Raw genomic sequence first — 67,025 nt, 5'->3', positions numbered from 1 at the left:
GATTTTTACTTGCCAGGTCTTCAGGGTCGGAAAAAATGGTTAAAAATGGCCGACAATTTGGAGCCTGGTCAACTTGTAGTGGTGGGTTCTCTCCAAGACATTGGTAAACGTGGGAAGTATCAACTTGGGAGGGTGCATGAGGTGGTCCCACAAATTAGGAAAGGGAAGCCTGTGGTTCGTAGAGCTAAAGTTGCCGTCTGCAACTATGATGAGAGTACAGGGAAAGTGAAAGTAGACTACGCGTTGAGGGATATTTCGTGCCTCGCCCCCGTAAAGAACACCTAAGTGTTAAAGTTTGAGCCTGGTTTTGTCTGCGGTGGCCGACACTTGTCTGAGCCCAGAACAGTCGGTTATTATCGCAACCATTGTATATAGCGTCATTTTAGCGTGTACCTATGGTACCAATTTCATGTATCGTCGTGTATTATTCTTATTGTTGTTCATTCTTTGCATGCCCTTTGTATTTACATATTAACTTAAACGTGAGTGATTCAAACAATTTGTGTATCGTGTGTTTTTATTCATTGGCTCACAATTGTCGTCAATTCTTTTTTAGTTATGCCATGTCAGACTGTCATAACTAGGGGCCGCTATGTTCCCGACAATTATTCACCAAATCAAACGTCATATAAAAACCGATATGGTCTATTGAATCTTAGCGTATTACGTCATGGAATTTTTCCTAAAAAATGAGCCAAAATTGCACCATCGTTCGTAAGACTTGTGTCAAACCTGTTTAAACATGAAATATTGCATCAGCCTCTTTGAACACCTGTTTGAATGACTTCATAATTGTCTTTCATTATTGCGTCACAGAAACTGCTGATGTGCTTTTGAAATATTGCAAATCATTCTGGTCATTCGTAAAATTGTTTGTTGGAAGTTGGCCGCATATTGAACTGTTGTGCTTATTGCTTGCTAGCTGGACAAAAATTCCGTCTTTATCTAAGTAGTTTGTATTGTAGTGACAGTTTTTAGAGGCGTACGGTGTTGCGTTCCATTTTCGATAGCCGCGGGCTAATTTTACAGGAATACACTTTTTGAAAAGACGTTTCAAAAGAGTGTTTGTTTTTCGGTCATTACGTACAGACGAAAGGTTCCGGGAACTTTATGTTACAATTTTCCCACGAAGAGATTATGGTTTACCGCTGTGACCAATGCTACATTTAAATGGATAGGCTACCCGTCATACTTTTTGATAAAATATTAAAAGCTTTTTTGGATACGAAACCGAAAGATAAACATGAAGAAGACGATTTTAGCAACGTTTTTGATGTACCGTATTATTCTTGGGAAAAGATTCAGTAAGATTTTCAAAAAATCTACCTAAAATTGTCAAAAAGAAATTTGATTGTGACATTTACCCTGTAGGCCTATAGTGTATAGGCTATAGAACGTTCCAAGTAGGCAGATATTTCCAGCTAAAGTCGCCTACGCCCTTTGCTCTATGTTGTAATGTCGCTTATAAATTCAGTTGTTTGCGTGATGCAAGCCTGACATACATCGGTATGTCAACAAGACATTTATCGACTAGAGCTAGGGAACACCTGAATTTGAATTCTGTACAGAAAAGCGCAATTAAAGATCACATTTTTTCATGTACAGAATGCCAAAATAACGTTTCTATCAAGCAATTTGATATCATGTCCAGAGGCAGGTCTGAGTATCAAACTAAGATCTTGGAAGCCTTGTACATAAAACTTCACAATCCACTTTTGAACAGACAATTGTATGCTTGCGGCTTGTCTTTCTTTTTGTATTTTAAAATTATTTTTTTCGCGCCTTGCCTTTCTACCATATCATGTAATCTGTTTAGGGTAACACCTTTTGATGCAGTTACCTTTGATTCTCGTAGAGCCTATCGTTGAGTTTGAGCTAGTCAGAAGTACTGTGCAGTTTTTTTTTTCTTTCTGTTTATAGATTTAATAAACCATTGTATTTTATTCAGATGTAGTTAAGTTGTAGGCTATGTATAATATTCCTGAAGAGGACATCTTGTGATGTCGAAAACGTTCGATACTTAATTTTTTGCGTAGTTTTGTGTTTCTATATGTAATAAACTTGAAGATGTTAAACTTGATCACGTTACTCGGCTTCGTATGCGTATGGTTCAACAAGACAAACTCTTTACCGAAGCTTTATATTCCCAGTAAACATTTTTCCTTGGTCCAACGTTGGCTGACGGTTGTTTGGGTTGGCTGAGGGTAGTGTAGTTTTGCCAACTTTTGAATTATTTTAATTGAAGAAGTTCTTTGAAGAGTTTTTTAAGTTTGCTTCATGGTATTCCTTTACAATTGTAATGAGACAATGAAAATGCAAAAAAAAAAAGAATTAGGAAGTCGTTCTTGCCAATGTTGGTGTGCAGTTGTACAAAACATTGGGCAGAGACCCATTATATACCTTATGAATCCCTGCATTGGGCCAACGTCATTATTTGCGGGCGAACTACCGTAACCCCTCAATTTTTTTACGTTGGCCAAAAGATTTTAAAATAAGTTGGCCCCACTGCGACGAATGGTGCAAAATACGTTGGGTCAACAGAGGAGCACTATTTTACCAACTGTCACACTACGGTACAATGTTTGCTGGGAAAGCTATAAAATTATGGGCTGTTGTTTTTATTTTCGTTTGTACGGTAACATTTTATTTTATTTTCATTTCCATCTGAAATTTTTCTGAAGGTGTTGCAACCGTACCAAATTTCTTTCAACTTAATAACTTACTTCGGTCACAAGCACGTTTTAACGTTCGCGTTTTGTCGCTTCTACCTTTCTCTCGACCTTTGCTATGTTGACGTGTATTGTTTTTGCTGTGATAAAAAGAAATAAAAAATGTGGTCAGAAAGAAAAACAACTGAACTGAACTGTTTTGCCCGTGGTAGGATTTCTTTATGGGGTTTTCTTTTGCTGCCTTGCTCTTCTTTGCTATGAGCTAAACACATCGCAATTGTTTTATTTGTTTTTGTCATGGTTTCGTGCGTTTCGTATCGTCAAGTTATAGCCTAACTATTTTGTGAGTCGTGCAAGGGCTGGTGCGTTGCGCTTGAAATGGTTTTGTTCGTGGAAGGATTTCTTTGTGGCGTTTTCTTTGGCTGCCTTGCACTTTTTTGCTATGAGCTAAAACGACCCGTTAGCTCAGTGGTTACGCGCCCTGCTCAAGATCACGCGGCGCTGGTTTGGCACTCGGGGTGTGCGCTAGAGCAACGGATTTCAGGGCTGCTCTCCATTTAACGGTACTTAGTGAATGGAATAATTCTCCGCAATAACACTTCAACAATCGGAAAAACTTCACTCTGTCAAGGTCTGTACAGCGCAAATATTTGTAAAAAAGCAGAAAAATTATACACAGTCTCCTGCTTTTGCCAAGAATTTCAAACTTCCACTCAAACTCCAGCCGAATCCCGACACTACGGTTCCAGCACGTAGGCTAACTTCATTTAATTTAATTTTTTCATGCCGAACATGTGAAGAACATCAAAGCAAACCTAACACCTGCAGCAATAAATTTCAGCTCTCTTCCTGATCTCGTTTTTCTTTGTGCGAAATTCAAGTCCCAGTAATGATTTAGATAGATTTCCATGATCCTACAGCATCCAGGTCCGACCCAGTGAACTTCACTTCTCTGTTCCTTTGTTTACCATCTGTTGCAAGATTTCTGTATTTTTCCGCATGTCCTTTTGTAATATTATCCGCAATTCTCGAGAGACATTGATGCAAGGTTGCCATACGTAAAGACGTAAAGACTTATATCTTCGATAGAGATTTTGGGACATCTGTAAGGAGTAGGAAATCCCTAAGGGATTTTTCAAAATTGCTCCACTTTTTATCTTGAAATTAGATCAGGGATTTCTAAAGAAGATCTTCAGAGATCCCTGAATTAGATAAGCAAAAAATAACATTCAAATAGTGATCACAATTGGTCACCATCTCCCTCTTCAAATCTATACATAGCCTACAATGGTTTGGTTGGTTTTCAGTCTTTATCCTCGGACTCGCAAAGCCTTGATAGGTTAGGCTATTCCTGTAAGTTTCGCATACTTGTAGAGGCTTTTGACTCAGGACGCGGGTGACTTAGATTGACAAAGTAAAGTTTCCTATTGTTGAAGTGTTGTTGAGCAGTCCTTAGAATGCGCTGCTCAAGCGCACACCCCGAGACTCGAACCAGCGCTGCTTGATATTGAAGCTTTGTTGTTCACGAAGTCACACGCAAACTAACGAAGCTATCGGGACAGACTAATTGAGCTATCGGGGCGTAGTCAAAGAAGGCAAAGATGGTCAATTGACAATTGCTCCTCCCTTGTAATATTTTGATTCAAAATTTTACACTCTATTATTGTTGCTTCATTTAAGAAAGTTTAATTATTGATTTAAGCTGAAAATGATTTTAAAATGCCCAATTATATGTTGTTGTTTTTTTTATGGGGAAGACCACCTGTATATAGGCCTAGGTGTTCCGATTTTGATGACTCGTTTCTGGGCTCAGTCACATGTGCACAAATACTCATTTGACCCTTTTCGGAATTTTTTGCTGGCTACGTTTCTGAATAGACGTGACCAACTGACCAAATAGCCTACATTGATTTGTACTCAGTTATAATTTAGATTAAGGTGGTGCGACCGTGCCATATTTTAAACTGATTGTCTTGTTTTGGTATCATGCATATAACGTCCGGGTTTTGTCGCTTCTACCTTTTTGTAGACCTCTGCTATGTTTGTCATAATATGAAAACATGTAGGGTTCTGCTTAACTTATGTCCCCAGCAGGCCCGGATTTAGGGGGTCAGAGGGGGCAGTTGCCCCGGGCCCCCGACTTTTGAAGGGCCCCCCCCCCCTATGTGGAAAAAATGTGATTTTGTGTGATTTTCTTCTTTTTGGCCTTTAACCCTTTTTCCTGTGACGTATTTTGGCCTATTGACTTGCGGACGGGGGGGTCGGTTCGACACTATCACTTTGAGCTCGTGTAACTAAAAAACTATGCAAGAAAGATCAATCAAATTTTCACATGGTGTAGATAATTTATCTGACAACATAACATCGAAACTCTTTTGCAATTTGTTCAACAGTGCAACTTGAAAAATCAAATAATTTGATGGTTGGTCATATTTTTTTATTTGACTTGAGAAATTGCTTCTTAATTAACTTATAATTGAGTGTGACGGGTTAATTCCATTGTGTAGATTTTAATCTCTTACGCGGAGACGTCGTCCACGCTTCAATGAAATCGTAATTGGCGTCCGACTCGCGTTTGCTTGTTGTTTTGCCGGAGGCATTGTAAAAAAAAATTTGCTTTGTTTCAACATTTGCAGAGAATGAGACAAAATCACCGCAAAAAAACTATTTCAAGTTCTTTTTGAGCCACATGTTTATAGTCTACACTTTTTCAAACGTACTGTCATTACTTGATATTGGAACTAAATCAAGCAAATTTTTTTTCACATTCACACTGTCAAATTTGGTTATGCATGATCAAGAAACACTTTGTATTTCACAGCACATCTCAGGAAGCTATTTATTCGTTTTTAACATTATTTCAACGTCTAAAGAGGTTGAATCGATGTAAAAAGTGTCTGATTTGCTGTCTGGGTAGCGGTTGAATACAGAAAAGTAAGGTAGCCTAATGGTGTCACGTGGTATTTGAACAACAACCTATCCAAAGGTAGTGACTTGCTTCGATAGGAGCTTGTTCCATTTTAGGCCATCATGCACTCCAAAAACAAAGAGCGTCTAAAACTCCTGACTGATAAACTATGTCACGATGCATTCCAAAATGATATGTTTCAATACTTACCAACAATGATCACTTTGAATGAAACAATTTTGCAAACAGACAAAATGTAGTGATAATAATAATCGTTTAGTCAAATCGTGTTGGTAGGCCATAGAAGAGGTCGTTTGCCAAATGGAACTCCCGTTCTGCGTAACAAACTCAAAGTCGTGGCATAACGATACGAAAAATAGAAAAAAAATCTTTTTTAGGCCGAGTGCTAATGTCGTAAAAAAACAAAAAATCACTAAAGTGTTGACTTTTTCCTTGGGAAAAATTAAAGGTTATTGATATTTTAAAAATGCACGTTTGTGTCAAAATGATTGAAGTGTTTTTTTTCATGTTGTTAACTAGATTTGCAAAATAACGTTTTCTACATTTTTATCTAATTTGTTGGACATGCATTTTGTGTCAAGTTATTTATTACGCATTAGAAGATTTCTTTCTGTTCAAATTTTGAAATAGCATTTTAGATGCAGTTTGCGGTTGATGGCGTTACTGCAAAAGCCATCTTTTGTAATTGACACACATCCAAAAACAAAAGACGCATAAACTACTGCTGGCTGATAGACCACGTCACAATACATCATAATGATGTTTTTCCGAACCGAAGACCCATAAAACCAATTTTGTCGTATATTAGTTTAGACGTCTGCAGACGTTGAACCAATGACAAAAAGTGATTTGCTGGTTTGAAACAAAGTGATTGCTGTTTCCAATGTGCAAACATTTTGATAAAAAGTAATTAAGTTTTGGCCACAGCTTTCTGGTCCATTTAGGCTACTATGGTCAATCAACTCACGTTGCAAATAACTTGTTTTGTGTAAAGTCTTGCTTGTGAAAAAATCGAAGTAAAAACACAAAAATGAAGTAAGCTATATTTACAAAGTATTATATTCTTGAATGAACCATAGTTTAAAAAAAAAATAGTTTGAACAGGTTTCATCTGATAGAAACTATAATTAATATCATCGCGAAGGATCAAATAGCTGCGAAAATCACTTCAAGCCATTCTTTGGGGTGATTTTCATTATGCAAACCAAGGTGAACCTCAAGTCCTCAATAGGCTATACATATTTTTATGCCAAACGACAAAAATCGTTCTTTCTTTTTTTCAAGGACAAGGAAAACGATCCGTATAAAAAATAATTCAATTCAACATATTTTCCTTTTGTCAGATATGCATTTTGTGTAACAATGCTTTAGCAAAATTGCTGAGTATGGTATAGCGTTTGAGATGCAGTCAGAGAATGCAACTTTATGGTTGAAGGCGTTATTACAAAAGCCAATCTTTTGTCACGGAAATGTATTCGAAAACAAAAGGTCACAAAAGCGGCTGACTGATAGATTGCGTTACAATACGTTACAAAAACGAGGTATTGATTTCAGATTTTTTCAACCCAACAAACAACTTTGCTTCAAATGACACAAACGTCCAAATTTATGCAGAAAAAGATATAGGCACCTACACCGTTTTGTGAAAATAAGCTTTTGAAGACCAACATTTGAATGAAAAGTTTGAATTTATTGAGTTCGTCCTAATAGTGTTTCTGCTGAGATATATCAAAACTTTTAAATCCTCGTAGAGAAGAAATAACTTTGTAATCTCTCAAGCAACTGCAAAATTACCATTTAGGTAAAGATTCAGTGCTGATACAATATGCACAATGTTTGTCAAAGCACAATAATTTAGCTGCGCGTGTTTTTCCACAAAAGCCAAGCAGTTTAGATAGTCCGTGTCAAGTTTCTTTCAGTATCCATCAATCTCTCGTTTTCATAAAACATTTTCACAACATCCATAAATATTCACGTGAATATAAGTGTACACTGTACAGGTACATGCAAAAGTTTATTAGCGGGTCAAGAACGCACTCCTTGCTTTCAGACAAGAAATCAAGAAGTATACCACATTAGTCTGTTTGTTTTATGAGATAAACAGAGTTTTGTCAAAAATTTTCCTACTGCTTCTTGTTATAAGTTAGAAACAAAATGTATTGGCCATAGAAAACAACGTAAAATTACATTTTTTTCAGCATAGCTTATCGGATGCTCTCTTATAATTTCAAAGAAACTCAGATGTAATTAAAAGATTAATCAAAGCAACTCAAAACTCGAGTTTGCAAACAAAAGGCGGAATCATTACGGTTAAATGCTTTACAACAAAGCCAACTCATGAGATATCTGCGTCGCAGACCACGCACTGCGGCGCTCAGTAATCCTATTAATTCGTATAATTTGAAAACAAAAGGGCTAGCTAGTAGCTAGCTAAAATATCAGAGTATGTTATGAAAATCATGTAGCCTAATATCTTTAAAACTATAGACAATAGCAACGTCATTTAAAGTGGAATAAATACTTGAATAATTTTTAGGAAAAGTCAAGAAATTTCAAAGCTGTGGATCGTGCAGTTCTTTAATGATATTGCTTTGAAAAGTACCAAGTCCCCACCGACCCCCCCCCCCACAGGAAATAGGGTTAAAGTTTCTGCAAAATGCTGTGCAGTACTGGACTGATGCTACTGTAGACGTAGAGATGGTTTTTCGAGCTGTAGCCTAGACGCGAAAAAAAGTTTTGCACGGGGGCCCCCCGATCTAAAAGTGCCCCGGGCCCCCCATCAGCTAAATCGGCCCTGGTCCCCAGCGTATGGTTTTGGCTATCTAATTGTCGTAATTTTTGTTTATAAAAATCAAAAGGACAATTAAAAGAAGATGGAGAGACTCTAAGCCTCTAATTAAAAAAGGATAATTTAGGCTTTCTGTCTAGTCTAGGGGTATGATTTGGCTAACTACAAAAAGCAAACAAATTAAATGGAATTAAACATTTTTTATTAAATCTAAGTTACAAATTCGGAAAATTGAAAAATATGTCTAACTAATTTAATTTATTGCAACCGGTGTCAGAAGAGCGACATTCTCCCGTTGCGAATTTAACTTTTTAGTTCTGCCCCAGTCGCTATATAAAATCTTTGTTTTATAAGTTACGTGTTATCAGCATTTTCCAATTCCCCGCTTCTCTCATAATATGGTGCCTTTTTATCAGTTATAACCTATCGTGAGAATTATTAAGCGAACCCAGTTACAGAATTATATCGTTTCAGAAATACAAATGCGGTGAACTAACTCCGTGCACTATGCTCCGTGAGAGCGGCATTTGTTAACAGGAAGCGTGGCCTAAATTCCTTAAGAACATTAGGTTTTGAATTTGCAGCGTTGAAATGCATTTTGCAATCCTGATTAGTTTCGGTTAAATGTTAAAATATAAATTTGTTAGTTAAAAACATGCGCTCCTCATACATCGCTATGACAATACATTATTTTGTTTTTGCGTTATGATGGTCAGAAATAAAAACAAACTGAACTGAACTAGCTCTAGCCTACTGCTGGACACTATTTTATTACTTACGGTATGTCGTAAATATTGTTTTTTCTGTTGTTTAAATAGGTGGTACAATTAAACGTGGCCGATTAAGCGGAATAAACTGTAGCTTATCAAGCTTACTTACAGTAGGCACTTTGTTATGCTGACATTGACTAATCAGTGCCAAAATTTGCGTGGGGACATGTGGACTAAGGATTTTTGAATGACGCCTGTTGGAATTTATCGATTTTTTACGTGGCAACACTGAGTTGACCACACTAAATTTTTTCTTCCACACGTTTTGATTTGTGGTGGAGGACTCCGACTTCAACTTGTGAGAAAATTTCCCATTTTTAAGGACACCTGGCTTCAAAATTTATGAATGAAAGAATTTGTGAGAAACTCATTACAAATCAGGAGGATAGAAAAGATTCCTTTCAAGAAAACTGTCAGCTACCATAATTTTCAAGCTTCAGCTTTAAGCATTTTAGGAGTACTGTGATTGACTAGTTGTGTTGATAACTGGGAGTTTTTGACTTACTATGTCATTACAGTTAAGCCTACCATATTTTCATCGCTTACCGGTATATAAAAAGAGGACTAGTTTCGCTAGCATGCAATTTGATGTTAAAAAATTTTTTTTTTAAATTACAGTGTAAGCCTATGCAGCAAAAGGTACACAAAAAAAAGGCAGTGGCTATTTGACCGGCGCCGGTCTTTGAATCTGAAACACTATTTGACCGGTCATGACGTCACTCTATAGGCACTTATTTCTTTTTCTCTTACAAGGCAAAAGACGAGAAGAGTGCGTATATAACTTGTAAATTCGACGATTATCTTCAACTGATTGGATGGCGCGTGGGTTAGGCAGTGGCTATTTGACCGGCGCCGGTCTTTGAATCTGAAACACTATTTGACCGTCATGACGTCATTATACAGTCACTTTTTTTCTTTTTCTCTTTCAAAGCAAAAGACGAGAAGCGCATATAACTTCTAAATCCAACCATCTTACTCAACTCGTAACGTGGCGCATGCGATACGTCTCCGACTCTAGAGGGACTGAGTTCGATACTACCCGGAAGCGTTCTTTTTTTTATTTTTTATTTTTTTAACTAAATTTTGACACGAAGTGCATTTTTGTAGTCAGTTTTTAATTATTTTTTATGTCTTTTCAAATGTGAGTAATAAAGTTAGAGTTTTTTTAATTTGCTGGAATTTGAGAATTTCTCTGGGTAATTTTCCGATTGTGGCCGTGCTAACTACTGATACGGTATATAGCCTACATAATTTTTCAATTCAGGCACGTTTTAAACTTTTCAAGGTTTTGCCACGTTTTCCCGTTCATTAATGTGCTGGGAGGTCTATATCGATTTTTGTAGTTAGTATCTTTTTCGTCCCGGACGCGTTAATGACGAAAAATAAAATGATTGATTGATGTGACCGTGTTTGCCGAACGAAGCAATACATTTTTGCTCTCAACAAAATGCACTTTGGGTCAAAATTTAGTTTAAAAAAAAGAACGCTTCTGGGTAGTATCGAACTCAGTCCCTCTAGAATAGGAAGCGGCGACGTACCACTCGCGCCACGTAACAAGTTGAATGAAATAGTTAGATTCAGAACTTATATGCGCGCTTCTCATCTTTTGCTTTGAAAGAGAAAAAGAAAAAAAGTGACTGGGCAATGACGTAATGACGGTCAAATAGTGTTTCAGATTCAAAGACCGGCGCCGGTCAAATAGCCACTGCCCGTGGGTTACGTCTCTGGTTGATGTTCCAGAGGGAATGAGTTCGATACTTCGCGGAAGCGTTTTTTTTTTTAATTTTTAACTAAATTTTGACCCGAAGTGACTCAATCGTTAGGCTGCTGCATTTTGTAGTCAATTTTTATTTTCGGAAGCAAACAGCCCAATTTTTTATGTCTTTTCAACTATGAGTAATAAAGTCCGAGTTTTTTAATTTTCTTGAATTTGAGAATTTTTCTGGATAATTTTCCGTTCGTCATAAGAGGATGTGACCGTGTATGCCGAACGACGCAAAAATGTAATGCGTCGTTCGGAAAACACGGTCACATCCTCTTATGACGAACGGAAAATTATCCAGAGAAATTCTCAAATTGAAAAAAATTAAAAAACTCTGACTTTATTACTCATAGTTGAAAAGACATAAAAAATTAGGCTGTAGGCTTCTGAAAAAAAAAATTGACTACAAAAATGCAGCAGCCTAACGATTGAGTCACTTCGGGTCAAAATTTAGTTAAAAATAAAAAAAAAACGCTTCCACGAAGTATCGAACTCATTCCCTCTGGAACACCAACCAGAGACGTAACCCACGCGCCATCTAATCAGTTGAAGATAATCGTCGAATTTACAAGTTATATACGCACTCTTCTCGTCTTTTGCTTTGAAAGAGAAAAAGAAAGAAGTGCCTATAGAGTGACGTCATGACCGGTCAAATAGTGTTTCAGATTCAAAGACCGGCGCCGGTCAAATAGCCACTGCCCAAAAAAAAACAGATGCAAAAAACAAGACAAATGCATTTGTCAAACTCAACCCATGAATATTACATTTTGCAGTTTCCTTAATTTTTTTTTGGTAAAAAAGGGTCAGGTACAGTGGGGTCACCAGCATGCAGACATTGTGTTTAGAATTGCTATAACTTTTGACTGGGTGATGCTAGAACGCTAGATCTTTTTTGCAAGATTAGAAATTTCGGATGCAACCTAGTTCGTACCCTGAAAAGATCGAGAGAAAAAATTAAAAAAAGCGGAAGTCGCTGATCGCAGTTTCCGCAAACATTTTAAAATTTTCCCCCTGAAAAGATAGCACAAAGCCGAAGTCGCTGATTGCAGTTTTCGCTAATCGTGACCCTTACCCTAACGCTAACCCTCGCTCATCGTCGATCATTATTGATTGATTGATTGAATCTTTATCCTCGGACTGGGAAAGCTTCTTGCAGAGCTTAATCCTGGCAGTTTCGCATAGCCTACTTGTAGAGGCTTTGAATCACTGACACAGGCCCGGTCACCGAGATTGACAGAGTGAACTTTCCGATTGTTGAAGTCTTGTTGCTGGGGAACTATTCCATCCATTAGATGCCGCTGAATGGAGAGCAGTCCTTAACGTGCGTTGCTCAAGTGCACACCCCGAGAGTCGAACCAGCGCCGCTTGATCTTGAAGCTTCTTCGTTCCAGATGTGACGCGCTAACCAATTGAGCTATCGGGGCGCAAACACTTTTTCGCAGTTTCCCTAACCATAGAATAATCTATGCTCTAACCCTAACCTTCGCTGATCACGGTTTCCGCAAACATTTTTCCGTAGTTTCCGCTAACCCTAACTCTAACCATAGAGTAATCAATGCTCTAACCCTCGCTGATCGCAGTTTCCGCAAACATTTTTCCGCAGTTTCCGCTTACCCTAACTCTAACAATTGAGTAATCTATGCTCTCTAACCCTAACCCTCGCTGATCGCAGTTTCCGCAAACATTTTTCCGCAGTTTCCGCTAACCGCAGTTTCCGCTAACCATAACCCTCGAGTTTGTTTGCGGAACCTCCGATCAGCGAGTTCGGCTTTGTGCTATTAAACTGCAATCAGCGACTTCGGCTTTTTTTAAGTTTTTCCCTTGATCTTTTCAGGGTACGAACCGAGGGTACAAACTGTTTAGAGTACGAACTAGGTTCCCATCGAAATTTCTAGGTGGCGACGACGTCGTCCTCTGCCGATGTCTCCTCATACATCGAGACGCGCAATCATATACGTCGCCAGAAAAAGGGATGCAACCTAGTTGGTACCCTGAACAGTTCGAACCCTCAGTTCGTACCCTGAAAAGATCGAGAGAAAAATTAAAAAAAAGCCAAAGTCGCTGATCGCAGTGTCCGCAAACATTTCAAAATTTTCCCCCTGAAAAGATCGAGAGAAAGATAGCACAAAGCCAAAGTCACTGATCGCAGTTTCCGCTAGCCCTAACCGTAACCCTAACGCTAACCCTCGCTCATTGCAGTTTCCGCAAACATTTTTCCGCAGTTTCCGCTAACCCTAACCATAGACTAATCTATGATCTAACCCTAACCTTCGCTGATCGCAGTTTCCGCAAACATTTTCCGTAGTTTCCGTAGTAACCCTTACCTTAAGTCTCTAACCATAGTCTCTAACTCTAACCTATGCTCTAACCAGGCCTTAAAACTCGTGTTTTTTTTCCGGCAGCCATCGTGGCCTACCGGGAGCTCCTTCTCGGCGGCCAAATTTGCGCGCTTGGAGGCCAAAATACAAATAACGATAGCACAAGTAAATAGAATTAAACTTGCAACAATGCTAAAATGATCACTTAACGTTGTTGAAGTTTGGGCGATGTTTTGCAATAGAATCGTTGTACCACGCAATAACTACTTTATCGGGATTGTAATCCAGTATTGCGGACCATCTAACGACACTAAATTGTTTCAACTGCATACCGCCTTTGATAAAACCTGACCATTTATACCGATATGATGTCACCATTGAGGGTGTGAAGTCACTAGCCCATAGCATGAACATTTCTCAACTCTGAAGACACGTGTTTTCTCTTTTGATGTCAACTAACCTAGTTCTCCTTTTTACCAACGATTCAATGTCCGACAACATTGAATCGACATAAAAACGACAATATTGCCAGCCGATGTAAATTAGCACTTCGGATTAAGACTTTGTTAAAATAAACGTCTGGAATTACAAACAAGACGTACAGCGCTGGTGATCACAGCTGGATATTCCATACAATAGCAAATGTTCCCGCACAATACAACAGTGGTGATTATGACGTGCTGACCTAATTCTGCGTCACTCTTTGATACTACTTATTTTCGACAGTTAATCCACGATTATTCATCATCATCATAATCCATCGTCGGTTTGTTCCCCACTAGTGGGGGTGGCCGATTGTTTCCGCGCAGCAATTGTTTTAATCCTATTTCTCCATTTCACCCTGTCCCTTGCATCTTCCTCCTTCAGTTTTCGCATTATTCTATTGCGAAATTAAATAATTGGCTAAAAGAAACCGGCGGCCAAACTTGGCCGACCGAGGAGGTAGTACCGGCGGTCATTCAAGCACGACTTAGCGGCCATGGCCGCCGGCTGCTTTAAGGCTTGCTAACCCTCGCTGATCGCAGTTTTCGCAAACGTTTTTCCGCAGTTTTTGCTAACCTTTTCCTAACTCTAACCATAGAGTAATCAATGCTCTAACCCCAACCCTCGCTGATTGCAGTTTCCGCAAACATTTTCCGCTAACCGCAGTTTCTGCTTACCCTAACTCGGCCCTAACTCTAACAATCAAGTAATCTATGCTCTCTAACCCTCGCTGATCGCAGTTTCTGCAAACATTTTTCCGCAGTTTCCGCTAACCTTTACCGTAACCATAGAGTAATCTATGCTCTAACCCTAACCCTCGCTGATCACAGTTTCCTCAAATATTTTTCCGCAGTTTCATTTTTCCGCAGTTTTTGCTAACTCTAACCCTCGAGTTTGTTTGCGAAACTCCGATCAGCGAGCTCGGCTTTGTGCTATTAAACTGCAATCAGCGACTTCGGCTTTTTTTAATTTTTTCTCTCGATCTTTTCAGGGTACGAACTGTTCAGGGTACGAACTAGGTTGCACCCCAGAAAAAGCTTTATATGCGGCGGGCTGTTGGATTTCAGGTCGAGCGTCAATGCCCATGTCGTCTCTGGTGAGTGATTATGAATAACGTTGCCGAATAGACTTCAAATACGGCAACCTGTTGAATTTCAGCTCGAGCGTCAAGGGTGGCGACGATGTCGTACCCCCGATGTCATCCCCTCATACATCGGGACCCGCAATTATTTACACTGCCAGAAAACGCTTTATATCCAACAGGCTTGTTGTTGGATTTCAGCTCGAACGTCAATTCCCACGTCGTCCCCGGTAAGTAATTATGAATAGCGTTGCCATATAGACTTCATATGCGGCAGGTTGTTGCATTTCCGCTCGAGCTTTAATGCCCATGTCGACTAGGGTGTAACACTTTACACACTTTTTTTACAAATTGCTACTGGCTAGTTATTGTGGTTTGCAAAATTACCTAACTTGATCAAGGGGGAAAAAATTTTTGAAAAAAAAAATCATTTAAGCAGGCCACGCTCCCCATTTTTGTGGCGAAACCCCAACAACCCCACTATTTGCTATATTTCATCCCACGATGGAGGTAGAGAGCTAATTTTGCCACCAAAAGATGCAGAATACAAAAGTTTATATCCAACTTATGAATGTATCATAGCCCTAAACCCTTTAGTTTTTTCTATAATTGAGAAAAACTGTTTTTGACAGTAAAATTTGCATCTTTCGTAACCAAATGCTTGTATTTCAGGTCATGGCTTAGATGAATGTCATTCAGCCATTACAGATAGCCTTTATTCAAACTCACAACTGTGTAACTAGTACAGTCATTGAACAGAAGACAGTATTGTTGTTCTCAAACTTTTTCACAGAATTGAATCAGTATAATTTTACAAGTTTCCTTCACCAATATACAGCACTGTGCACTGGTATACAAAATTTTATGATGTTTATCTCAAAATTGATTACAAAGATGTAAGAAGTCGAATAATGAATTTTCCCCAGGTCACCAAAATAATGCTTTTTAAGCTGGTTAAGTAATTACCTCAGGTTTTAAAACTGCTGGTGTTAAATATCACATCAAAATATACTCAGCAATATGTCTGTGATAGAAACTCTTTCAGCATTACTTAAATGTATATACTAGACTAGCCGAATCGGACTAGCCGAAACAGGCCATTTCGCCCCTGCACAGTGCACAGACCATTGGAGAACAAAGGTTATTTGCTCTTGTCCAATGTCTTCAAGAGTTCATCCAAAAGAGCTAAGACTTCTTTTAGATCAGCGCTCAGAACGTAACATGGTGATTGGTGGTGTTGATGTGGCTGTCTGAAGCAAATACATTTGAAGCAAATACAAAACAGAACTCTCAGAACTTGCCATAAACACGCTAGTGATGATTTTGATCTTACTGGTAACAGTGATGAATTAGAGACATCTTTTGAAGAGGAAATGCCAAAGTCATCATCCAGTGAATTTGAGTGTATGAGTGGCAGTGAAGAGGAAATTGCTTCAACATCATCACACCTTGTGAGTTCTAATGTTTGTAAATTAACAGACAAAAGACTTGCATCCCAGTGCCGTACAAGGTTCATCAGTTGTCTTAAAAATGAGAAGCTTCATGAAAGCATGTAATGCTTCTGAGCCAGCGAAGAAATGCTTCATTGACCACAGTGAGAAATGGCTGAACCCAAAGACAGCTGTGTTGGGTGCACTGCATGCCAACATTGATGTATCTAGGATTTCAACAGCAAATAAAGCAGACACCAAAGCTCTGTTGTGGTCAAACCGTCCGCTGGCGGCATTTATGGATGCAACTTCTGCATTTTCACTATATCTGACACCAGGGAGTAAGGATGATTAGGAAGTGTTTCGAAACAACAATACTTCTTGTGATCGATTGATAGGCCACGTGAAGGAAACAATTAATAGCAAAAAATTCGTGACACAAGTGATGTTGACATAAAGACAAAGAGTTACATTAACAATGCATACTATTCGCAATGAGAAATTAACAGGACAATGTACTTTGTCCAGCACAGTGGTTCTCAACCTTTTTGTCTTGGTGGGACCCCTTTTGGTGCCTTCGAAGCAGTCGCAGACCCCTAATTTTTCTATTTGAAATTTTGGTATATCGCGTCTCCTTATGGAATCATATGTTATGTAAGTTTCGAAGGAACACACTGAGAAGAATTTGCTGAATTCGCAACGCACTTGACGATTGATGAAATTATGTTATGACTTATGAGCTATAATTTGTTGGCACACAGGATCAAACATCAGTAATCTATATGCTGAGGATGTTTTTCTATAAATTTTATTAAAAGTTAATAGAATACTTGTGACCGTTACAAAGAATTTCTCTCTTTTTTCATTTGTAATCAATATTAATTCGTTATAATCACAGTCATTGCAAAATATGTGAGTTGCATTTCCAAGTTAATCATTGATCAACAATCTGCTGTCTCAAAAGAATTAAGTTGAACATAGCCAACATTGCTTTATTAAAAGGTTTAAGTCATTTATATGATATTTTTTAGTTAAAAAATCAAACCTTTGTGCAATGTTCTTTGCAATTTTAAACGACGCACCAGTGGGTTGCAACTTACAGTTTGAGAATCACTGTAAGCTAATATGATACATAAACAAAGCACAAACAATTTTTAAATTTCGTAATTTATCAATCATGCTGAAAACTCGAAAACTTTCGCGGACCCCCGGTTGAGAACCACTGGTCTAGCATGTATTGTATAGTTTTGTGTTGATTGTTTCCTGCCTCATTATTGAATAAAACATCACTGTTCTTATACAGCTTACAAGTTTGATTTATAAAGGTTATGTTTTTAATGACTGAATGACAATCGTGCAAGCCAAGATCTGAAATACAAGCATTTTGCTTCAAAAATGACAGATTTTACTCTCAAAACAGTTTTTCTCAATTATAGAAAGAAGTAAAGGTTTTAGGGCTGTAGCATGTTCATAAGTCGGATAGAAACTTTGGTATTCTGCATCTTTTGGTGGCAAAAGCAGCTCTCTATCTCCACCAGAATACGAGATATAGCAAATTGTGGGGTAATGGGGATTTCGCAACAAAAACGGGCGTGGCCTGCTTAAACAATATTTTTTTTCCAAATTTTTTTTTCCATTGATCAAGTTAGGTCATTTCGCAAACCACAATAACTAGCCAACAAGTAAGTTGGTCGGAGCGTTACACCCTAATGTCGACTGTCGTTCCCAGTGTGTAATTATGAATAAAGCTGCCGAAAAGACTTGATATTCGCTGGGAATACACTTTTTTGCTGAAGCGTAGGCCACAATAGCAGAATTACGAAAGTAGGCTATTACATTTTCAATGTTTATTGTGGTGTTTGTTAAGTTATTCTTTCAGTTTGGTACAACCTGTGTGACTAGTTGAGTAGTTGATGGACAAACAAAAAACAAGCAATTTGGTAGACTATCATTTTTAAAAGTCTCTGATTTTATTCGATTACATTTTTAAAATTAATTGCTAGGCTATTGTTTTTTTTCAGATGTTCGCTAAAAAAAGGAAAAGTTGCAAAAAGTTTGTTTCGAACAACTCTAATTTTTACCTAAATTTAAAAAGAAAGAAAAGTTAAACATCTGGCAACACTGCTTTCAAGGGATGACATCGACGTGGAAATCAGCAGAAAATCGACGTTAAGGGCGATTTCTACTTTTCCTGAATGTGTGCTTCGGCACCAGACTGGAGAAGCATATTAGGCAGCATTGTATACAAGCGCAAAGGCTCTAGTGCGCAGTGTTAGGTTTTGGATCCCCGAGTCAACCCAACTAGACATCTGAGAAGTTTGTTTCTTGCTGATGATTTCGCACAAACTGAGTCACTGTGTTTTTTAGTGTGAGTTGAGTGAGTTTTCAATCCAAGGTCACTTCCACATATGTAAGGTACTTGGAGGAAATGCCATCTAAACACATCTGTTGATTCGAGCTGTAACACATGAACAACATTTTGCTGCCTTGGTCAACCACCTATGTCCTATAGCCTTGTTCTAGGTCATGCTTTTTGAGGTAAAGACTGAAGGAAGGAAACCTTGATCACAAAGTGGCGCCCCTTAGCTCTTGATTTCTGATGATTATAATTTATAATTATAAACAGTACGCTGCTCTAGAGGGAAATACCTATTTTCCTTTTTAAGCCTATGACCTGCTGAACTGAGCACCCTGGCCATGCAGACTGGGTCTGCTACTATTTGGCTAGTCCGATTCGACTATTTCCCTATTTGGCTACAATCTGATTCGGCTAGTCCGATTTGGCTAGTTCCCTATTCGGCTACAGTTTTGAATTGTATTTTGTATTTTATCCCACGATCATTGGCGCCAACTTTTCAAAAAACTTTTGAGGCCGAGAAAAGTAATGATGTCATAACCATGACGCTATTTTACTCAGTTAAAGTAGTCTTTGATTAAGCTTATATACTGTCTTGTTTATATTGACACCTAGGTCGCAAACCGAATTCAGGCCTTGAAATTTGTACTTTTTTCCGGCGGTCAAGCATGTCCTACCGGACTAGCCCTTTCAGCGGACATTTAATATCTCAACCGGACATATTTTTTGCATGTAGATTTTGCACAAAATCACGCTACAGTATTGTGTAGTCGTGTTTGTAGAAGATTTTCTACAACAGAATAACCCTGCAATGGTTGATGGCTTAATTAACCGACCCTGAAGTATACTGGAGCAGATTGCTTGCAAATAAATCAGTGCGTTAATGACAGTCGTGTAATGACGCAATAAACACAATTGAAAACAACAATCCAAATTTCCTAATTACAAAAGCAACTACGATCACTTATTCCGTGGTTTTTGCGTTATAGAATCGTTGTGCCAAGCGATTATTGCCGGCGCGGGGTCGTAAATCTCCAGCTCAGGACCGTCCAGACAAATGCGCATTAGTGGTGATTCAATAGTGTTAGTGTTAACTAACTAACACAATAGTGTTAGTCTAACACCCTCCCTTCTGTGCAGAAATTCTATTTCTATCAGTATCAGCGTGAATAAGGTCGCCACATTCGCCTAAGCACGTGCGGAACCCAGCTGAGACTTGCTTCTCTGTGACGTTTCTTTTTAACAAACGATCAATGCAACGCAATAATCCTCATTGTTAAAATTAGAATACATATCCTGCCGAAAAGTTCAGACAACTTTATTTCAAGGCAACATTGCAAGGCGTTGAAATGATGTAAAAATGGCTACTTTTGCCATCAGCTCGTTAACCACGCCACTCTAATGTGATCTTGATCTTTAAAGCAATTGCCTGTACTACTGTATTATTGCTTCAGCTCCGTATTTGTTCGCGTCAAACAAACAATTCAAATTTAAAATATATTTTTGCTGCATTGATGGCAGAGTTGCAGCAAAAAGAATTTTTGCGGCGGTCATTTATGACCGACCAATGAGTCGGCTTCGGCAGACATTCGAGGTCATTCCGGAGGTCATGACCGCCGGAATTTCAAGGCCTGGAATTTATTAGAACTGCTGCTTGAAACCATTAGTTTTGCGCATGCAGTACGCCTACTCGTAAAAATTTTGATATTGTTAGCTCATAGTTGGAAAACAAGCCGATTCATTTCCTTTTCTTGCGAGTGAATAACAACGATCAAGACAGTAAAGTTATCAAAATAGAACGCAAAAAATCATGATTTCAAGCAGAGTGGAAACCCGCTATCAGTTTTATTAACCTCGTATCGCACGTTTTGCTAATTACTTACCTTCAAAGCGTTAACAACGGCAAAGTGTTCTGTTTTTTCTGTTCTCTTCTGTTTTTTATCGAAAGTCTTTACAGTCTTTTATCGAATACCGTATATACTCAAGTATAAGTCGATATGTTCGCAAGTGAATTTTATCTCAAAAAGACTGGTTCAACCTATACACGGGACAAGCTTATGTCTCCAGCTTGGCAGTTTTCAAAATGAACGCATTTTTACTGCCGCAAAATCATTGTTGACATAGATTAAAGTTTGAAACGGCGTCGAATAGTAAAAGTTTTGAATACGTTTATTTCCAGTGATTCGAACTTAAATTTCAAGTTTAATGATTTCTTGTCAATTCTTAACTTTATTGTGGAATAAAATACAAAATACAATTCAAAACTGTAGCCGAATCGGACTAGCCGAAATGGGCCATTCCGATGCAGACTGGCAGAGCTCTCTAGTGTATTGAGTCACTACTTCTGATGTAAAAGCTTGTTCAGTGATTGTATGTATTTATTCAAATTTACACTTAAATCTAAAGAAAATTTTGTATTTATATCTTTAAATAGTGCTGTCATATAGGGTTTTCAACTTTTGATTCATGTAAGTCAGTTTGTTAACAAAATGGCCAATTACTATGGATACACTCCTGGTGGAAGCAGCCAAAGTTTTTCGTAAGTACATTTTAGATAGAGCTCGACCGATATTACTTTTTCAGGCCGATACCAATATTTATAAATTTTTTAGGCCGATACCGATATATATCAGCTACGAAAAATTTGTTACCAACAAAATTATTAAGTAACAAACCAGTCCAAGAAAGTTTATGCATTGGTTGCTGTAATGGAAAAATCATTCTTAACACTAATCACAAAAAACACACCAAACAAAAAAGAAACAACCCAGGCCTCGAAATTCATTTTTGCTGACAGCGGACAAACGTGTCCGGTCTGAATTCTTCGCCATTTAAGAGGTATGGCTACGGTTTAAAAAGTTTTTTAAAATTTGAGCGAAGGCTTTCATCAGACCAACAAGGTGCGCTTGGAGAGTCAAAGCGCCGTGTAGCTGCAATACGCCGCATAACTGATTAACTTCCATCGAACAAGGTCGTGTGGCTTCTTACGGCGTCACAATGCTCTGGGCAAGGGTCGGAAAACTTCTACAATGACACTACTATTTTCTTCTGTGCAAAGTTTCACTAGGCTTTTTTTTGGGGGTTATTTTTGCAACTTCTACAATGACGCTACTATTTTTTTCTGTGCAAAGTTTCACTAGGCTTTTTTCTTTGGGTTTATTTTGCATGTCATGTGAGCGAAAGTTAATTTTCCCTGAGCGTTTTCTGTCTTACTGTAATACCAAAACTTGACAAATTTTGCTGCATCTTGCTGTGATAGCCTACTCGTATGATCTAATTCTGTAACGAATCTTGCCTTATCAATATCACTCGGAGATCAAAGCCAGGCATTGTGACGTAAGACTTGAAATAAGTTGCGCGTGGTTAGTGTACTGCAGAAGTACACCGGTACTCCCATCGATTCTTAGCGAAAAATTCACCTTTGTTACACTGATTCAATGTCATTAATCGCTGAAGCAACGTAAAACTCGAAAGTTTTCCTTCTTGAATGGAAGCTAAGGGATACAGTATTAACATTTTCTAGACGCGCGCACTGGAATGGGCGGGAAATTATATTCTCGCAACAATTGTTCGTGCTATGCAAGCACGTTTGAGCAACTTGTGTTTCTTCTAAAGGCATGTATGGCTGGTTTTGATTGTGCTTTTGCTGGCCGATGTTTATCGGCGAAAAATAGCAGATATAATACAATATATCTGCTACACCTGATATCGGCTGACCGATATATCAGTCGAGCTCTAATTTTAGATAAAACTGCTAATTGGTTATGTTTACATCGCTGTAAATATGTATGTTGCAATACTTGTTATGAGGATTTGTATATACTAAATGTACAGCCTATCTTGTAACATTTTGCCTTTGAACAGTATCGCATCTGTGCCCTGCTATACAGTAGGGTGCATCATCTCCCCCTTATTTTTTAAATCAAAGTTGTGCCATTGATAAATGGTGTCCATTTTAGGTCAGATTCAGCCAAAAAAATTATGGGGGTTGTGGGACCTCCCCTACCACCACCTCCGCAACCCCCCAAATCCGCTTCACTAAAATCGCAATAACTCAAAAACCAAACAAGATAGACAAATGGTGTTTGGTATCAACATCATCGCAACTACTTGATTTAATTCAAATCTGCCAAAAAAATTTGCGTTTGATGTGAATTTTAATTTTCGATTTTGTGACAGGGTTTGTATGTTCATGCATATAATACAAAAAGATTTGAAAATCAATCAATTTTTGAAATATCATTTGCTATAAAATATCTGATTTTGTGATAACTGGCCTAATAAAGTTAGTTCATAGCCAATTTGTATTATTTTAATGTTGTTACACAAGTTTTTGCATTATTTCTATCTTGGTGTAAAGCAAGCCTGCTGTTATTTGCTGCCATACCCAGTTTCCAATTGAACAGATACACATACACAACACACACTGATAGAGTGAAATATATCAACACATCAAAAACACGTTTCTGTCTTAGTACAATGTGAGGAATACATGTGCGTGCTTGCTTATCAGGAGATTCTCTTGGAATAAAAAAGTGTACAAAAATGAATGGTAGATACCATATAATGTAATGAATAATGATGTATTGCTCACTTGGTAAGACAATTGATAAATCTACCATATCTTATGTGAGCGGCTTTTTCCTTAAGTTTGGCCTATTGGATCTGCTTTTCTCCACCACTTGAAGTGCATTCTCAAAGTGTTTTGGTATTTTAGCTGATGGTTGGAAGTCTGTGGCCAACTTAACTCCTCTCTCTGAGCAGTCATTAACAACAGTAATTAATGCTGATTTTTTTCTTCCAGTTAAATATTGTTTATCTTTTGGCCACTCTTTAACATCTCTTTTAAAAAAATCTGTTTCCAACTTTAACAGTTTAAAAAGTACCATGAATCTTCTCTCCTATCAAGTCTGCCAGGGAAGATTTTTCATCAACCAGCATTGGAAATGTTGGCTTTCCATTACCTTGTCTCTTTTGAGGGACTGATGGAGCTGATTCCTTAACTTTTAACAGAGCTTGAGCAATTTCCCATTTCTCTTCATCCTTAACGTGGTCATCAAACAGGGAAAGTGGGACCATCTCTTCAGTCAAGTACCACAAATGTAAATGGAGCTTTTTTAATGCACTTGACGCTGCTATTGCATCAATCTGTTTGTATTGATGCAATGTTTTTATCATTGCTAGGTCAGCCTGTGGAGCAGATATTGCAGAACCACAACGAAACTACCAAGGAATGTACACATACAAAAGATACATTGCATATCTTTTCACCTTTTTGGTGTCCTTGGGTTGTAAAATCAAGCATTTTCTGGCATTATTTGGATCCATCACTTTTTCCGCCTCCAGCCCTCCATAGATAGCAATGAAAGCTTTATTGCATAAATCACTTTAGCCATCTATCGAGCTTTATGAATTGCATCTGTTTTTTTAAATTGAATGGCTTGTGTGGGAGGGGTGCTTGAAAACTAAAAAGAAGTAGTTGTAAAAGCTCTTCATAGTCCGCCCTAGGGATATCACTGCTATCATTTTTTGTCAGCAGTTGAGTAGCAAGGTTTGTAGCATCTTTTCTTTGTTTATTTAGGAAATCCATTCCACTGGTTGAAATGTACTCGGCTTCACTGAAATAAGGAGGAAAAGATAAATTATCTTGAGAAACATGGCTAAAGAAACTTCGAAAGTTTTTAAATATTGTGATATCTGGAGACTTGGATGTTTCAATTTGCAGTGCATCAAAAACACTGCCAGCAATAAGTTCGCCAATGTGCTTTCTGCAGGCACACCATCATAACAGTGGTTTGCTTAACCGGTCTTGCAGTTCCACACAACCTCCTGACCACAGACCAGTGTTTGTAGATGTAGTGTCAAACACCATACTTATGGTCCCATCCATAGAGCACTTCCATTCACGTAACAAGTCACAAGCGAAGTCACTGATAATGCTACCAGCGTACTGCCCAACTTTGGGGCTGAAGGATGGCACACCAAGAAGTTTTGTTTGATGACCTTCTGATACTAAAATAGGCATAACTTCAACTTTTTTGTATTTGTTGTTAAATTCTGGAATGAGTTTAGAATCCCAATGTATGTTATACAACAAGGGTGGTGTACAACTTTCCTTGATGGTTTCCACTATGTTAACATTTGGTTTTCGTTTGTATCGATCACAAGAAGCATATGACAGTGTAAATTTTGATAGTAACTGTGTGCCAGTCAATTCTTTCCCTGTGTATGTTGATTCCATTATGATACTCTGTAGAAAAGCTGAAGCAGATGCTGGAGAAATACTGCCCCTTGTCATAGACTAGTTTCAACAACTGAATTTCTTGACAGGATGTCATAAGGCACCTCAAGCAGTGCACCAGTTTTTAACTTTCTCCTGTGAACCTCTGGTGCTGTGCTACAGCTGGGAACATCGTCCTCAGAGCTTGCACCATCAGTTGATGATGATGAGCATGGAATATTCTCTGATGGGACCATTTCAAACTCGAAATTTATTGAGAATGACTGGAATACTTTTGAGCAGTCTTAAATTTAACCAGCCAGATATCTACAAGCGACTGGAAAAGTCAACATGAAGATTGATTTTCATATTTTTCGTATTACACATGATCATACAAACCCTGTCACAAAATCGAAAATTAAAATTCACATAAAATTGCAAATTTTTTGGCAGATTTGAATTAAATCAAGTAGTTGCGATGATGTTGATACCAAACACCATTTGTCTATCTTGTTTGGTTTTTGAGTTATTGCGATTTTAGTGAAGCGGATTTGGGGGGTTGCGGAGGTGGTGGTAGGGGGGGTCCCACAACCCCCATAATTTTTTTGGCTGAATCTGACCTAAAATGGACACCATTTCTCAATGGCACAACTTTGATTTCAAAAATAAGGGGGAGATGATGCACCCTACTATACAGTCGATGTAGTGTAGTTTTGAAGTTTAGTTCAAACACTATAAATGCTTCCTTTTATACTCATATATGCAACTTGTAATCACTGTCGTATTTTCTGCAGAGTTCCAAATCAAAGCTCTTATGGCAACACATCATATGGAGCTTCTCAGACTCCACAACCAAGCACATACATTGCTCCAGCCCACCAAGTACAGCAACCTCAGACTGCCTATGTGACCTATGGTCATGTAAGTGAGATATATGCCACCAAATTCTTCCACTGATAAAGCATGCATGATGTTTTGTTTTGCTTGTTTTGGTGAAAGGTTGGGTATTTGCAGAATATACGCTTTGCTTTGATGGATAGAAGCAGACCTCTAATCTCCTTCATTTTTCTGGCGGCTAAACATGGTCTACTACAGATTCTTCCCGGCGGCCAAACGCTTGCTCCCAGCAGCCAAAATATAAAAATCCGTTAAAAATTAGTGTTTTTAAAAATTGTTAATTAATATTGTGTTTATGTGTTCACTGTTCACTCGGGTAAGAACAATGCAAAGAAGACCCTTAAACATATTTTTTAATTTCTGTCTTTTCAATATTTAAATTTTTTTTAATTTGCGATCAATACTACAACAGCAACTTTCACAAAAACTCACAAGAACAAACACTTCTATTTTCTAGTGAAATGTTTCAGCGCAATACAGAGAAACTATATTTAGAAAAAAGATTGCAAACTTAAATTTTAATGTTCATTGTTTTGTATAAGTCAGAGTCAGCCCTATTTTTAAAGACTCCGACCCTGGACATGTCAAAATCTTTATGACTCCACAGTCGTGGTTTTTATCATTTGACGCTCAGACTTTTTGAAAAACTTTTATCAGCAATATTTTTTGTTGGCATGCGAGAAACTTTGCCTTGTTTGAAAAAGTTTAAAATATAAATGAGGGAGGAGAAATGTTACCTTGTGGAAGCCGGCGACCAAACATGCCCTACCAGTGTGATAATTTCAGAGGCTGTTTAAGTATTTAATGACTTCTGAGCCGTCATGGCCATGATAAGCTAGAGGCCTGGACTCGTTTCACTATCTTACTGTAACAAAAAGGTTGCCATGTAGACAGCACGGTTTATTTGCAAAGTTAAGTTGAACGTTTGCAGAGGTGTAAACAATTTTTTATATTGTGTCTTGTTTGTTTTCAAGGTAGTTCAATTTAGAGTTATGCAAATGTTAAAAAAAGATTATGAGAGTTTTTTTTTTAAAGCTTTTTTGTACTTTATTGGCATGTCATGTTTTCTCAGATATTTCTTTTATAGATTCCAATAATTTCATTTTTCTTCAATCACCTCATGTAACAAAAATTGTGTCAAGCAATGCTATTTCTTGTTATTTGATCAAAATTGTTATCAAAATCCTAGAAATATGTTTGAACAAACGTTCACGGCTCCTTGAAAAGTCTTCACAACATTCAAGGTGGCATTTCTCATCCCGTTAGAGATATATGAAGAACAACATACTGTTCTACACTGTTGTCAGTCATTGCCAGCATTCTAATCACTTCTTATTTGCAGCAGTCTACTGGAACTTCAGGATCTTCGCAGTCATATCAAGGATCTTATAACAATTATTCCAGCTCAACACCTCAGGTATGGAACATTTATGCTCTTGTTGCTTTTCATTGAAATTCTGTATCAATCATTGTTGAATTTCACAGTATTTTAAAAATAGATTGTGATCAACAACGGATCAAAGGTTTTTTTGTCTGTTGAAATTAATATGATATGGTTATTGGTTATCCATTATACCCAATATCCATTTAGAAAACTCATGAAAATTCGTTAAACTATGCCAGATGATGTGCTGTTGGATTTTGCAGCAACCTTGTGTAAAAAGTGTCACAATGCCATCTAAACATTCATTATGTTGAAATCTGATTGCTGGATGATGGCATTCGATCAGATGGCTGTTGATTCGTTGTTGCTTTGTTTGCTATTCGTTTATAGTTTACATGATAGCTATCCCTGTAATCTACAGTCTTCGAAATTAGCAGATTTTTACTTCGGCAAAAACGTTGCCCAGGCCAAACGGCAAAACTTGAAATTGCCTCGGCAATTGCTGTAAACGTTTAATACGAACAAATTGTACCAAAACATGTAAAACGAGAAGCGAAAAATATTCTAGAGTAGTCTATCACGGCCGCACTGTTTGATTTGTTGTGATGTCGTAATACCAAAAGTAGTGATAAAGCGAGCAACGCAATACGGTAATTCTCATTAAATAACTCACGGGGAAAAGTTAATTTTGGGCTGATTCAACGTTCGAGTTCATACAGATCGATTTAATTTTCCGGCTGGGTTATATTGCGTAACAACAATGCCCAATAAGAAATTTACGTTTTACATTACATTAATTTACATTAATTCGACATCTAGCGATGTTGAATTATCATAAAATAACGTTAATTGCTCAACCAGGTACCAGTAACAAATTAATAGCTCCGGGAAGATTGCCTCGATTTACGTATACTATATTCGGAATGGCCCGTTTCGGTGAGTCCGATTCGGTGAGTCCGATTCGGTTAGTCCGATTCGGTGAGTCCGATCCCTTAACGGGGGATTTTTTCAATTTTTTTTTTAAATTATCGGGTACCGTAGCCTAATTATCATTGCCGTTTTAGGGTTAGGGGTTAGGAGTTAAGGTTAGGGGTTAGAAATTAGGAACTCACCGAATCAAACTCACCGAATCGGACTCACCGAATCGGACTCACCGAATAGTAGCAGACCCCTACTATATTATACACTAACATAATTTCGACACAATTGAGATACTGCGAGCAACACAAAGTCTGTTTGATAAAGAACTAGTTGTCAGAATCATCAGATGCTGTATAGGAGGACGAGGTTGTCGCGTCATCACTGGAATCAGACACATCAAGAAGCTCATCGCTTGGCTGTAAATCTACACTGTCTTTGTCGTTCGCAATGAAGCGTCCATGTTTTACTGCTTTCGTGCTTTGATACCAATCCACACGCCTCTTTCTCAGAGCTCCATCAGGGTGTTGACTTTGACTAAGGAACAAATCTGTGGCATAACGACTGGGAGGAATGTCTAACCCTAACCTTACAAGCGCTCGTGTGGCCTTGGCAATTTTATTGCCGACGCTAATGCGCCACCGCCATTCATGCATTTGCGTCGGCAATCACCTCGGCAATTGCCGAGGCTAATTTCGAAGACTGAATCTATGTACAGTATGTGCTTGTAGCATCATCAGTTTTCTCGGGTTTGCATGATAGCAGCATTTTTTAATGTCATAACTAACTATGTAACTAACTAACTGTAATAGTCGTTTTCCCTATGCGCGAACTATTATTACATACAAAGCATAGGCTTTGAAATGGTATAACTTGTGTTGGAAAGAACTTTTCCCTATGCGCGAACTATTATCACATACAAAGCATAGGCTTTGAAATGGTATAACATGTGTTTTTCGAACTTATGTTTACCGTAGATTTATGCTAGTCTTTATATTTTAGCAGCAACCTCGGTACAGCAGCAGTGCTTCTCAAAACCAACATTATTATCAACAACCAACAGCATCATCATCCGCTAGGAATGGAAACTCATCTGCATATTACAACAGCAATCAAAGTAAATGTGTATATAAAGCAGGTGTTTTTCTGGCCCGCGTGTCGTATGTTCCAGTGTTGCACTCCTTTGCTACAACTAGTACACGATTTTCCAGCCTTTGTTCCCTGTATTACGAAGGTTTTACGTAACAAAATAGATCTTTGTTTATAAGGAGTTTTTTTTCCGTCCAGGAAAGTTAACTAATTTTATTCAAATAGAGAAAAAATAATAAAGCAACTTGTGAACTCAGGTCAAGTAAAGTCTGATCACAGACCAGCTCAGACACAAATGTATGCTACATCTGGGTCCAGTGGCTTTAGCCAGCAACGAGTTTCTGAAGTCAAGTACACCAAGCATGAGGTATGCTTTCAATCCTTTTTTCCACCATATGTCTTTCTTTTATGCAAATTTAGTGTGTGTAAATTAAACACAACCTCACTGTAAACTTATTTGGTATGAGAAAAAATTGAAATAATAAATCTTTAGCTTGTTTGATTTCATTTCAGAGAATTATACTCTCTCAGAATTCATCTTATCACTAGCAAAATAATTAAAATCAAAGTTAATCGATGTTTTGGCCAACCAAAAACTCTTCAGCAGACTCTGCCATTGTGTCAGGCATTCAAACCCAACCTTTCCGCGACACCTCATTTGACATGTTACTGATGTGAACGTTTCCGTGAAAAGCACTAAAATTTTATCTCAAGGCATTGTGACCGCACTAACATGTTTGTCTCAATAGGTTTCTATCCCGGTAACAACTCGGGTACAAGCTTCTAATCAGATCAGCTACATTGCATCCAAGCCTGTGGTTAGTACTGCACTGTGCTTTAATTTAAACAGTTCAATCTCAGACTGTGTGGGAGTTGTCGTTTTCACATCATTTTGAAAAGTTTTTTTTTTGTTTTTCTCATTCCGTGTTCAACTGTTCATACTGCTAGCGGGGACAAACGACAGGTCTCAACTACTGAAGATGGAACAAACGGATGGTGATGATTGATGATGATACATCCATACTAAAACTACAGAAGAGTAATATAAAAATAGGAATGTTCTTTTCAGAATCTCTCTGTAATATTAATTTAAAACCAGTTCTAAATTTATAAAGCAACAAAGTCTAGCAAATTCCGGTACAGAAGAACGGTACACGATTTTATGCTGCGGTCCGGGTGATGCGGACACGAATGACGTCATCCCTAGACCTGAATAACGCAAGACCTGAATGGCGCAAGACCCGAAAGATGCGAGACAATTGTTTTTCGTAAAATTAATATTTGTATATAAAATATGAAACTTATAAGTTAAATATTTGTGTTTTGGAGTGCCCCCACATCAAATAACTTACGCTACGCCACTGCACTCCTAAATAATCCGTATAAAACAGATGCCACCGTGGGTTTCGATACTCTTCATACAGACAGTTATATTGTAATTATGAAACGCTGTTAGACAGCGCGTCCGAACCTAATCGGGCTTCGAAAAGAAAAGAGTGTAACTGATCTCCTGTATTGTTTCTGAAGCAGCGAGGAACGAGATCAATTGCTGGAAGTCAGGCTTACGCTTCGATTTCGCCAGACGTTTCTGATAAGTAAGCTTTCTCTGCGGACTTGTCCATTAAGATTAAAAAGCAACAAATGAAAGTGCAATGAACAACTTTTATAATTTTGTTTGTGTAAAAATTAAATTTGCCAACGTGGCGAATGAAATTACTGCCGTATTAAAAAAACAATCGGTTTTAGTGAGAAATGGCCGAGTCTTTTCTTTGTTTTGAGTATTGCGTCATTCGTGTCTTGCGGCCTAGGAATGGCGTCATTCGAACCGCGGCATGAAGTCGTTTATCACTCAGAAAATTTGTAATGACAAAACTAGGCTACTGTTTCCTCACGTTCAAAGTCACAAAACCTTCCCCTTGTTTCTGGAAACTTCTTCGAGTTGGTAGTTCGCTGCTATTTTAGACAAACTGTGGTCACGCGTTGCTAATGACACAAATGGTCACACGTGTGGGCCAGTTTTGTTTTGGAATTTCGTAATTTTTTTGCTAATATTGTATTATTCCAAAAAGAAAGCGAAACTCCTTTAATATGCATTATTCTTTTACTACTAATTCATACAGCTTTTAACCCTGTGTCTGGATTTTTAACTTATTAACGTTTTTATGTAATTTTACACATGTGACCAAATGAACGTATAACTGTCGTCACGAAACATTTGTTGTTTAGGCTCATATTGTAAGCTAAGTTCTTGTTTTTATGTTTGTAGTCTGCGACTGTAATATCAAGCGAGCCTGCAGCAACGAAATCTACTTCGGATTATGCTCGGCAACAGAATATTTCCAACTATGAGAAGGCTCTCATCAGCGCTGCAACATCAATTTATCAAAATCAAAAAAGGGGAGGAGGGGGTCCAAGCGTTGTTTCTCAGTCGAGTTACAATTCAAAGAACTTGCCGTATTGGAAGCAAAAACGGCTTCAAGCCCAACAGAATAGAGACCCGAACAAACCAATCATAGTGAGTTGAGTTTTGTGTTGAACAAATTCACATGTTAAGAAAAGCGTTGAATAATCTTCCTTTTGTTTCTCTATATCTCTTTTCCGCAATTCTGCTTAAAGTGCTTTACTTTCATTACACCCAGCAGAGGCTTTTGTCTGAGATATTTCGTGTTTGGTAGACCTTACTTATTACCCAGATTGTTTCTTAAACCACGCTCTTTATTTTTCCAATAGACGGAATATAGTTTTGTATTATGAGTTTATATATTATAGGTTTGAAGTTTTATGTTTCAAAAAATTTACAATTTTTTTTTCATTGCAGTTTTAACAATGTACTGTATTTGCCTTTCAGGCATCAGAGGTGAAGGCGTACTTGTATGCTTGGCTGGGAAAGGAGCGCACTCGTCCGGAATACAACGTCACTGCTCACGGAGGGTCCCAGTTTCGTCAAACCTATGTTTGCGAGGTTGTTTCACCGGGGTTTAAGTATGTCGCCAAGGGTGCAGCAGGAAACAAGAAGGATGCTCAGACACGTGCAGCCTGGGACTTCGTCGACTTTCTCGTTCGCGAAGGAAAAATGAAAGAGGATGAACTTCCCACCAGAGAGGTATGATGTTTGCAAAACTTCAGTGTTTTTTTTTATGACGAAAACCAATTTTTATTTCTTGATTGTGTTGTTTTGTCCAACACGTTTCAAAGGACCCGCAAGTTGGATCGGATGATTGCGACTTGTAGTGATTGTCTGCATCTTTATTTTTTCTTTCTTTTATAATAAACTTTCAATCGAAACCGAAAATGTGGGAAGAAAGTCTTTTATACCTTACAATTGACCAAATGACCGATGATCCGCTGATATTGAACGAAAACAAGTCTGACGCTTTGATTAAATTTCCAACGTAGAACAAGTTCAAGGCGAGTTACAACAAACTGCCGGCAACATACAAGGAGAAGGACGAGAAGCAGGTGACCGAAGTGATCGCCAAGAAGAAAGTTGAATCAAAGAGCATTCATTTTGTTGGTATGATGTTGTTTCACGCCATCGTGATCTCAAGTGTATCTTATTCGTGAAACTAACAATCAATGCCCGGTTTTGAAGAACGACTTTTAATTCTCTACTTGTTTTCAAATGTTCAAGAGCCCTTCTTTTCCTGCATGAATAGCTACAAACTTTGTTATACAGTAATATTCTGCATAAGCATAATTTTCATTAAATGAAAGGCGTCTGCTGTTTGTTCACATCAGTCCGATGGCTGCTCACTGTGTTAGCTTCTCGAGGGTAAGAAATTGTTAAATTCGATTGAGATCATTTGTAGGTGGTTCGACACTTCACTTGTCTACTGACAACTCATCGAAAGCGGTCGAATCTTCCACGGCTGTCGTTGCTTATCCAACTGTCGCTGTCACACCAAGTCAACAATCGACCGCTGCATCTGCTACCAAAACCATAACAGTTGCAGTGGCCCCGTCGTCGACCACTGTGGTCAGGGTGAAGCAGAACACCACAGTGGCCGCCCCTCAGGCACTTTCGGCAAATGATGTTGATGTTTCAGCTTCAAAGAACAGTGAGTTATGATACAAACGTTTCACTTCAAAGTCATTGAACCTTGCAAAGCTTACGACGCGTAGTTGATTTAGACTTGAAAGAAATTATATATAATGGATAATAATATATATAATGTATAACCTGGGACTACATACCACCGGTATGTAGTCCCAGGTTATACACCAATACTGCAAAGATTTTGTAACACATTTTTGTTTTTTTATAAACACTTAAAAGCAAATGAGGATCTAGTACTACTTTCCAGCCTGCATATCAGGCCCTTTCGACGTCGGCCAATGTAATAAATCAGTGTATGAAAGTGCTAATTTGCTGGCTGGGTTTCCACAACCGACCCAGACAGCACATCAGTCGTTTTTTACTGATTGATTTAACGTCCGTAGACGTTGAATAAGTGTAAAAAACGAGTGAATTGTTGTCTGGGGAAGCGCGGTCTTTTCAAACTAGTCACTAGTCATGTGGTAGTTGAAGCTTAAATTGCGACGTCATCATCTACATTTTGTCCAGGCCCGATCGGCGAGTCTTACGTGGAGCAGGTATGGACCGATGGCAGAGTCATTCGATATCGTTGCAAACTTTGTGAGTGCGAATTTAACGATCCAAGCGGCCGAGAGCTTCATGTGCGCGGACGGAGGCATCGTCTCTCATACAAGGTGATTGATTTATTGTTGCCACACCAAAATCATGCTTCTATGTTCAAAGAATTTTTTACCTGGAGCGTACAAAGTTAATGTTGTTTGCATATTTTTTTTTAAATTCTTTGTTGCTTCTTCAATAATTCAAGATGATCAAAAAAAACACAACACAAGAACTTAATTTTTGGTGCCAAGCTGCAGCACCTGAAGTTGGTTAGTCATAGTTTGCTTATGTTTATAGCTCAATAATGCCAGTGTGGTCATTTTTATACCGTTTCTTAGAAAAAAGTGGATCCCAGCATTGAGGTCGATGTTAAGTTAAATCCAAAGCAAAAGAGCATGATGATGATGAAGATGCGACAAGAGGCCCGTCGCGATGCCATGCGCCAGCAGCAACGAGAGCGACGGTTATGGAATGAGCAAATGTTGAAGCAGGAAGAAGCAGAGATGAGGTGATGGGTAGATTGCCAGCCCAGGCAGATCTTACTTTTTCGCCTCTCTCCAAACCAACCTATTTCATAAGCTATACTAGTAGGGTGTCCCACCTTTAGGCGACTTTTCAGGAAAATTAGGTTCGGGTCAAATTCTGAATGGATTTTCGTCACTGATTTCAAAAATGACATTATTTTTTCATTATGACGTCATCTTGATGTGCCAGCTAGCGGATTTTTGCTATTTTGGCCTTATCACGAATATGGTAAGAGCTAGAGACTTGGAACTTGTGCCAAAATGACCGGAAGGGACGATTTCCTATTTGTTGTCAATACAATATGAAACGCTAACTGCAACAGAAAAGGAGTTATTTTGAAAAAATATGTTTGCTCATTTTTGGACAAAAAAAATGAGAAACACGGCAATTTTGCTACAGTGATGCTTTTATTTCGATTGTTAAGTTGCTCCACCTTGTTTAGCAATTAAGTACAGTGGTAGTAGTAGTGGTACACACTCTTGAATGTCTCTTCCATGTAAATGAGATTTATTTTACACACACAAAAAGCTTTTTGGAAGGCAAAGTGAAAGGCCCTAATGCATACGAAGATGGTGGTTTGATGAAAATAATTAAGAAAATATCAAAACTTAAGCCCCAACATCTGAAAATCCGACAATATTGTAAAGTTTCATCACAGCTATAGCCGCAAATCATTTAAAAGCCAAGATCTTATGGTTTTCTGAGCACAAGAAAGAAGCTAAGATTCATCTTTTCGGAGCGACCATATGTGTCTTCTTGCTATGGCAGTTCATTTAGTGATGAATGTTCTAGGAAATTTGAAACCCCTACTTTTTATCGTCAAGAAAGGGCGTTGAATAATGAGTGGTTACTTGCGAGTTGAATAACAACAGCGAGTGGTTACTTAAGATTGCTGATTTTTGGGTATTGTGTTGGGCCTCAAGATATCCGTAAACTTCAACGTATGGTTTCTTTTATTGTTTGTGTTTATTTGCCAGCATTTTTAGTCATCCATCTTAAACCTTCCGCTGCTGAAGGTCCCTCAATTGGTACTGCTTACAAGAGATTTATTACTCGCACATAAATCTGTGGATGAACCAGTATTCAACGCTGTTCTGAAACATTTCGTTAAGCATGCATCCCAATGGTTGAGCCCTAAAAACGTTGCTTTAAGTTCTCCACGCTGAAGCTCCGCCTTTTGCTGCTGATGCGGCAAGACAGAAAAGTTTTTCAAGAAACGTTGATATCGAGCAGACGCTTTTGAAGCGTGACAACTTAAGTGATTTTTTTCTCCGAAGAAAGTAAGATGGCTCCACGCATTGCATGTTTTTCATCTCCATCAGTGTTTTTACGTATGATCAACAACAACAATCGAGGAACAGAGCGCTTTATTGGCAGACTGAAACGGGTTGTGAACGGCTTGATTCGAGATGACCAAGATGATTTGGCCAAAACAGACTTGCGCATTTGTGCTGCTTTGCACAGTATGGTGCGATAAATAATCCCATTAAACTGTGTTGTGTTGTTGAATGGTGGTTTTGTTTGATAGATCTTTGAACGAAATGATCAAAGGTTTAAAGTTAGCTAGTAGCTATTAGTAATTGCAATATGCATGTAAAAATCAATGCTGAGGTATATAATCAATTGCAAATACAATATGCTAGACTAACTACCACTGTACTTAATTGTTAAACAATGTGGCGCGCACAGCAACTTAACAACCGAAATAAAAGCGTAACAGTAGCAAAATTGCCGTGTTTCTCATATTTTTGTCCAAAATGAGCAAAAACATGTTTTTTCAAAATAACTTCTTTTCTGTTGCAGTTAGCGTTTCATATTGTATTGACAACAAATAGGAAGTCGTCCCTTCCGGTCATTTTGGCACAAGTTCCAAGTCTCTAGCTCTTGCCATATTTGTGATAAGGCCAAAATAGCAAAAATCCGCTAGCTGGCACATCAAGATGACGTCATAATGAAAAAATAATGTCATTTTTGAAATCAGTGACGAAAATCCATTCAGAATTTGACCCGAACCTAATTTTCCTGAAAAGTCGCCTAAAAGTGGGACACCCTAAGGCTTAGGCTTAGGGCCTAAGCTATAGGGCCTAAGGCTTAGGGCCTAAGGCTTATAGGGCCTAAGTCTTAGGGCCTAAGCTATAGTCTATCTTTGGGGGTATCCTTGAAGCAAACGTCGCTGCTGAGTAGCTTAACACTGTTGTACGTGCCTTGCTCAAGAGATTGGTAAGTCTCAAGAACTTCTGTCAGTCTAGACCAGTGGTTCTCTAACTGGGGTACGCCCCCCCCCCCCCCACCGTGGGGACGTGAAGATTATTCGAGGGGAGGCGCAAAGTTGGTATGCGTTGTACTAGTAGCCTATGCTACTGTATTGCACAAGTCGTAAACAGAAATGTTGGTAACACCTTACTTTGTGTTCTCTAGTTTCCATCCCAGCCTTTATTCTCGCTGTTGTTGTTTAGTCCATTGTTTGGTAACAATAGCCTATGTATTTATACGATATTTTAGTGTGAAAGCGGCATTTCTGGATTTGTAGTTGCAAGTGTGAAGACACAAGCTCGGAACAAACTTAACCGTGAACTTGACATGCAATGTGCATTGTGTTCTATTACGCCACAAATTAAACTGCTGGCTTCAAAAAAGCAGCTGGCCTACTGATTTATGTATGATGGAAATAAACTTTGTTTTACAATCCAAAACATGTAAAATTTACGTAGTTTGAGTTTAGTTTACAACTTAAACGAGAAAAGAGGGGCACACAGTTTGACAAGTGACGCCAAGGGGGCGTAGCCACCCTGATCTAGACATACATGACTTTACTCAGCATAAATTAAAGAGTCCTTCCATGTACATTCCATCGTGTTACTAACAGGTATGTGTCGAGCCGGACCAACAATACCCCACATGGGTATTAGGATCAATTCCAGAAACTCCAAAATCCTACCTCTGTGTCGCTAGGTATTAAGTACAGAGACCAATTGAAACAGCAATCACGAACACTCGAACAGCCATGAGATGATAATTGCGACACACGTAATCCATTCTGTCGACTTGAATTTTAAACCTTGGCGTAGCTTGGCCATAAGCTACTCTGCATCAGAAAACCACTGTGCAACCACTAACTTCCTCTTTACCCACACAGAGCTTATGAAGAGGAGATTTGGTTCCAATACCAGCGGGAACTTGTTCTATATGAAGAAGAGATGGAACGTCATCGCCGGATGAAGCTTCCTCCTCCACCTCATCTTGTGGCCCCTCCGCCACCTGTTCTTCAATATTACCAACCACGTATGCATAATCAGGTAACTTGGGCGACACGTCATGAAATCAGCATGTCAGAGTGAATAACTTGTTGTTGAATGGACTGATTAGTGTTGGCACTGTGGAGCAGACTGGATAGAGTGGTTTGAAACTACAGGCCTATGAAGTTTTTCAGTGATGTTTGCGATAACTTCTATTGATGCCACGGAGCCTTTCTCCGCATTGGATCAAAGCTGGTTGGCTCTTCCTGACCTTTTTTTTTTCTTTTTTCATTCAGCAAGCAAAGAGTATTGATGACCAGCATGTGGTCGCAAAGCATGCACTGATCTACCCAATCGAGGAAGAGCTTAACGCAGTGCAGCAAGCTGTGCAACTTGTGGAGGGTGCTTTGAAAGAAGTGTCCACAGCTATTCATGAGCAAGAACTTAAAGTGCATGCTGCGTCGATCAATGCAAAGTGAGTGCTATGTTAAAATTGGTTAGTATAATGTCAATTTCACTACTCTGTCTTAATGGACAAAAGTTACATGCACACTTGCACAGTTTTTTCACAAACATAAGTATTAAGTAATATGTCACAATGTAGATACATACGACCCGTTTTAGCCTGATGCTGCGAGTTCGCTGTGGTAGTAGCGGTTTGCACCAGCTTTCGGAACACAGTTCCCTAGTCATGTGCTGTGACGAATTGTGAAGTAACGACCATGCTGCTAAAAGCGAAACTCAATCCATTGCATAAGTGATATGGTTTGACATTTTAATTTCTCGAATCATCTGAAAGTGTTACACGAAACCCAATTTAGCAACCTATGAACCAAGATCCGTGCAGAGTCATGCACGGCGTATCATAAAGATAGTTGTTTTATTGAATTTCAGTACCCGCCTGCTTATCTTAGCTCATCGCTGCTGCTAATATATTTTTCTTATTAATTTTTAGCTTCGGCTCTAAGAAGCCTCCTCCACAACGTTTGCTCAAAGCTGTTCTTCGTGTGGGCTCATTGGCAAAGGGTCTTCTCTTGCGGGGAAACCTCTCGGTGCAACTGGTGCTCATGTGTGAAGAGAAGCCGACTGCCGGGATGCTGACCAGAGTTGCTGATAACTTGCCCTCACACCTGGAGGTAGGTTTCCTTCATTTTTTTTTTATTAAAGCTGGAAGAATAAAGATGTTATAAGGTTTTAGCCTGGATCTGATTTGAAGGAAGTTAAAATGGGATGTGCAACTCGCCCATGAACATGGAACCAACTTTTTCTATTTCACAGAAGAAAACTGAAATGAAGTTTACAATGAAGAATTGCATTGAGGAGTGCTCTATCAATCTTACCACCACTAGCTCTCCCATTGTCAAGATCCAGGTCATCTTAACTGCGACTCAGATGCGGCCCAATGCAGATGCGGGTATGTTAACGGAAATCCTGTTAACGTTGCAATTTTATTTTAATGGTAGAAAATTAATTCCCGATCAAATAATCTCTTTCGTTGTTTATCAACAACGGTACTGCGTTGTCAAGACGAGTGTGTGTGCGACCTCTGGCACTGTTTTCCCATTATTATCAGCTCATTCGACTACTTCGTAAGTTACAGTAGTATTTCATGCAGCTTTATAATGCTTTAGTTTATGTTAATGACTGCCGCTTTCCGGCTCTTCTCCCGCTTCGATTGCGGTTATCCTAACAAGCTTCTCCATCATTTTTGTATGCTCCTGTATGGAGTCTTCCCATCTTTACTTTAAACAGTCTCCTTCACTCTTCCCAATCTTCAGTTGTCACAAAATAAAATCATTATCCCAAGAATGCTGGAAATTTGAAAATCTGATCTAAACTTTCACTGTTAAAGTTAACGTTCAGACCGCCTCTTAGAAGGGCAAATTCGTTTCACACATCACAGGTTGCACACATCTTTTGTAGACTATGCGAACGGTGGGAGTGTTGTTGAGTAGCTTCTTAAAGAATTTTTATTTGTTTTCAAACTTTTGTAATCTATCACTACTATACGGTGTATGACTTGTCAAAGGCACTATTTGGTGCCTTCCTTCGTTGCTCGACGGTTTGTTGCGTTGCAATCAATCGTCATAAAACACTACTTCGTTGGAGCGGCCACTGTTGATCAAAGGCTGACAAATTCTTCCTCAGTAACGTGTAGTGAGGTATGACGCCACCTTGATTATTTGCTATACTCCGTGGCAGTGTAAAGGCAATAGAACTCTGTGTGGTGCTGTGACGGTGAATGTGTCATTATGATGCATTGTTACAGCACATGCATTAATCTTATTATTTTAGCAGAATATTTGTCATATGCTTCCTTGTGCATGCTAATGAAGCCATTCACCCCCATAGAGAAGGCTTTGAAACTTATAATTTGCCGATTTGAGAATCAAGTTTGTTACTTTTACGCCGCTTCAACATCTCTAGATGTTGACTCGGTGTGACAAACTTCGCTGGCTGGAGCAATCGAAATTTTAATGGTTGAGGTTTCGGTGTCGATGGGTGAAATATCTTGGAATTCCCGTTGGTGGTTATGAAAATTCTTGCTTTAGTCTTTGAAGAATGATCAATGCGATAATTTTCACTCCACCCTTGTACCGCCATTCAGCATTTTATGATTGTAATTATACTTCGTGGCATATCTACGTGGTACTGGTGTCAATGGGCCGCTGTCAATTGCTGATGGGGCCCCTATTACAAAAGGGAGTATCTGAGATTATTAAATTTAGTTTTCGATCAAAGCTTTGAATAGTATATTAAGTTATTGTTCGCTGTTAAATTCATCATGTGGAGTTCATGTTCTCTGATGATGTTAACTGATGAAGTCGCTTGTTTGTTCCAGTCATCAACTCAAAGCCTTCTTGTTTCCGTCGCAGCAGAGGGTGCAATCTGGTTGCACTGTAACCCATTTTAACTTTTTTTTTGAACTTTTAACTTTGTTGTCCAATGTCCACCAACCATTGAGTGTTTGGCTTGGCGACGCTGTCTTTAACCACACAACTATTACCAGCATAGTATAATGAAAATAGATGAAACTGCTCTGATAACCCTGGTTAATCTTTTTATCAAGATCCTACAAAGTTAGTTAATGGCGTCTTGAAGGCAAAAAAGATTAAAAAATTTCCACCTGATAGAAGTTTTTTATGATTAATGTGACATGTGAGTGTAGAGACGGTTATTTTTTTATCATTTGGATTCTAAACTTATGTCTCATTTTTTTTCTTTTGCTGCCCGTTTGTCACTCTCTGCTGCCGCTTGTGACCACCTGTTGCTGAAGCAGCGAGCGCCCCCAAGGGTGCTTCGAAGCCGGACCCCCCTGATATATTGGACCGGCAGAAATGCTGTTTAGCTCTCGCTGCTCTTCGTCACTCCAAGTGGTACCAGGTTTGGCTTCACTTTTCCCAATTGATACTTCACGCATGGGCGACCATGCGTGACGTTGACCTTCGTTCTTGTGCAAAACTACAGTTCTTAGATTGTTTTGGCCTCAACTTCATTAAACTCGATGCACATTCGCGCATCGCCATATTTGCAGATGAGCCAAGTCGGATTGACTTCTGTGCAGACTGTGAAGGATATAAAGACGTAAACAGCTTCAGTCGCATTTGGTTTATTTTGTTTTAGATTAAAGGTTAATTCGTGGATTCATCACAACAGATGTTGTTGTTAGATATATCCTGAAACAAATTCGGAAAACTTACGTTTTTCAGAAATCGATTAAACGTTTCGCCCTTTAAGGAAGAAAAATCGCTTTGTGGACATTTTATTGACAAAGCAGTTCTCCAAAATGCTTCACACTTTAATATTTAAGCTTGAACTGCAGTTTTAAAAATTTTGAGAGTTAGTTTCAAAACTATCTAAGAACTGTCCAAATGATAATAAATCTGCTTGACTGTGAAATATTCAAAGTAACTCATAGAAATAACAAAGATTGCGAAATGTTGAAGCTTTAGTTAGATTGGACTTCATTTGTAACACTCTGAAATATGTTGTATTCGTTTTCGAAAAAATAACATATTGAAAGAAAACTGAATATTCAAACTTGGCCGAGTAGTTCTTCTGTATTGTGTTTGAACCGTTACTTTTCACTGTTATTTCACAATGAAAGCGTCACCATTTCAATTGCCAGTATGGCGATGTTGAAACCGTTTGCATCGCTCAGGCTAAAGCCACCGGATTGCAATCATGCGTCATTGTAACTCGGGTCATGAAGGATTTGTGCGTTCGAGTTCCCACCTGGGCTCCATTGTCAGACTGGGTAAGTACTTGGTGTTAAGTTTTATCTTGTTGTAACTGCGCTGAATCTAACTTGTTGATTCCTCTATATTTTATTAAGGTTTTCCGTTCAATTCAACACGACTTTCAATTTTTGCGAACAAAGTTCGATCTTTGACAGCTCCCTTCGATTCAACTAAATCTTAACTTTGCCGTTATCGCGCATTGTCTCAACTGGATGCTTAAAATGGTTTTGTTTTATTTTACAAGATGGATGCAAATGTTGCTTGCTGCTGCGACCCCGCTTTCAAAGGAGCAGCCAGACATTTTTATAGCAACACTTTGTTAATAACTCTAATTGGACTTTCACCTCTGGCAAGCTAACGGACAAGCATTTCAACGCAGGCTGTTGAGTTGATCGTTGAGAAGAGCATAGCCAGTGCTAAGCTGCCATTGTCTCCAAGCGCAGCTCTTCGCCGGGTCTTCGAGTTGATCGCTTCTGGTGTCCTGCTTCCTGGAGGAGTAGGACTTACGGATCCATGTGAGCGTGCATCGACTGACGCTGCTGAAACCCTAACTGTCCAACAGAGAGAAGATATAACGGCATCTGCCCAGGTAACCGATGGTGGGTTTCATAAATGTATGTCATAAATGTATGTTGATGTCTTGATGATCTCAATTTTTTAAAGAAACAACCTCAAGCACGAAAATCTAAGAAATGAATTTTGCAGTAATTTATTTCCAATATTCAATATGCAAGCCACAGCCTACACAAATGGTGACAGCTTAATTTGACACGGCAATTTAGAGAGCAAGTCTTTTAGGCGCCGGTCAAATAGGCGCGCACACTGTGGCGTCAGGAGTGCGGAGCACTGTGACGCCCGTTCATTTAGGTGCTATTCCTAGTAAAGTCAGCAGATTGTATCAGCTTGGCAGGTAGGACAATTCTTGCGAGGACGTGTGAGACAACACTCTTGCAACATGAATACATTTCTATAGGGCATATGAACCCTGGCTATAAGTTGCAAGCTTTTCTCAATCTCATTCTCATTTTATTTTTTGTCATTAACGCGTCCGGGACGAAAAAGATACTACTAACTTCAATGGCTATATTACTACAATGGCATAATGGTTTGACTTTGCTCGTTATTAAACCTAGTCGGGGTTTTGACGGAAAACTAAGTTACTCTTTACTCAAGCCTACCACCCGCTTGAATATAGGCTACGGTATATTTTTTGATGGTGAATACATAAACCATTTACGTTTTGCTGATGACATCATCCTTATATCTGAGCAACCTAAACAACTACAAACAATGCTAAGTGAACTCAATACAGAAAGCAAAAAGATTGGCCTTCATATGAACTTTAACAAAACGAAAGTTATGTTTAACAAACTGGCAGACATTGACAGCAATATTCTTTTGGACGGAGCGACTATCGAAAAAGTTGATCACTATATATATCTTGGCCAAAAAATTACAACCAACTCCAATAAAGAAGATGAAATCAAAAGAAGAATATCACTTGGATGGCAAGCCTTCGGAAGAGCAAGTTTGATATTTAAGTCAAAACTGCCTCTTTCTCAAGAAACAAGTCTACGATCAATGCATCCTTCCAACCGCTACATGTGGTGCAGAAACTTGGAACCTTCCAAAAAATTAACACTTAAACTAAGAACTATGCAGAGAGCACATGAACGAATCATGATGGGTTTAACATGGCGAGATAAAAAGACTGTCGAATGGATCAGAAATCAAACGAAATTACGAGATATATTCAGGGTTGTCGGTATTTTACCCGACCCAAAAAAACCCGTTTTTTTTTTTTTAAAACACTTAAAAAAAAACCAGAGCATCATATTTGTCCAGTTTTTATTAGAAAAATATAAAAATGAACAAAAACACTACAAGGTACTTATAACAAACTTTAAATTAGGACTTAAGGATGTGATTGTGAAGTAAATTTCCAAGAATAAATTGAAAACGCAGTGGATATTGTACAGCATATACACAAAAATCAAGTAATGCCACTTTGTGTATACTACACTAAAACTCATTTATGCAAGAAGGCCTTATAGTTAAACTGGTGAAAGTACTACTTTACTGTAGTCTGTATATATGATGTGAAATGCAATTTAGGAGGCTATTTACCAATTACAGATTCTGGATTCTAACGCATTGCTGTTTCAGAGCATTTGCCTAAATGGCCATTGGCCACGCAATCGCTCAATTGCTCATCCATTACTACAGTATATATAATATATATATAAATGATAAAAAAATATTTAAACATGATGGCATAAATGCTTCTTGCCTTCAGATCTAACGCAAATAATGTGATTTCTACCACGGACCACGGTAGCATCAACTTGGTATAGAAATCAGTGGATGATGCAACATCCAACTTGATCTTGAAATTAATGGATGATGCAACATTCAAGCAACAACAGCCTTAGTGCATTATTTTATTGAGTTGTGCAAGCATGTACTGTGAGGGAAAGGCACTTCATTCGTCAAAAGTAGTTTTGAGGTGAAATAAGCACGAATCTACCTTTCTTTGCATCTTTTTAAAAAAAAAAAAATCCCGGGTTTTTAAAAAAAAACGGGCGGGTTGGGCTTTTTTAAAAAAACCCGGGTTTTTCTCAACCCTGGATATATTAAGCACAATCAAGAAACTAAAATGGTCCTGGGCAGGTCATATAGCAAGATATCAGGACAATAGATGGACTGAAAAATTAACAACATGGACACCACGAGAAACCAAAAGAAAGAAAGGAAAACCAAAAGTGAAATGGAGGGACGACATTGACAAACAATGCAATACAACCAATTGGTACCAACTAGCACATAATCATGTAAATTGGCATGAAAAGGGGAAGGCTTACGGTCTGCAGTGGACTCTCACAGGCTGAAAATGATGATATTTTTTTACTGATATTTAGTGTAGTTATTATTTGACTTAACTAAAAGTGAACTCAGCCATGTTCGGAAACTTGAATAATTTATTGATAAAGCTTTCGTTGACGCAAACCAGGACTAACAACAAATAAATGCGAACAGGCGCATTAAAAAAACAATATATTTTTCTGTTCAATATAACATTTTGCGTGAAAAGCATTGCCGGATAAAGCAGCTTCACTCACTGAAGCCATGACCAACAACAAATAAACGCACGCGCATTAACAAAACAACATATTTTTCTGTTCAATATAACGTTTTGTGTGAAAAGCATTGCCCTACCTGCCAAGCTGATACAATCTGCAGATTTTACTAGGAAAAGCACCTAAATGAACGGGCGCCACAGTGCTCCGCACCTAAATATCCTGACGCCACAGTGTGCGCGCCTATTTGACCGGCGCTTAACTGTCTGCGCCTAATAGACGTGGACCTGCAATTTATTCTTGCCAAGCGCGCACAAGCGTGATAGAATCTTGTGGGCCAAGGCCTTGACTGGTGTTTATGACTTGTCCTGCTGTGGCTTCGTTTGTTACCTAACATATCATTCTGACCTGTTGGTATACCACTGACCGGATAATAGCGATATGTTTACTTCATGACTACACCGAACAACCGCCCGGCGCCCACGCTATAAACAAATGTAATGATTGGGATGCTGTTTAACTTAATCACTTGCCTAACAGACACGTGCAAAGTAATGAGTAAATACCAATTTTTTGTCTTCAGCACGCGCTCCGATTGGTGGTGTTCCGGAACATCCACAAGGTTCTTGGCATTGATCCGGTATCTACAGAGTCATCTAGCGGGAGGAAACGAACCAGCAGCGATGACGGGAATTCTCAGAGCAAGGTGCCGAAGACGAGCGGCGTGGCGAGTTTAATTCAGAAAGTCAAGAGAGAACTAGGAAAATAAATCCACAGACAATGTTTTCTGCTTTGCATCAACCAGACGTTTCTTGATGTTAATTTGACGTGAATTGTCAGACGTTGTCTTTGTGAAGTAAGCTGAAGACACTTGAAATCAGTCATACGTTGTATATAGGCAAGAAACCACTACTGATTTTTGCTGACGTAAGCAATCGTTTGCTATCGTCGAGTTGACACAAATCTCCCGTTTTGTTTGCAAAAAACGCTTCTGTTGGTTTCGTTGGTTGCTCTTGCTGGCCTGGAGTTTAGTGTGCTCGCCCCTGATTTTGTAGACACCAGCTCTATACCCTTTCTGGTCATACTAAGGTCATACTTTTTCTGGTCATCATGAAAATCGTATAAAAAGCATTGGATTTCGTTCTTGAACTTCTTGTATACGACGCGGCATTGAGAAAAATAATATGCTCCACTGTGCTGATAGAGTTTGCCTTGCAAACCGCTGCCGCTGGGAACGACGAACAGTGCGGTAGGTACAGCGCAATGTTGCCACACAATATTATTGGCCTATTTTTGCCTGCCAATACATAGAAAGGCACCTGCCCAAGTCTCTCCCCTTGAAATTTTCTTTCAGAAATTAGAAATTGTAACTTAGTCTATGGAAGACGATTTGTCTATCTTGTGCATACTCTATATTTAAACCATGAATCTTATTTTGACTTTAAACTGTCTCCCATTGACAACATGCTCGCGAATGTTGATTCAGTTTGTTGTGATAATGTCGTTGGCAGAAAATGACGTTCGTTGGGTGTTGTTCCTATTGTTGCAGCAACAAGCTCCTCCCTGTTGTTTTCTTTTGCTTTACCAACGGGTGTGATGTAACAGAATGAGATAAAATGTTTTGTGGCGACGGTAAACAAATTTGTGGTGTACGTATGAGTTCTGTTGTATCCAATATCATCGCATCCATTTCTACTCAATAAGAATCGTTTGTTCAGGCCTGTCCCTTGTGTGACGAAACGAAATGTTAAAAAAATTAAATGCAAAGAATTGGCACTGTCGCAACACCTTTCGTGGGCTACTTTCCGTTTTGATTCACAACATATGACTTCGTTTTTACTTCGGAATACAGAAGTTGAACCTTGGTAACTCAGAATGCAGTTCTAACATATGTACGTGTAGGCCAGAGGTTCCTAACCGGGGAGGAATTTTCACTGTTGATTTATTTAATGTTTCAAGCGTTTTTTTTTGTATCCCAGTGATGAGATCTCTGGTACGACGCCTGAAAGGGCAAGGGCACTTTATGGTATGCATGTAGGACTGCAGGTACAAACGGAGACTGGCTTATCTGCCATTTGGTCCACTTCTTTCAATTTTTAAACTACCTGAGCGGAAGCCTAGATACGACAAAAATGTGTTGTTTATTTTCAAGTTGACATTGTGGCTCTATCCATTGAATAGGTAAAGGTCCCATACTCAGATACTGAGCTTTGGGGAATGAGAAGATAAGGTTCTCATTATACTAAGCCTTCGGCACTAAGGAGAGTAGGGTGGCCAGTTCCTTTCTCTCGGCCGCCTTTACTTCAGCAACTACGCCCACCCAATTTATTACACCCTGGGTAGCGGTGAGCGGTGTTTTTCAACAACCAACTGAAGCCGGGAGTCGAACCAGGTTTGCATAATTGGAAAGCCCAACGCCTTATCTGTTGCGCCATCCCACCGCTAGTAGCCTACAAGATGCTGATTGCTTATGTTTGACGTTACAGCGGCGTTCTTCCCGTGTCATACAGACGCTCTCTACTCACGACTGCGTCTGCACCGTCAACTTAATCGTTGGCACCTTTGCTGACAGTTCTGTTCTCGGTTGCAGTCTTTTTTTGGGGGGAAAAGGAAGCGTCGTGGTCTAATGACAGATTTTTATTTTTAAAAATCCTTTTTCATGATGTATAATGTAATAATAAAAAAAAGTAAGATAGGAAAAAATCAGCAGGCTAACCTATATTTTGTCTGCCTGCTGTAACACAAAATAGCCTGCAGAAGCCGACACTGCAATTAATTTCAAGTGCAACGTAACAGACAGTTAGAAGCGTCGAAACAAGTTTGTTACCGCGTAAACACCAACTTACCCCCCCGAAACCCACTAGTGGGCCCCTATGTTTAGGCTAGTGATGACGTTCAATGTTGAGAAAAAGTTCACATTTATCATTTTAGTTAAGATTTGTTGACTCTTACTTACATTAAACACTTATAAGCTTATTTATCATTTAAGGGAACGTTCAAATATTACGTAACGCTTTTTTTCCAAATTTTTGACCCCCCCCCCTCCCCCATGTAACGCCAACGTAACGCTTTTTTCAACCCCCCCCCCTTCCCCCATGTAACGCTTTTTCACTACGAATTCAGCACAAAAAACTACCATTCCGTACTCGAAAGCGTTACGTAACGTTTTGCTTGAACCCCCTCCCCCCCGATGTGACGCTAACGTAACGCTTTGCATAAACCTCCCCCCCTCCCCCTCGAAGGCGTTACGTAATATTTGAACGTTCCCTAATTGTTATCTAATGAGGCTATTTGAGTGACCAGTGTTTACTTAGTATTATTGCATTATTTTGTTAGTTTTTTGTGGGACACAAATGCCCTTTACTCTTTTAATCGACTTCTAAAACTATGCATTCCTATTGCCCAACATCGCTGGTTAGCTGAAAAAAATATGGTTGAGCGAACATAGAGACTTAGCTTTATTAAGTTACCGAAAAATTCCCAAGAAAACATGATCTTATCCTTTTGCTATGCCACCGGACAGCACCATCTTACAGGAATATTTATACTAAGGGATTTATACCCACATTTTTGTTGAAAATGCTCTTAGAATGCACCAAATCCAAAGTAACTTTTCAAAATTTTCTGGGGGAGGCCCCCCCAGACCCCCCGCCGCTGGGTGTCGTCTATGGCGAGGACGCCGTCTGGCTTCGCCCGCCGGCCGTTAAAACCCTCCCGTTTCAAAATTACTGGCTACGCTACTGGTTCAAAACATACAATAATTCCACTTTAAGTCAATTAAAAAAATTTCATTTTCACATGCTTTTTCTTGAAGGGGCGGCAAAATCGGAATCCGCCCCGGGCGGCACATTCCCTAGCTACGCCACTGTGCAAGCGCATCTCAACTTCAACTTACTTGACGCCTTTGTTTTAATTAACAGATTTTGATGGATTTGGTATTTTGCACAATTTTTATTTGGCAACCTTGGTACAAATCAGGTGGTGTTTTCTTAACTTTTCTTGTGCATTGCATAATTTGCATCCATTGATCTGAACTGAATGGGCGCAGGCTCAAGGAAGAGTTGAGAAAGTTAAATTTTTAAATAAATTGAAGGGACTTCGTGTCAAACAAGTAGTTTTTTCAGTGAAGTGACGACCATGAAATCAAAAAAAACAGATGAAAACAAGAAAAGGGAACAATTAATGAATGACCTGCTTCATATTTGCCATTGTGATCGAACCTGAAGAACTTCAAAACAATTGCTACTGTAATTAAAAACATATATCTTATACAACATTGATCTTCAAGTACTAGTGGTTGTGTTGTGTGTCCAACTGCAGATCAAGCATTGCTGGTTCAGGACTGCTTTCTATTCAGCGGCACCTAGTTGATGGAATAATTTCTCGGCAACAACTGAACATTTTAACAACCATCAGAAACTTCATTTTGTCAAACTTAGTGACCGGCACTGCGTCAGTGGCTTTTTATCTATTAGAATCTAATAATTTAGGTTTAAGTTAGACTAAGATTATCATCACGCTGTGCTGTTTTGTCTCTAGGTTTTTGGTGTGACTAACAAAATGGCTGCATCTGAACAAGTGCAGCTGATGGTAAATAATGTACGACACAAAAAAAGAGACGGCTCCTTGTTTTTGATGGGAGAACGAATTGCATGGTGTCCTGAAGGTCGTGACCATTTTGATGTGACAATAAACTATGCTGATATTAAATGTAAGTTATATATATGAGATGTACATAAAGCTTTCAATGCTTTCAATAATTTTTATCTTTTCTGTTCTATTTGATTTCTGTTTTCTCTTCAAAAATTTCTTATTTTTAGTAAATTAGTTCAGTGGTTCCTAACTGAAGTGCGGCGACACTCTGAGGTGCTATTTACCAGGGCTGGAAAAAATGTTTACCTTCCCGGGAATCTGTTTTTTAGCGAAAAAATTTCCCGCGGCTTACAATCACGACAATGACGTCATATTACACCGTTTACAGTTTTCCGGCGAAAAGCCTCACGCAAAAAATATAGACGGCCATCTGTAGCTTCATAGTTCCAATAAAGAATTTTGGTATCGTATTCGTAAGCAGGCATGGCGCACTGTTTGTGCCTGATGTGTCCGCTTTGATCGAAATACATTGGCCAACAATAGCTTAATAAATTAGACGTCGCATGCTTACAAATTAGATCCACTGACTCACCGACCACCGTGTGAATGTCATGAAACAATACGACATCACGAGCCGCTTGTTACGTACTTGACAAGTTGACAATATGCTTCATGCTCGAACGGGTTGATAGTATGTGCAATGTGCATGAATAGCATAACTAATTATTAAGCGATATAGGCATATAGCACAAAAAACGGCCAGACGGCTGAATGCACAACAAGTTTCGCTGAGTGAGAACACAAGACAGGCCTCAAAATTTGTATTTTTTTCCGGCGGTCAAGCAGTTCCTACTGGACTGGCCCTTTCAGCGGACATTTAATATCTCAACCGGACATATTTTTTGCATGTAGATTTTGCACAAAATCACACTACAGTATTGTGTAGTCGTGTTTGTAGAAGAAGATTTTCTACAGCAGACAAATGTGTCTAACACCCTCCCTTCTGTGCAGAAATTCTATTTCTATCAGTATCAGCGTAAATAAGGTCGCCACATTTGCCTTAGCACGTGCGGAACCCAGCTGAGACTTGCTTTTCTGTGACGTTTCTTTTTAACAAACGATCAATGTAACGCAATAATCCTCATTGTTAAAATTAGAATACATATCCTGCTGAAAAGTTCAGACAACTTTATTTCAAGGCAACATTGCAAGGCGTTGAAATGATGTAAAAATGGCTACTTTTGCCATCAGCTCGTTAACCACGCCACTCTAATGTGATCTTTAAAGCAATTGCCTGTAGCCTACTATTATTGTTTCAGCTCCGTATTTGTTCGGGTTAAACAAACAATTGTAACAATTTAAATTTAAAATATATATTTGCTGCATTAGCTCTATTTTTGTCAAGAATTTTGCGGCGGTCATTTATGACCGACCAATGAGTCGGCTTCGGCAGACATTCGAGGTCATTCCGGAGGTCATGTCCGCCATGACCGCCGGATATTTCGAGGCCTGCAAGACGTTGGGAAAATTACTTCTGTAACCTACAAAACAACCAGTCGGTTACACGAAGAATAACGAAACACATTAATTAATTTGACAACGAAATCAAAAATTACGACGCTAAAACAGCTGTTTGTGTAAATCAAAGAAACCGCAAGCAAGTTTTGCCCATGCGAAATTACTACAAATACATTACCAGGACATAAAAAATGGTGACGATTTCTTGTTGTTTGGTCTATCTACCACAGCAGACACTTTGTACATTTTCGAGCGAACGTCATTAGTACTAAAATGCCATAGTTTTCCTTTGAAATGTAGGTTAACAGCTTGTTTCACGATGCTATTACACTTGCTTATGTGAGGCCCATTCCAGTGAATGAGCAGCTCGTTTGCTAATGTCTTTATTTTTTATTTGTGGATGTTTTTGTACCTCCGCAAACATTTCGAATTTTTTCAATTACACTTCCCGTGGTTTTTACGACGCTTTCGGGCGGACTACTGCAATATATTTGTGCAATTTTGCTAAGAACTTGTTCAGCTCTGAGGTACAAGTTGGAAATCGTAAATACGCACTACGCAGTGATACGAATCAGTGTCGGAACTGCAATGTGACAGCAAATTACGATGACGGTTGACGGTGAATGAAAGACGTTAGTAACGTGATTCTTACGGTAAAAATTTCCCGCGAACCGACAAATTTCCCGGGAATGTCATTCCCGGATTCCACATTTTTTCCAGGCCTGCTATTTACAATACTCTGAGGTGTTGTGCGCTATTTCTCATTTCAGTTTTTACCTGTCTTCAAATGGTTAGCCAGGATCATTGTTGTTGATTAAATTTTCATACACGATTGTTTTTGTTGCATCATTAAAGGCAATTTTTATCATACCATACAGTCCTATATAGGGTTTTTTTTTTTTACAAAGAATTGGCACTTACCAGCACCTGTGGCTCAGTGGTTATCGCCTTCGGCTCTGGTGCTGGTAGCCCTGGGTTCGATTCCAGGTCGGGTCTAACCAAAAACTTTAAAAAGGGTACCGATTGTGTTTTTTCATGCATAACGCAGTGAGGATAAATCGGGTAATAATCTGGTGACATATCACCCTCTTCCAACCTCCCTTGAGCCAGCATGGAAGCAGTACGGCTCATAAAATCACATGGAACCCTGCCAAGTAACCCATGTTGATGCGCAATCTGGTGCAAGCGGAGATAGCGAATGATTATTAGGGTATTTTTTGGTCACAAATGCTTGGTGTGGCACTTTTCTATTGTAGCTTTGTGAGGTCCCAGTCAATGTCTGTATACATTGTGCTGATTGTCGTAGTTAATTGGGTTGTTATCGTTTTGTATGACACTATAAGTCCAAGCAGTTTTCATTCAGCCTATCCATGAGAAGTGAGGATGTTGTAAGTTGTTGCATTGGTGGGCTGTGATGTGATCTTCCTTGAAGCTTGGGCAGTGGGCACTCCAATATGAGATGGTGTGTGGACTGATTTGGGGCATTGCATTTTATGCAGTTTGGTTGAGTTGTCATCCCCTATCGAGTAAGGTTGCCGTACGACACCGCTCAAGAGTATGTGGCTGTATCTTAGGCAAGACACTTAACGGCACACTGTCGATTGCAGAGTTGCAGACCGTCTATTGCAAAGTGGCACACCTTCGACTATTGCCCTTGATTTCTCTCACATATGAACAGTACGATGCTCTGGAGAGAAATGCTTACGGCCCCTTTTAGGGCTATGGCCATTGGCCAACTGAACTGATGTGCATATTATATCACTAATGCTGTTTGATATTTGTGTGCAGGTCAAAAAGTAAGTCCAGATGGCAAAGCAAAAATTCAACTTCAAATTATTCTTTTGAAAGGAGATTCTTTTGTTTTTCACTTTTCACATTCTGTAAGTGTGGCTCCTTGTTTCAGTTGTAAGATTAAAAATACTGATATGTTTTTAAGCTTTGATAATTTCATAAATAAATGCACAGTTTAAAAATGCATTTATTCAATGATGGCAACGGAGGCCGGAGGGACTGCATGATTTATATACTTGTTTCCCAACCCAATTACCTTGTAAATGCCTCGATTCATCGTTGTATGTATTCTACTCATAAATTTTGTACACATTACTTTTAATGCATAAACTGTCGAGCTATAATTGATTAATCATTTACAATTTCAAAAATCACTGCAAAACCCTTAGAGTTTAGTCCTCAATAAAAAAAAGATCAATTTTTTGTCTTAAAAATTCACTTTCTGAAAGTATATGAATGTATCCGTATGTTCTAATTACACAATGAATGTGTTTGGGATATTTTAAAACAGATTTGTATCGTCTATAGCAGGGGCGTCCATTCCGTCCAACCCGTGGCCCGCGAGAAGGTTCTGAGTGGCCTGATATTTTTGGAAATGACATATATTAGCCTATATAATCAACTCAATCGCCAACGTAATTTATGGCGAACTTACATTCCGATAAATTGGCATTTATTGTTTTCTTTCTTTCTCTATTACTCTATAATCCCTAGTGCACGGGGTGCGCAACTGTTCAAGTTAATTTTATTGTATCACAATGCACATTGTTACGCATCACATTTTCCACATTGTTACGTCCACCCTTTTCCACACAATAGTACTGGTGCTTCAAGACTCAGTCAATCAGCAATATTTCTTGTTTTTAGCGAGAGAAGTTCATAATTTTCTATTGCTAGAATTTTACAAAAAAAAATTGTTTCTTAAGAAAAAGATCAGAAGATTCATAGATTGGCAGTTTTCGTGACATCATTATTCGGCAGCACTTACTTGTGCGAGCAAGTTTTTCGTGGATGAACCTAGCCCCTAGGGGCAGCCGGACAATACATTACGGATGCGCAACTCAAAGGTTGTGGACACCCCTGGTCTATAGTTGTCTCCAGGATAAGCCTTTATTCATCAATTTAATCAATCATTTAATTGGATTAAATAACTTCTTATACTCTTTTGCAATTGTTTTTTGTTTTTAATATCACCTTTTTAACAAATCAATTTAATCACTTTTTTAATTATTTTTTAACTATATATATAACTATTTTTCAATTTTGAAGAATTCTGCCACAGCCAAAACTGAGCGAGAAAATGTCAAAACTTTGTTGGCTAAAATGCTGCCACTTTTTAGAAGAAAAATTGACAAAGAACTAGAAGAAAAAAATAGGTTTGGTAATTCTGTTGAGCTTACTTGCTAACTAGTAACTATATGTTTTTTTTGTTATAACTGATGTTTGAATGCACTGCCTGAATGCATGTATGACTGATGACATTATTGCTGTTGAATGCAACTCAGCATTTGTTCTTGAGGAGGCTGGTAAAGTGTGTAAGATGCTGATTTAAGAAACAAATATATACAAATACAACCCTCTCTGACTTTGTTTTACTAAAAGATATTAATCACTTTTGGAGGTGGAATGCATTGCTATCTGTGTGACTAAAAATTGAGTTAAGTTTTGCAATTTAGTGATATATACAACTGATATGAATACTTGTACATCAAGCAAATTTTCGTGTTCAGGTTACTTCAAGTTGATCCAGAACTGTTTCAGACATACAAAGACCTTGTAGTCAGCGGAGTGATAACTCCTGAAGAATTCTGGTTGTCACACGCTTCGGTATGATCTTTTCACCATGTTGCTTCAAGACAATATAGGACATTTGTTTCATAAATTTGGAAGATATTATAAAATATATGACGATAAAATAGTAGTGCGTTGGTTAATGTTTTGTTTTGTCTTCCGTTTGATTAACGTTCATAGCTTTGTTCAATCTCCTTTTGCTTTTCATCTCTGTTGCAAGTTTCTATCTCTTGTATAACTCTAAAAAATATGACTTCATGTTATGACGTCATCTATCCACATGGAATCCCATTACTGAGTTTTGAACCTCACCAAGTATCGCTCAATTAACCACCCAGGTCACAAAGCCTTTCCTTTTTGCGTTAATCTAACCCAGAGGTGACGAACCTTTTTGCGGTCGTGGGCCACTTTGTCAATTACACGTGAGTTATCGGGCCACACAACTTTTTAATCGTAACCTACTATGAAATCTTTTAGAAACGACTCAAGATATTATTCATGAAAAGTAACAAACGGCAGATGAAAGTAATAAAATCCATACAGTTGAAATTATCTTACGCAGAATCGAAACATACAACAGTAAAAAATAAAAACAAATCAACTTGAGCAAAAAGGATAGAGCAACAGTACTTGCACAGATAATGAAGACAGTTTAATTTTCGAAGCGTTTGCTTTTGTGTGAGTATAATTTCTTCGTTTTTTGGCTCTATCCTTTTTGCTCAAGTTGACTAAATGTTTCAATCATTATGCTCCGAAACAACAAATCAGTTAATGAAATTTCTTTTTCAAACAACAAACAAAAGCCCATGCGAACCATACAGCTGAAGCTATCTAATGCAGCATTGAAGCATACAATAATAAAAAATAACATCGAAGCATTGAATTTTTTTGCTTAGTGAGATTTTTGGGAAGTTTTTTGCTTGAATAAGCGTTTGAGATGTCTTTTGTCTTTAATGCATGAGCGATTGTCAAATTGTTTTGCGGGCCGCACAAAATTCTTTGACGGGCCGCAGGTTCGTCACCCCTGATCTAACCCAACCAGCAAAAGTTGCTATTTGTAAATCATTTCAACGTCAGTCGGGGAAATGATGTAAAAATTGCCAGCTTTTGCGAGTTGGAAACTTCTAAATTAATGCGAAAACAACTTTTTAAGTTGGTGTTCCAAGACAGCAAATCAATGGTTTTTTATATTGATAACGTCTGCAGACAATACAAAAACAGTTGATTTGGTGTCTGGGTTAATATAATCAGCGTGATAATATCATGCGTTGTGTTGTGTCGGCTGCGTAGCCGAGTGGTGAGAACGTCTTTGCGACGTTCGAAAGGACGTGGGTTCGACACCGCTCCAGAGCACGCGGCTGTGTCTCGGCGAAAGACACTTAAAGGCAAGCCAAAATAAGGGGAGCAGCTGACTCGAAGACTATATGTCACTTCGCTGCTTCCTGTCGTCTGTTGTATCGCATCTGTGATCGCAGTGTACGGTATGTTATCGCAATGGGCGCAAATAAAAGCATGATTATTATTGTGTAGAAACTGTCAAGTACGACACCGTCGTCGATGCAAAATGTTGGCGTTTCCGCTTCCTTTCTTGTTGACGTGCGCCCTCAAGCGGATGGATGCAACGGGCTTCGTTATAATCTCACGTCGGATACGATCCAGTCCATCTTCACCACTTATCCGGCAGGTGGGTGCCAAGTGCTCATGTTCACGTTCAAGTGATTGGGTCAGATGTTTCACTGAATTATCTTCATAAAGTTGTTTTCACGTATGATCTACTTGTTCGCTTGATAATTTTGACTTGATTGTTCACTGTTTCTCACTTGATGATATGCCACTATTTAGCCTACTTACATCGAAACAAAAATTTCAACAATCCATGTACAATTGTACATTGTATTATACATTGTTTAATGAACCATATCGCTGTTCTAGTTTGATGTATCATTATTTACATTTTTGTTACTTATTTTCAGTCAAAAAGAAATATTTAGAGAAAGTCCCTGACAAACTGACCGAGAAAGACTTCTGGACCATGTTTTTCCAATCTCACTATTTTCACAGAGACCGGATCAACCAAGGCAATAGTAGTAAAGACATTTTCTCTGACTGTGTGAAAAAAGATGACCAAGGTGCAAACTTCATGTTTTGTCGCTCGAAATAGCTTATTTTTTGCCCCCACTAGTATTGTTAGTGATCAGTTTACCACTTGCACCTTCAGAAAACCTATTTGTCGAAAACGGGGTTATCTCAGTTAAATTAGTTTTTTTAATTTTATTAATAAGTTGTATTGTTTTGTACCATGGCTATCTTGAGATACGGCTTGATTTGTGACATTTTTCAGAGTTTTCTAGACTTTGCTAATTTTTGGTAACTGTCCGAATAAAATTTTCTAAAAATAATATTTTAACGTCTTTTTCGCTATTTTTCCCAAGTGACAAATTGGGTTTTAACTTCACCAGGCTTTAAAAAAATAAAGACAGTTTAATTCAGAAAGTTTCAGTCGGACTGTTACCCACTTGCTAACAATCTGATCGAACGTTTATAAACTTTTTCTCATTTTTTACTGCTTCCTCAAATCAACAAAAAGCCGTTATATCATTACGAGGCAGCACAAAGTAAAACCAAAACTTACAAAACTTGAGTAGCAGTGGCGGTAGTGAAAATGTGACAAATCAGGCCGCACCTCAAGGTGGCCATAATTACAATTGTACATTTATGAACAAAATCAATTGAAAGCAGTGTATATTGTAACAATCATTTTTTTGTCGTTCAGACATTCTTACCTTGCTGAGCGGTGGTGTGAGCGACACTTTTAATGATCTTGATTATTTCTACGACCAAGATAGTACGACAGATGAGGCAAGTATGCGCACTTACTTTACGCTGTTTCTAAAGTTTTAAAGTCTGAAGTTCTCTTTAATTTCCTAACAACCAATCCACCTATTTTTTACATTGATTGAACATATGTTGTTGACGAAAATCTAAAACGACATTGAGACCAATGAAGCAATCAAACAGTTCTCTGCCACAATTTACGTTTCTCTTTAATCAACATTGTTCTCGATGCTAAGTCATTAGTGATTCTTAAAGAGCTGCATAACCCGCGTTGGGTAAACCCCTTTCCGTAGGGTTTCAGTTTTGTCGCCTTCACGCTGCATCAACAGCAATTGCCAGGAAGACACGTTGACCGTTTTTCACTCACATTGCACTCAGACTTACGCTCAGTGGTTGGAGATTTAGATTAAGTGGACGGGGAAGACAAAGAAGCCAATCTTTGTGTCCAACATCGTCCTTCAAAGACGTGAACTCGTGATAGTTTTACACCGGGGCCTGATGTTGTCAGCCACATCTTTGACACGATAAGAACAAAGCAATCTGACCTCCGCGTCGGTGTCTTCCTTGACTTTGTTGCTTGCAGGGTTATGGCACGACCGTTGACTCCTCGAGCAAAGCTAAAGGGAAGCTCTCCAACCAGCACGTCATGAACCGCAACATCATCAAGCGGTTTAACCACCAGAGCGCGATGATCCTTGCCGCCAGAAAGAAGTGAGATGATGTTTATGTTTTGATGCAGCTTTTTACAAATATCTTTTTAAGTTTTGATGTTCATAATAATTGTTTGTTTTTCTAGCGATAGTTACAACGTTCAAGCGATGAATTCGAAAGAAAAACTAAATACAGCTTTAAAATGTCTGTATTCATATCTCGCTTTTATGCATGCGTCTAATCATGCTCACAAATTCTAACAACAACTTTACCGTGTTTTACGGTAAATCTGAGAACAGAAAAACTATTTGAGGCTGTTTTGCAACTTGTTAACGAGCTTTAGTAAAGTAGCAAACACACAAAATGACGAAATTACGATATGGAGCGAGTTTTACGACGTCGCTAGCTCATCCCTATGGAAATTACTCGCCTAATGTCAAATTCAACTTTAGCCCTGATTTTCGGACAGCAGCAGAATATTCTAAGATCTCTGGTGTATTTATTTTTTTTAATTTTTACGACGTCGATAGCTCTTCCCTATGGAAGTTTAAGAAGAATATACTAGAGATCTTAGAATATTCTGCTGTGTCCGAAAATCAGGGTCAAAGTTGACTTTGAAATTAACAACCTCCCTCCGCTGCTAGTAGTGGTGTAATTAAAAGTTTTGTTGAATGTCATAATATTAATATTGAAATTATTCTTATTTCATTTATTACTATTGAATCACAAACATACAAAGCCAAGATTACTATTGAATCACAAACATACAAAGCCAAGATTACTATTGAATCACAAACATACAAGGCCAAGTAACTTGATACAGCATGTTTAGATACCTAATCCGGTGTTGTTATTTGGCTCTAAGTGTTTGTGTACAGTAAGTGAACTTTCTATCAAAGCTGTTATTATTGATATAATGGAACCAGTTATGATTCAAACAGGAATTCATTGTCGGAAACCCCCCTACAAAATGGTGAAGGTGGTAGTGGAGACGGTGAACCCCCTACTAAGAAAGTGAGGTTTTGTTTATAAGAATTGATTTTAGGCCAGCGGTTTGTTTTTACCTTGCCAAGTCGTCAAGTTTACCTCATCGTTTTTTCGTGACTAACCTCTCAATGTTGCAAGCAGACAAAGTTGAAGGAAGCCATCACTTACGACGACCTGCAGTCAACAGCTACCGCCACCGAAGCGACTCTGCGACTACACAAATCCGACCGGTTTGTGATCAATTATCTTTGAATACATTTTGCCTTATTCATCCGTGCACACAGATTGTGTTCCTGACCACATATGATTCTGTCCATATGTTTTGTGATCCGGTCCACCTATCATAATTTGTTTTGGGAGGGTTGCTGCTGCAGTTGTGGTGACTCTGTTTGCATCTCTAAACTCCATTTAGATAGCACACTACTCGTTCTACAGCACAGCGGTGGACAATTCTTTCATTTTGATGTCACTAGGGTTGTAAAGGGGTGGAAAGTTTCCCAGAATTTTGGAAACTTTCCTGGAAACTTTCCGGGAATTTTAAAGGACCCGGGAATATTGGGAATTTTCATTTGGCATTTATTATGTTTAAAACATTTGTTAAATATTTCATCAATTAGAAAAAATATCAAAAACCTATTTTAAGCATTTCTTATTTTCCTTAATTATTATAAACATTAATTTGGTGTTAATTAAGAATGAGGCTTATGCATACTTTTTTAATATTTAAAAAAAATACTGATCATATTTGGGAACACTCACACCAAGATCTGCAATAGGCTCGCAAATGAAAGGGCGGAAAAACTAGTATCATTCAGGTCAAACTTGGCATTGTTTGAGCCCTGTGAAGACAAGTCAACTCAAGTTGAAGTTGACTCTGAAGTCGATGACGCTGCCAGAACAATCATTAGTACATCACCTGAAGAAGCGTGCCGGAGGAGATGCTAACCGGCAGCAACTAGAACAACGACTTTGTAACTGACTCAGTATTGTTTTTCTTTGCAAAAAAACAGATTGGTGATGTGTCATTTTTGGAGTTATTAAACAAAACCATGTGTTTGTATGTTCTTAAGTATTTTAGTTATACATAGTACTATTATTGTAAACAGTATAAGGCCATTATTTTCCTGTTTCAACATCAAATTAAGATTGTTTTGAAAGTTTCCCAAAATTTCCGAAAATTCCCCAAAATTTCCATGGAAAGTTTCGGCTCTGAAAATTCCCGGGAATTTTGCAACCCTAGATGTCACCATATTTTTCGTATGTGTAGCGGCTGTGCTCACCATTTTAGTGTCATTTTCTTGACTTTTACCATAGTCTAATGTAAATAGTGTGTAACTTTGTAAGCATAATATAGTCGTACCCAAACAACAACATCCGCCATTTTTACAATAAATCAACGTCTGCAGACATAATTGTTCCAGTCAACAAAAGGTGCCGTTTCTACATTGAAGTTGAAACAATGTAAACAATCTAACTTTTGCTGGTGTAATGCCAGCCGTACAAAGCAAACCCTGTGAAGCACGAAGGTAAAACTTACTTTGTTGTCATCCCTTTCAGGTACAGTCATGGACCGACCGTGATCAACCAAGTCCACCGCGAGCTGGACAGGCAGAGTGTCCACGAAGGCATGCACATTGTCTCGTCACAGTGCCGATCGTACAAGCCTCGACTGGCCCATGTAAGATCAATTGGAGATCATATTTGTGGTATCTCTGTCACAAAACTTAGCTTCACAATTCTTTGACAAACAGTAGTTTTTCTTCATGGCTCGCGTTATCACCAAGTATTCGATGGATTTGTACAGTTTAAAGTGACATGAAACGTTGAAGCTGGAAGTGCATGGCCCCATCATATGATCAATAGAAACTCCTCAACCTCACCTGAATTTATGGGTTTTGTGTCTGAGAATAAGTGTTACTGTAAAACGCCGACTCATCATTACTTCACGTTTTTATGCTTTGTCATACCTTTGTCTTTTATGCTCCCTAGGCGCTGAATCCTTCGGACGCGTCTTCTGCCCTCACAGACCTTTCCCCTGATGCTACTTCTACCACTGCCAATCAATCCTCATCCGCCACCGTTCACCATTTGCTCTCTTCTCTTCAGCAAGATGAACTGAAGCAACTGTATTTATCTGCTTCCGAATTGTTACGTCATTTTTGGTCATGCTTTCCAGCTAACACAAATTTTCTTCAAGAAAAGGTGATCAACTGCTTTTAATCAAGTCTGACTTGACGAAGTTGTTATTTAATTTTACGAAGAAAATTTTGTCTCCCTCTTATATCGGGGCCAATGATCTTAAAGCAAAGTAAATGACTTAAGGTTTATGAAATTCCTCCTTTCGCGTTAATGGCGGGAACTTTTACATTCCTACTATTGCGATGGATGTTTACACGTGGCTACTGTTATCAACGCATTGTTCTTACCCTGACTGCAAAATTCATCATTTTTACATTGATTCAACGTCTGCAGACGTTCAATCAGTGTAAAAATGACGTGTCTTGCTGTCTGGCTACCACGTAAATGTAGGATTTGTTATATGTGGAGTTTGAAAATCGTTGTCATCTACCACCAGGTTGGAAGAATGTGCAAGAGCATAGAGAACTTCCATCACACCAGAGTACAAGCTTACAAAGAAAACTTGCGTAGAAGTATGGTGCACCACAACGTAAGTGCTACTCCAGACAGCAAAATCCGTCTGCAAACATCGTCTGCCTGATTTGTCTTCATATAGCTGCAGCACGATATTAAACAGAATCAATTGACAGCACCGAAGATTGGTCGCGGTGCTGCGATAGATTATTTTTTGATTGTTATTCTTTTGTAACCCATATTTTATGCATTTTGGTACATCAACTTCACCTTTATTCTGAAAAAATAAAAAGGAATAATAAAACTGGAGTTTCACAGTTACCTCTGTTACTTCGACATAAATTCTCAGAGCATCTGATATTTTAAACAAATTTATAGGCTAGAATACTTGTGCGCTCGACTATTCCTCCTGTCAAACCAGCAACTATTCGACCCCCAGCCCGGTTCGATTTCTCACCGATCTTTGATTTCCATCAAGAAATGGATCTGCTGAAATTGTGTTTCACTTTGCAGGTCACCGAGCACCTGGAAGGTATGCTCGGTGCTGCCTACACGAAGTTCAACACTTGGCAGAATAAAAAGTTGTCCCGGAGATAGCGGTGCAAGTAATACCACCACCCAGACTTGGTACTTATTCATACTTGAAAACAGTTTTTCACTAACAGCTTTTGTAACCACGACATCTCAGTATTTCTGGCTTGAATGCTGATTTCTGTGAACATCAGACACAATATTTATTGTATTGCACGTCTGTGGCTGAAATTAAAACTGTAAGACTTTCTGGTACGTCATAGCACGATATATGCTTGCAGTGATCGCTGATATTACCCGTAAGGTTCTGGCGCTTTTTCATGATGCTTTCGACGAAAAACTCTTCTGCTGTATGCTTCTAGAAAACGGCTATATTCGTTTAATTACAATCACCTGCATTTATAAGCGAATGAATGTAGACTCCCAACCAAAGATGTGAAATGTGACCAAACAGGCCATCACGATTACAATAAATTTTATACACGTTTGGTTGAATGACGGTTTTGGTGATGTGTCTATCCAACAATGGCAGAAGATACTCGAAATAAATCAAGTCCTATTTTGAGAATTTAAAGTTGTTGCTGCGTTTGCAGCTTAACCTATGACCCATTTAGCGTACTTGAACAATTGTTTCTTCAATATAATTGTTGTCTTGCGCCTGACTGCACCTTCTCGAAGATTCTGCTGCCTTCGTTTCTCATCATTCCTGGCAAGGTTCGTCATGATGACGTGCGTTTATTGGACAGCTTATTATTTTTTGCTTTGAATGTTTTCAACTCAATACAAGCACATTCAGTAATGTTTTCATTTTCTTTAGTATCCGACAGTTTTCAAAGTCAAGGCAAGCGTCAGAAAGTCAGATCTCAAGTATTAAGTAAGTAAAAACGCCTTGGTTTTAGGAAAAAAATGCTTAAATCTCAGCGTTAAGATTCATTTATTTAGAAATAATTTTGCACAACTCATTCTCAGGGTCGTTTTAAGCAGTTTGAAGTGTTTGCAGACACTGTGCAGTAATTCTATGAAAAGGGTCAGCAACTACAAAAACGTTTGGAACCACCAAAATTGATCTATTGATTTGGAAGAATATCAGAATATTTTAGACCAGGGCTTCCCAAACTAGTGGTCGAGACACCAAAGGGTCGCAGAAAGTATACCAATTTGTACAAGGTGCTGCATATTAACACTTCTGTGCGAGATGCTGTGACAGCAGGCGCGGATCTATGGGGGAGAGGCGCCCCCCCCCCCCCCCCCGAAATTTTGTGAGAAATTGTTGAATGGTTTGATATGCTTCTAAACAGCTGATATTAGTCCCACAGCGGACTTAACTTATCCCGGGGGGGGGGGGGGGGAGGAATTATTTTTTGTTATTATTAAGGTTGAAATTATCCATCGATTATACATTTTAATAGCAACATTTGTTGGAGCTGGCTCAGCTGAAACCAACGCTGAGCCAAATGACGTCAGTTGAAACAATCTGAAACCTGAATTGTTTTATAGTTTTTAGTCTTCATCATAGTTTCAATCAATACCGTAGGCTATATGTCTGCAAACATACAAATATCCAATTGGTCATGGACACTGCATACAGGGTTTTAAACCAGATTTCAAGTTTACTGTGCATAGCCTACTTAGCAGTTTTTATTTTAGCAAAATTTATTCATGAACATGGCTGTTTTAATGTCTATTTTATAGCATATCGTATATGTCGTAGTATCATTGTTCACAGTGGCGTAGCCAAGGGGGGGTTACAAACCCCCCCCCCCCCCCCTTTGGCACGCGTGTGACGTCACGACATTGAGAATGATGCTTTCAGTCTCTAAAACAAAGTTTGCCTAATTTTAAGCGAAACTGCATTAAAAGAGCGAGTTTTGTCAATACCAAACATTCAAACATCTCAGCCAGAAATTAGCAACAAGAAAACATAGAAACTTAGCTTTATTACCGAAAAAATGCCGAAGAAAACATGATCTTATCTTTTGCTATGCCACCGGACAGCACCATTTTACAGGAATATTTATACCCATATTTTTGTTGAAAATGCTCTCAGAATGCACCAAATTCAAAGTAATTTTTCAATGTAAAAGGTAAAAGGTTTAAAATGGCTAGCCAATTAACGTTGAAAACCGAAATCGTGATTTTTCCAACAGAATAAAATTCAGTCTTGGTCCACCATTGTCGCAACAACCTCTAGCTTTTGAAATTATGTCAAATTTGCTTGAAAAACTAAACGAATTTCATTTGTCCCTCCTAGGAGAAAACAGCAATATTTTTGATTGAAATCTAAAATTGATGCGTTCATCAAAAAAATTGAACATCTGGAAACCAAAATGACTTATCTGAAATGTTCTCACTTCGCCTACCGTTCCAACCTAAACAACATTGAAACCGCCTTGATACCAGCTTTAACTATAACATTGAGCCACGGGTGGACTTGCTTTGTAGCAGAAAGTAGTCACACCAATCACACTGAATAAATGTGTTTGCTTTTTTGTTTTGTTTCCATTAGGCTGCCCAATGCCCATAGGCTTCGTTGTTAAGGTCAGAAATAAATAAAAACAAACTGAACTGAGAACGGTAAATTGTTTTTGGTTTTCGTTAGATTTAAGCTTTTCAATAAATATCACAAATGTCACACTGTTCGTCGTTTTAATCGTAAGGGGCCGCGAAACATTTTAGGAGATTGTATGGGGTCGCGATCAAAAAAGTTTGGGAAGCCCTGTTTTAGGCAACTACACTGTTCTTGAAGTAGGCTATCAAATCACCTGTGAATGAAAAAATTAAAAATAAAGGAAAGATGGGCAAAACAGTTATTATAACACCAGATACTTGTTCAGTGTGAACATTTTTTCCCAGAAAGATACTAAATATGTCAAACAATAAATGTTTAAAAATAATCTGTTTATTAAAACTTTTAAAAGATTGGATAAGATTTTTTTAATATAAACTGGAATATGTTTTTTAAATCACTTGCTTTTAGTGCTTTGCTCAGGAAATTAGTTTTATCAGCATTTCCCAAAATTTCTTCCATGTAGCGTAAGCAGGGAACCTGATCTTATCCTACTTTCCCCTACAAAAAGTGAAGGATTTGATGAAAAAATACAAAGCCTAAACAAAGAAGTTCATCGTGAACTTAACGTGTTTGAACAAAGTGTTTTTTTGTTTGTTTCATGAAAACATTTTATTGGAAAATCTTCAACTTTGTGGCGAAGATTTATGCACGTCAGTCAATTAACTGCCTATAGCGCCTAATCAGTGTGTTTGTCGGATGTTAAATATCTGTTAAAATTTTGAAGAATCGGAGTGCTATTTTTTTGTTTTTCTCTGGATCATTGAGATCTATTGATTTTTGTGGGTCCAAAAATGATTGAAAGTATGCGAAAGCTCAATATAAACCGTCAGTGTAGATTGAAAAATGAGGTAGGAGTAGAGAAAAATGTTGAGCTAACTGTTTACTTCCGACCATAATTGTTTGTCATATAGGGCAGTGGGCCCATGAGACCAATTTCAATTTTCAAAGGATCTGGCCAGCCAATACAATCGTAACGCTTTCGAAAATCACGAGAAACGGAGAATGCTGATTTCATACACAAACAATATCATCACAGAATCGAAACTTGATGCAGAACAAGAGTTAATCGATTCACGGCCAACCACCCTGTAAGCTTTATTTAACCTTGCATTGTAGGCTAAGGAAAATGCTTTCGACAGCAATTCTGCATTGCTCAACGTTAGTGTTATGTAAGTGATTGAAGCCTTGATTTGAAATTGACTTTGTTTGCCAGGCAGATATTGAAAGATGCAGCTTTCATATTCTAATCATACAAGGTCAAAAGCGAAATCAATAATGGAACAGAATTTATATATCAAATGACCTGCAAAAACATAATCGTCCTTCAATGCAGTAAGCCTCTAGTTGGCGAACAAAATCCTCCACCACTAAAAGATCACTATCAAAAGCAGAACATGTTGTTTTAAAGCTTGAATAGCTTACAAATAAATGTTGGCTGTAAGACAAAAAGACTAGTAATATTTGATGAAAAAGTTAAAAAAAAATTAGTTCAGTTAAGCAAAATTAGTAGTAAAAAGTGACTGCCAGCTCTAAGAAACTATTTCAATAGCGTAGTGAGTTGCAAAATTTTTAATGTGTTCAAAGCAAAATGTAGGCTGTAGTTTGTAAAATACTTCAAAAGAAAGTTGCTAGTTGTTACGTAGCCTAGGCTATATCTTATCTTCAAATTTATAAGTTAAAGTTAAACGAATAACAGCTCTGTTACGATTCTGATTTACAATAAAATTAATAAATTAAGCTTATATCTGCTGCATTAATACACAACACAGCACGGTGCTAAAATATCATTAGTTTATGAAGCCACAAGATATTTTTGTGGATTTAGATTATTGTGAAATCTTTGTCCTCGGACATAGAAAGCTTCTGGAAGTTTTGCATACTTGTAGAAGCTTTGAATCACTGACGCAGGCCGGTTATAGAGTTTGACGGAGTGAAGTTTCCGATTGTTGAAGTCTTGTTATCAGTTAGCTATTCCACCCACCAGTGCCGTTGATTCGAGATCAGCCCTTAAAATGGAGGATTTTGAAGTAACTCCCCATTACAAAACGTAATCCAACAAAAACCTAACACCCCTCGATTAATATCACGTCGTCCCTTTTACAACGAAGAACTATGGTCTGAATCACAAATGGAAAAATATTGGACGAACAATCTAGGCCACATATGGTGAAGACATTATCAACGATACAAAGATCGACATGCAACAAAAAGGAATGGATCAGTTAAAATAGAATTTTATCCCGTCATTCGAGAACTCCTGCAACTCTTCATCGATGAGGCCATCAAAACACACCAATTTGTCCAAATTGCGAAAAAGGAAGGCAAACTGTTAAACATTTGATTTTAGACTGTCTATGG

The 67,025-nt window shown here is 38.5% G+C and overlaps 2 protein-coding genes across 6 annotated transcripts; both read left to right on the top strand.

The window, feature by feature from the left end:
* Positions 1–21,018: 21,018 nt before the first annotated feature.
* On the top strand, positions 21,019–45,815 carry LOC145771868 (uncharacterized). 5 transcript variants are annotated; one of them, XM_082583615.1, is made up of 20 exons: positions 21,019–21,125; positions 25,601–25,727; positions 27,049–27,120; positions 29,008–29,122; positions 29,352–29,461; positions 29,844–29,912; positions 31,361–31,609; positions 31,943–32,197; positions 32,491–32,608; positions 32,904–33,152; positions 33,659–33,804; positions 34,069–34,238; positions 37,392–37,551; positions 37,788–37,966; positions 38,447–38,627; positions 38,770–38,905; positions 40,769–40,875; positions 41,654–41,749; positions 42,112–42,321; positions 45,393–45,815. In XM_082583615.1, exons 1-20 carry the CDS (start codon positions 21,076–21,078, stop codon positions 45,576–45,578), a joined length of 2,985 nt encoding a protein of 994 aa, XP_082439741.1. In that variant the 5' UTR covers positions 21,019–21,075; the 3' UTR covers positions 45,579–45,815. The 5 variants fall into 5 exon arrangements, with proteins under 5 accessions (XP_082439741.1, XP_082439742.1, XP_082439740.1 ...); XM_082583616.1 differs by having other exon boundaries at positions 27,046–27,120; positions 38,773–38,905; XM_082583614.1 differs by having other exon boundaries at positions 27,046–27,120; positions 40,772–40,875.
* Positions 45,816–48,973: 3,158 nt separating this feature from the next.
* On the top strand, positions 48,974–62,891 carry LOC145771825 (general transcription factor IIH subunit 1-like). Its single transcript, XM_082583557.1, has 15 exons — positions 48,974–49,056; positions 49,349–49,520; positions 52,709–52,800; positions 53,981–54,087; positions 54,442–54,538; positions 56,033–56,186; positions 56,476–56,631; positions 57,276–57,361; positions 57,921–58,048; positions 58,930–59,002; positions 59,117–59,205; positions 60,533–60,653; positions 60,965–61,177; positions 61,551–61,643; positions 62,081–62,891. Exons 2-15 carry the CDS (start codon positions 49,370–49,372, stop codon positions 62,162–62,164), a joined length of 1,644 nt encoding a protein of 547 aa, XP_082439683.1. The 5' UTR covers positions 48,974–49,056; positions 49,349–49,369; the 3' UTR covers positions 62,165–62,891.
* The last annotated feature ends 4,134 nt before the right edge of the window (positions 62,892–67,025 follow it).

Source organism: Aplidium turbinatum, chromosome 6, assembly GCF_918807975.1.
Source record: "Aplidium turbinatum chromosome 6, kaAplTurb1.1, whole genome shotgun sequence".
NCBI classification, from domain to species: Eukaryota; Metazoa; Chordata; class Ascidiacea; order Aplousobranchia; family Polyclinidae; genus Aplidium; species Aplidium turbinatum.
Note: the sequence above shows the minus strand (reverse complement) of the source record. Positions and strands in the feature narration are given on the sequence as shown.

What these genes read in the sequence shown, in the direction of transcription:
- LOC145771868 (XM_082583613.1), top strand. Translation starts at nt 21,076, where the DNA reads ATGGCCAATTACTATGGATACACTCCTGGTGGAAGCAGCCAAAGTTTT. An exon ending in ACCCGAACAAACCAATCATA is followed by an intron (nt 31,610 to 31,942) that starts GTGAGTTGAGTT and finishes TTTGCCTTTCAG; the next exon opens with GCATCAGAGGTGAAGGCGTA. An exon ending in TGTTTCAGCTTCAAAGAACA is followed by an intron (nt 33,153 to 33,658) that starts GTGAGTTATGAT and finishes CATTTTGTCCAG; the next exon opens with GCCCGATCGGCGAGTCTTAC.
- LOC145771825 (XM_082583557.1), top strand. Translation starts at nt 49,370, where the DNA reads ATGGCTGCATCTGAACAAGTGCAGCTGATGGTAAATAATGTACGACAC. An exon ending in AAACTATGCTGATATTAAAT is followed by an intron (nt 49,521 to 52,708) that starts GTAAGTTATATA and finishes ATTTGTGTGCAG; the next exon opens with GTCAAAAAGTAAGTCCAGAT. An exon ending in TGTGAAAAAAGATGACCAAG is followed by an intron (nt 56,632 to 57,275) that starts GTGCAAACTTCA and finishes TTTGTCGTTCAG; the next exon opens with ACATTCTTACCTTGCTGAGC.